The sequence below is a fragment of the Carettochelys insculpta genome, chromosome 26 (assembly GCF_033958435.1).
Source record: "Carettochelys insculpta isolate YL-2023 chromosome 26, ASM3395843v1, whole genome shotgun sequence".
Taxonomy (NCBI): domain Eukaryota; kingdom Metazoa; phylum Chordata; order Testudines; family Carettochelyidae; genus Carettochelys; species Carettochelys insculpta.
Window position 1 is genome coordinate 15,514,530 of NC_134162.1, and position 60,948 is coordinate 15,575,477.

At 52.7% G+C, this 60,948-nt stretch overlaps 1 protein-coding gene across 2 annotated transcripts; it reads right to left on the reverse strand.

Annotated features, from left to right (window-relative positions):
- Window positions 1–31,220: 31,220 nt before the first annotated feature.
- Window positions 31,221–60,736, reverse strand: SLC16A1 (solute carrier family 16 member 1). 2 transcript variants are annotated; one of them, XM_074977402.1, is made up of 5 exons: window positions 60,679–60,736; window positions 42,356–42,613; window positions 37,161–37,304; window positions 35,635–36,507; window positions 31,221–34,548 (listed from the first exon to the last, which is right to left on the reverse strand). In XM_074977402.1, the coding sequence occupies exons 2-5, from the start codon at window positions 42,570–42,572 to the stop codon at window positions 34,253–34,255; spliced, it is 1,530 nt and encodes a 509-aa protein (XP_074833503.1). In that variant the 5' UTR covers window positions 42,573–42,613; window positions 60,679–60,736; the 3' UTR covers window positions 31,221–34,252. The 2 variants fall into 2 exon arrangements, with proteins under 2 accessions (XP_074833503.1, XP_074833502.1); XM_074977401.1 differs by lacking the exon at window positions 60,679–60,736 and adding an exon at window positions 55,178–55,305.
- Between the last annotated feature and the right edge of the window lie 212 nt (window positions 60,737–60,948).

The following is a 60,948-nucleotide window of genomic DNA, read 5'->3' on the forward strand; positions in this document are numbered from 1 at the left end:
TCATCGGCAGATGTGGCTGCCCAGGCATGTCGTGTCCAACCAGGCCATGTGCATGGCCCCTTCCTGGGACTGCATCGTCCAAAACAAGCACAGCCTGAAAAAGACTGTTAGCCAGTGGCCGGGTAATGTGCGGTGAGGTACCAACTATGCCCTTGTTACCATCCAAGTCCTTAACTGCTAGAGTGCAGGGCTCTGTCGCAGCGGGCAGTCTGGGCCAGATTGACGGATGCCCCAGGGTCCTAAACACCTGAGTCTTTTACTGCTAGAGCAGTGAACTCGTAGCACACTCACCTTTGGCCAGGCTGTGGTAACCAAACAATTAAAGTTCTTTTTATTGTGCCTGCTGTGCTGTGGTGATAGAGAGTAACAGCAGTCAGGCTTCGATCTTAACTAGTTACAAGTTTATTAAGCTACAGTTATAAGTGTGCGGTTACAAAAGGCTATTGTTTACTTCTTATGTGCTAGCAGAGTACAGGTGTTAACAGGTTACATTACCGTTCAATACCACGACGTCTTAATGCAACAGCATCTATCTATAGAGCTCTAATTCTTTAACTGTGAGCACCAAAAGGAGACCTTAATACGGGTACATCTTACCCTCCTTAATATGGGTATATCTTACCCTCCTTGTGTCTCTCGATACCAGCGTAGCCAAGCCAGGATAGGTCACTCAATTCCGCGGAAAGACGAATACGAGATTGGGCGTCCCCAGTTGTGGACCTCAGGAGTCAATCACCTGACCCGACCAGCAGGTAGTTGGTGGGAATGCACACAGAGTCAGAATGCTGCTGGGCCCATCTTTATACCCCTGGGTCATGTATTCTCTTTCTTATCTATGGTGCCAGATCATACTGGTCTGTCTTTTGTGACGCCAGTTTTTACAAGGGCAATTCTTACTTAATTTGCACTTGTAAGACAGGAGATAAAGAATTTGGGAGTACAGGACATTCTTTTGCAAGGGCAGAGATTCCTCTTCTGGGATGGCTGTGTGGGCGCATCACTCCATTAATGCCAGCCAAGGGCAGTTCTCTGAGGCCCTTCGTTAACGGTTAACCTGCTAGCCCTCTATCTGTGTTTTCTGTTTCTCAAGGTCATGATGAGCCAGCACATCTGGGCCCCCTTAGGAAGGCATCAAAGACTGTGCTGTTTAACTGCTGTTCAGTGCCCTGTGTGCTCTGAGGCACCTTAGAGGGGAGGCAAAAGCTGGTCTGTAGTAGGGAGATTTTGTCTGGCTACAAAGACACACATTGTTGGAAGCAAAACTGTCTCCTCTACAACTCCACGCCCAGCCAGTGGTGTTCCTTCTAGCCCTGGCAGGCCCCAGAGAAGCAGCTGCCCTCAGGCCAGGCATTCCCTGAACCAGCCCTCGCCTCAGCTGCCCTCCTGTGAGGCTGGCTCTACCTTTTGAACTGCTTTGCTCAGCAGCAGCAAAACCAGGCAAGGCTTCACCCCATCCAGCATGTCACTTAAAATTAATTTGCTGGGGGTTAGCAGGACACACACAGAGAGATATTAATACACCCAACGTATGATCTGCTTCAATAAATCATGCTGCCTGGTCGGCGGCATCTCACATGAAATATTCAAATCTGCTAATGTCTTTGCGTTAAATAGTCACCAGGGTTTAGTCCAAATCTTTTGTTTTATCATATTTTAGCACAGGTCAAGCATGAAGCGCCAGTTAATAGCTCCAGGAAAAAAGGGTTGTGGAGCTCCGTAGTGATGTCTAGTGCGCATGTACCTCCTTCCTGAATAATGCAGAACCATACCTGGCAGACAGGGATTTCCTGGGTCGGGGACAGAGGTCAAGCCCTTCAGAAGAAGAGCTTCAGCTCCCAGGTGCAGGGCCCCCCGGGAACACCTGCCTCAGAGCTGCTGAGCACAGCAATGAAACGCGCCTTCTGCATAGTCACAGGCAAAGGGGCAGACTTGCCGTGTGGGACATGTGGTGGCAGGGCTGCTGGAGGCCTGGTTGCCTTTTCTCCAGCACAGGAGAGGGCTTTCCTCAGAGACAAGGTGTCAGGAGAGAGAACTCCCTCTGCACCCCAGTGCACAGCCATGCACTAGGAATCACAGGCCTACATACTGAAGGGATGGGGAAATACTAACAAGGCATCACTCTAGAAAGCCAATGTCCCAGGACTCCAGGATTCCCCAGGCCACCTCCCTTTGGGCTTTGTCTGATCTTGGGGTGAGCCCTCCAAAAAGGCATCTCGTCGCACAGAGCTCTCAGCTGAGATCTTGGTTCTATAATTCCTGGGGTGTTTCACACCACAAACCCGGCCCCCCTTGCGAGAGAGGGGGTGATGCACAGCCCAGCTGAAAGATCTCTGCAGAGAGAGACGGCAGTGCAGGGTGTTAGTACCTGTGGCTGTAAAGAGTTGAGCTCCAGGAACAGGAGCGCAGACCCCCGCCTCCCCGACGCAGCTGCAGAGGTTGCAGTCATTGTGCTGGGAAATGGCGTGGAGCCTAGAGACAGGCCTGAGCTCTTCCACTCTCATTTACTGAACTATATCTCCAGCTGGAGTCTGAACAGCCCCTCACCATGTGCTTCACTCGCGGAATGGCTGGGGAATGGGAGCTCTCTTCTCCAGAGTGTCCCCATTGCAGGGTAGACGGGTCCTTCCCTCTAACGCCCTTGAGTGAAAACAGCTGTTCTGTGATGCGAAGACTTGGCTTTTCGGGATGAATTGCGCGGAGTGGCCAGCGGGCAGCGGCTGCTGTCAGATTCATCGCATCCCTGCGGCTGGTGGAGCTGGGACAGGCAGGCACAGGCCTGGCCAAGGTCAGGGAGAGCGCAGTTCAGCGAGAAGCCTGGGGAGCAGATGCAATGGAGCAAATTCTGGCCCAAGGATTAAAGCCCAATGTCTGGGGGTTATCCCCATCACCATGAACGTGACACAGTGGATTTCTGTCACTGACAGTCAAACATTTGATCCTGGACTGTTCTGTTCTGAGGGTATCTTCCCCCTTCCTTGCTCCATCAGATTACAGCAGTGAAACCCCGCCCCCCCCTCACTGAGAGGTGAACAGGCAGGAACAGCAATGGCCAGGTACATCTACACTGCAGGTAGACACACAGTTGACACGAGCCCTCAGGGCTCAGCCTAAGTGCAATATAGATGTGTGGGCAGCAGCCGGAGCTCTGGGGCCCTTCCACCTCACAGAGCTGCAGAGCCAGATCCCAAACCTCTACCCTGCAGATAAACCCTTAGCTTGAGCTGAAGGCATGGGCCAGGAGGGGGATTTCAATGGCAGCACAGACATACCCACTGTCTTGGGTTTTTCCCCTTGCAGCTCAGGCTTGCAGGCCTCCTTCCCACAGAGCAGCCAGTTGGACACCTGGATACAGCAGAGCAGGTACAGAGGGGACTGTCATGGACGACCCAGAGCATCTGGTCAGACACTGAAGGTTACAGAGCTGAACACAGGAAAATCCAAACTGGGGAAGCAAAGAGCTGCTAAGGCCTGGAATCATTGCACCTCTGGGATTTGTTTATAATCGTAACTGCCCATCAGCTTTCCCTGGAAGCTGTGCACTTCGGCAGCTAAGCAGGAGAGATTCCAATGCTGCCCAGCTGATTAGCTGAGTGCCCAGAGCGAGGAATTGTGTTTCAACTGGTGGTGCACATTCATACATACCTCAGTGCACATTGAAATTTATTCTGCACAAAGATTAGAGAGACCATTGTTCCCCATGGCAATGTACTGAGGGTTACAAATTCCTGAGCCATAACTCAGAATAACATATGCAAAATGCAAATTGCATCATTTATTTTGAGTTAACTTATTTCAGACTTGGTGTTGGCCACACCACAGCAAAGTTCCAAGTAAGGGGCTATTTGGAAGTTTTCGCTACCCCTTGTATGGTGAGTGGCACTGAACCGGAACACTGTGCTCCGAGTGGGGCTCTTTCAAGCCTGGGGTTTAGCCACAGAATTGCTATTTCAGGGTATATTGGTATCCCGAAATAGCAGCTTTCACGGAGCCGTAGCCTGTGTGGCTGTCCTTAGGGGCCTGGTCAGCGCCAGTTCACTCAAACGAATGGCTTTGGAACCTGGTGTTGGGAAAAGTGTTGCTCACAGACCTCACTGTGCTGGCTGGACAGCCCCCCTCTGCCTGCTCTGATGTGGCAGGGCTCTGCTGAAACAGCCTCCTGGCATTTGCCCGTCCTTCAGTATCTAACCAAACCCCAGTCCCTTTCCAGTGCCTATTTAAGAGCTTCTGCAAAAAGCATTCAGTATGTGCAACTCTCTTTCCACAGCCTCCCTGCCCTGGTAAGAGCCACATACGCTCCAAGGCTGTCCTGAGAGGCAAAAGCCACAATTTACAGCAGGCTGCCACGCTGCTGCACAGCAATGCTGGCGTCCAGAAATGACTTCATTGCCCTGAAAAGCAATTTGATCCACTCTTCCCCTGTGTGCTGGACACACACTCACAATCTGTATTCGTCTTCATAGCCCAAAGGTTTCCTAGCAGGCTCAGGTGCGGAAAAGCTACTGTTTCCACGGTGGAAGCAGAAGATACAAACAATAGATCATTTCCACAGAGTTATGATAATGGGTTATTGATTAATAGGAGAGGGGAGAGAAAACATAGGAGGCGCCGGAGGTCATAAATCCCATAAATTACTTAACCCTCTCGGGGCCGGGTGGTGTGAGCGGTGCCATCAGACTAGCCCAGGGACGGGTCATTGCGGCTGCTTCTCTGGCTTGCAGGCTTCCCCCCTTCAATCTTTGAAGGGGAGATGAGTGGGCATAATGTGACCATTAGCCACATGGGCCCTTCTCGGTCTCTGGCTGTGCAGCATCAGCTACCAGGCTCCAGGGAAAAGCTGGTCACCTCCAATTAACTTGCATGCTGTGATTCCATTGGTTGCAAGATGCACCAGAGGCCCATATGGACAAATACAGAAAGGAGCTGTGTGCCGATGGCTGGACAGATGGGCAGAGGGGTAGGTGCTGGGCATGCACCAGGGTAGAGGGGTACATATGAACCTGGTGTGTGAATGGATGGCCAGTTGGGGCATTTATGCATTTTCTGGCTCAAAAAGAGCACTTTGTTACTCCATGAGGCTATGCTTTATCCCACCTTCATCCTGCTCCTGGCCCTGTGATGGGACGATTGCCCTCCAATGAAATGAAAAGGGTTAAAACAGCCCTTGGAGCCAATGAGAGGGAAGCATGGAACAGCCAATCAGAGTCTGGCTGCGCCCTATAAGAAGGGCTCTTGGGCAGGATGAACTCTCCCTTGCTCCAGCTCTGGAAGGAGAGGGACCTAGCTGCCTGCTAGACTGGGGTGCCATGGGCAGAGCAATGCTGGGGAAAGGCAGGGTGAACCAGGGAGTTCTGACCTGAGCAATCCCCAGGCTGAGGGGAGGCAGCCAGGGCAGGAGAAAGCAGCAGCAGGTCCACGCCCCCTGGCCAATGAGGAGTGGCCATTTTAGACTATTGAGCTCTGGCTTATCTGGCAGGGAAATCCCCCATCTGCCCATCCCAGTCTGGGGGCTCTACCTGAAGGGGCACAGTGGCAGTTGCCTCACAGAGCGTGTTCGAGAAGGGCTGAGAGCAAGGCCTGCTGGTCCCAACCCCCTGGGATGCCAGCATCCATTTGGGCTGCTTCTGCATTTCTGTGCCTGGCTGTAATGGGCAGAACCACAAGTCAGCACCCAACTCCAGTGACATGTGGGGAAGTTTTGCATCCAGCTCAGGGTCCAGCTCCAGACAGGTGGACATCTGTCATCTGGTGTGATTTTACTGAGCCCGACACCTACTTATCATGGGTGTGGCCAAGTTTCCCATGGTCCATTAAAGTTTGTTCCCAGCCACCAGTCCTGCTCTCAGTGTTCTGGGCTGTGATTTGGCTGTATTTTACCCCTCAATGTCTTCAAAGAGCCCAGGAAGCAGTGGGTGTGTTGGTAAGGTGCTAGACCATATGACCTCCCATGGTCAGGCAAATTCTCTCTTCCAGCACCACTCAGGTCCTGAGGGTACCAGACTAGAGAGGTTCAACCTGTACCATGAATCTAATTTTTTCCAAACACCTGGGTAGCAAAAAGTGCAGTTTCCAGCCGACTGAGTGCTGGTCTCAGGACTCACCTCCACACCCTTCGTTTCAGTTGTTATATTAATAAATTATTTATTTAACAGAGGGGCTTTCCTACAGGCTACTGGTTCAGAACTCATGAGCTGGGTGAAACCTGTGGGCCCATTTGAATAGCATGAATCCCCTTGTAAGTTTGTCCTGTATGGAAAACCCCTGCTGCTCGCTTTTCTTAGTGAAGAAACATCCTGCTGCCCCCCACCACCCCCGAGTCAGGGAAAATAACGTGCAATGCAAGAATGACAGCTGTGTCCTGCACAGAAATCTGAAAACCTGGCGCTAGTTTCCAAGGTGAATAATACCATGGGGACTGAAGAATTTATACCATTAGGAGCCAGGAATCTCTGACAGACCCACACACATCAACTAGAGACTCTGGCGCAAGGCTGAGTCATGAGAAAGGCCATGCTGCGTCAGACGCTGTATCTTGTCCTCTGACCGCGACCAGAGTCAGGTTCTTCAAAGGGAATGAACAGACCAGGGAGAGTTAGTGAATGATTCCCAGCTGGCAGTAAGAGGCTTAGGGAACCCAAAACAGTCGGTTGTGTCCTCTAGATCAGCGAGGCACGATTTCCCTTTGCAAAAGCCATGCTGACTCTCCTTCCAGCACATCCTGTTCATCTGTGTCTGTTCTCTACTGTCCTTTCAATCAATGTGCTTGGCACCAAAGTTGGCCTTCCCAGTCTGTAATCGCCAGGATCACTTCTGGGGTCTTCTCTAAAAACAGGTGTTATATTAGCTCTCCTCCAGGGCTCAGCTCACCCCCCCTGGCTGGGGCACTTTTCACCCACTCGGCAGGTGGGTGAAGGGTTACACAGGGTCCCAGGTAACAAAGAATCCAGATTTTCAGCTGTAAGTGGCCTGGGGGTGGGGGCTCTTAGGGAAGCTGCAAGGGTGCAGCTGCTAGCTTCATGTGACTTGAAGAGAAAAGGGCCCTGTGCTTGCTGGGGAGAGAAGTTGGGCCACCAGGGCTACCAGGGAAGCTCTTTTCACCTGAGTCAAATCCCCGTAGACTGCATCTGAGTGGAGCAGGTGAGCCCGCATGGCCACACAGACTGACATGGTATTCAGCGAGGCAGAGTTCCCAGCACTTTTTCCAGGAGCTGAACTCTCCTTGTTCCTGGGGTGACTCTGTTTTAAAGACAGGCCTTTGAGCTTAGCAGACCCCTGTGCTATGCATGGACTAGAAAAGAGCCACTGCCAGTCCAAAAGCAAAGGCTGGGGCGAGGGAAGTTGCTGAATTCTTTTGCAGGTTGTTCCCATCTCAGCTCTGTCCCTGCACTGTGTTCCCAACCCCAGCCTGTTTCATTCCTGCCCTCTGCATTCCCAGGACAGTGCTCAGGGGCCTTTCCCAGGCTCCCCATAGGGAAACGAACACTACACCATTGTCCGGTTTGGGCCGAAAGGTTTGACATGGAAAGACGGTTAATCCCACCCTACTGGGAATGGGGAGGGGCTAACTGGTGCAGCAGAGGGTTGGGTAAATCAGAAGCTGTCCGGATAGCTGAGAATGAAAGTACAATACTCATGGGAAGCCAGCACCCTAAATGCTGGGTGAGGTTATTGAGGTGACTGACCACAAATCAGACCGAAGGTGGCATGTGGCAATCGCAGTCCAATGGAGAATAGTAGCGGAGAGATAGCCGTGGTAGTCTGTATTCTAGCACAACAAAAAAGCAGTCCAGGAGCACTTTAAAACTAACAAAATAATTTATGAGGTGATGGGCTTCCGGGGGGCAGACCCACTTCTTTGGATCTGAAGAAGTGGGTCTGTCCCACAAAAGCTCATCACCAAATGAATTATTTTGTTAGTCTTTAAAGTGCTACAGGACTGAGTCCAATGGGGAGTCATGGAAAGAGAATACAGTGGGCTCTCGACATTTGAGAGAGCCACATTTGCAAATTCAAGTGGCCTCGCTTCCCTGAGCCCCGGGTGGGGAGTGCTGGCAGCTGCCACTTCCCGGGGCTCTGAGCCCCTCGAATCCCATTTGTGAAAATCAATAGTTGCGAGGGTTCTGAACGCAGAACCCTGACGTATGTTGAGACTCTCCTGTAAAATAATCCATCGGACATGGCTGTGAGACAGACCTCTCTCTCAGACAAGATGAGTCACCAGAACAAGAAATATTTATGCAGACCAGGGAAGCCTATAAAAAAAAAAGGGACAGAACATTGATCAAATGAAATTGCAATTACTTTGATGTCTCCTGGAGAATGACTAAGACAGGGCCAGTGTCTTCGGAGGTAAAACATGAGCCTCGCTCTTTAGCCAGGCAATTAGAACAAAGAAATAGGCAGGCCTTTTTGGCTAGAGCCCTGGGGACTCAGCAAAGGGCAGGAAGGCTCTGCTCCCACAAGTAGGAGGATAAGCCAAAGAGCAAACTTTGGAATGCTGAGAATTGTGACACCTGCGCTCAGACAGCAACTTAGGTTAAATCATGTTTGAGTGTGCAAGAGCAGAGGAATGGGTTTGTAGGGCATGCAGGGGAAGCGGGTGAAGAGAACCCCGTATAAGCCTGGAGTGAGCATCTCAAGGAAGCATCAAGAAAAGGCAACAGGGGAACTGGGAAGACATTCTATTAGCTAAAGCTAAGCACGGGCATCTGCTCTCGTTTGGGAATTCATCCATCTAGTGTGCTGTTAGCACTGACTACTTGATGCCCAGTGCTCTGGGTCAAAAATCTTTGTTTTAACCATTTTCCCATTAAAATGGCCTTTTTTGGGAAATAATAACTGTGGTTTTTTTTCAAACTGTTCCAGACGCAGATGAAAATATTCCCTGAAATTCTTTTCATACCTTCCAATTTTCAGAAACCGAAAATGAAATTTCTGGGAGGGTTGGGGATGTTTATTTTGTCAAGGAGTTGTTGGGAAGCAAGTTGTCTTGCTTTTTTGTTTGGTTGTGAAGGTTTTGTTTGTTTTAGCTTGGCGGGTTTGTTTGGTTTTGTTACTTCCCCTCTCACTTTCAGTGAGACAAGACAGAGGAAGGGAAACTTACCAATTTTCATTTTCAGTTTTTTGTTAAAAAATCAGAAAAATACAATTTTCGCTGCAAAAGAAGTCAAGAAAATTATTTTTCCCTATAGACATACTTTATTCTTCAGTGTAGGCTCTGATAACATTTTGCCATTTCATAAACAAACAAGAGTTTCTTTTACATGAATTCTGCAGAGAAAAACCAGCATTTGCTTTAAAATTAAGTACACAATAACTTTTGATCAACTGTGCACCATATAATCACCCCAGAGCCATTCCCTGGGGGAGAGGCCAGGAGACAGCTGTCTGCTTCTCAGTGAGGTGTTCAGTTTTCATGGACACTGCTGCTCTCACCCCATGAGACTCACTCACATGCACGTTATTGGATGGTGTTGTGAAATGGCCTTTAACACCACTTCAGAATACATGAGACTTGGAGAGATGTTGAGTAGGGCTCCACAATGGCTGGCTGCAAAACCTCCCACCTCCTTGCTGGCAGGCCCATCTTCCCCGTCATCCTTAAGGACCATTTTGCACTTTTCAAGACTCCTACTGCAGCCGGACTACCCCATCTCCACACAGCTGGGCTTTAAGAGCCCCCGACGTGAAGCCCACAGATCGCTAAGTCAGTGCCCCCCTACCCCCCCGGGGTAGCAGGTAACAGAATACGAAGATATCCGAGTTTCTCCCCCACCCCCACAAAGGCTGGCAGTCAGTCTAATGACAGAGTCAGCCAGTGAGCAGCGGGGCTGGAGTGGGAAGCGGGCAGGGGAAGGGAGGAAGGAATGGGTACCCAGCAAAAGGAAACCACACCTGGCTGCTGCTGCCTGGGACAACGTCAACTGACCTGTCTAGGAGACCACAACATGTGCTCCCAACTCATTAGCAATAATTACTGAGGCTGGTATTCTAGGGTGAGCTCCCATAATTGAACATAATGATTTCATGGGGCTTTGGCTGCATAAGAACCAAGCATTGCAAGATAATGGCTTTTCTTGCCTTTTATTTGCAGTGTGTTAGCTCCCCATACAGCCTGAAAGGCCATTATTATCACAAGTGCATTCCATAATTAGGTTTATTCTATCGGGTACGCTATTCATTAACTACTCGACTACTGGTTTGGGCGGAAGAGGGCCATCAGGAACGGGAAGGGTGCTGCAGATGAATTTGCTCACACTCCTATTGCATTTCTCACCTTTGCTGCCTCATTCTGTCATGGGGTAGTGTTCTCTAATGGTTAGCAAAGAGGTGTGTCCGTCAGGACTTCTAGGCATCAGTTCCCAGCTCCACCCTGACTCCTCATGCCACTTGGAGAAAGTCACACCCACACTCACTGCTTCGATTTCCCCATCTGTATATTGGAACTGCACACTCCTGCCTCCCAGGCCTGTTCTGAGGATTCATCAAGCCAATGTGTCTTGGTCCCTTTGCTCTTTGCTGACCCAAGAATCACTGAGTGTAGTAAGTTTAAAATTAGCTGGAGACATTTGTATGACATTTACAGGTCCATCCCAGCATGGGGGGCAGTGGGGAGGTGTTGCTGGCTAATGGAGGTGGAGCTGAGGCCTGCCTGTCCTTCTGGGGAATTCCCTGCATATTGCAAAGTCTCCCATAGATAAATCTGATTATCTCTGGCTGGCTGCTCCTCCACTTTTGGGGGGGAGAATCCTGGCCTGTTTCTGAAGCATTGTTCATTATTTAGACATTAATCAAAAGCTAATGAAAACTCAGGTCAGCTGCGTCAGTGCAATCGCTTGAAAGTCTCTCGTCACTGAGAAAATCCATTTTTCTTTCTTGACTTTGTGACTGTCAGTGGCGCACGGCTAAGAGTTCCAATCAATCCCTGTTGCTCTGTCAGTCTCGCCCCCACTTCTCTGGCATCCCGTGAGCCACAGGACCCAACCTCCCAGCTGCCCACTGCCCCGCCGGCAGTCTTTCTGTCACACCCAGCCTAAGGCAGCACGTGAGCAAGGCATGGGCATGCAGGGAAACCCCGTCAAGGCTGGGGAGGGGCCCAGCGGGACCCCGTGAGCAGAGTTCTGTTGCACCAGCCTCTCAGTCCTGCAGGACCTGGGCAGAAGCGGGTATGGTGTGCCCCTCCCCCCACCAGCCAGGCAGTGTTGCAAGCTGGAAGGGGGTAGGCAGGGCCCCGGGGGGTTGGAAGCACCAGGCGATGCCCATGACAGTGATCCAGAAGAGCCTTGGTTAGCACTAGCCCTTCCAACTGCCCAGAGCTCATGCACAGCTCTTACTAAACTGGGAGCCGAGGCAATGGGTCCACCCAGGCACAGCTGCTCCTGGGGATGTTTTGCTGCACAATGGCACATCTCCACACAGGTCCACGCAGAGCTTCCCACTGCAAACATGCCCAGCCACTCTCCCATGTCCACACTCAGTGGGGGACTAATGTTGCTCATGCACTCAGCCCCATCTGCACTGGGTGACCTTCCAGGGAAAGCCCCAGGTGCAGGCGGGGCACCTGGGAAAACACACGCATCTCTTACTGCCTCTTTCTGGCCCCTTCTGTCACCTGAACACTGGGTGCAAACCCACAGCCTTGGGAGGGAACCAAACACGCTTTAATGCAGTTCAGGGAGAGCCGGGAACATCCTCCAACAGCTGCTTGCCATGCCTGAAGCCGAACTTCTTCCTCGATTCCAGCCCCATGTTCCCCAAGAACGCCCACACCCCAGGGATCAGCCTGGCTACCACCATGCTAGCTGGTGCCAGAGAGAGCCCTAGGAGTGAATGAGGCATGCACACCCAGCACCACATTCCCGCTTGGGGCCGAGACACATTGGCCAATGGGTAGGCCTGGGGCTGGGGGAAGCTTGCCCAGCACCTGTATTGTACCTGCAGGTGAGCAGATGGGTGCTTCTTATGTACCCCAAATGATTTGTATCCAATCACAGACGACGCTCCAGAGTCCATGCTCCTGGGAAATGCCAGTGTCTAGTGACCATCCATCCCTTCCCACAATGCACTGTGGCTCTTAAATAAACAAGTGCATCTGAGTCACGCTTCCATGTGCTTCCTGTGCTAATGCTTCATGGTTCCATGTGCTTCCTGTGCTAATGCTTGCCCTCAGGAGGCTCACACTGAATTCCAGCGGAGCAAGTTAGGCCTGGCTACATGCCCAGCAGAGCCTGTGTAAAGTGAACACAGACCTGAGCTGGCCAGACGGTGCCCGCGAGGGGACTGGTGCCCAGGTGGGTATGGCTGGCACCTGGCGTGAGGTTTCCATTGGACAGCAAAGCTGGTGCTAAGCGGACACCGGGGGAAGTAGAACAATCAGTCCTTTGCTAAGTTCGCGCTGACAGTGCTGGGGGGGGCTGTGTCCCCCCAGCTTAGTGGAAAGCAAAATAAATAATTATGAATCAGAACTCAGGTCCGTCCAGTCCAGCAACAGCCTCCAGCAGCGGCCAGGCCTAGAGGCGCCAGAGGAGGACGTAAGCGGGTGCAGGGGTGGAGGGAGCTCCCCCTGGCTCACCCCGCAGGGTTGCACTAAGGGTTTATCTCCCTTCCCAAGCCCCTGGTGGCTAGTGCACTCTTTGGGGTAAGATGGTGGCAGTGGACCATGCCACCATCACATCCTTGGGAGGGAGAGTAATTCCCGGCACGAGCAGGGGGATTGTCAGTGATGGCTGCAGTGAGACACTGGCTTTTTGCTCCTTCTCACTTATGCGGGGGGCTGGCAATGAAATAAGGAATAAGAAAGTCTGAGTGCCCTCCCTGGCCTTTCCTTCCTGGGCAAGAGACTCCCCCTCTCCCCCAGCAGCTGCCCAGGGCCTCCAGCAATAACGGTGTCCAGAGCCCCAGACATGCAAACTGGCAGCAATTCCAGCTGCCACCAAGAAGCTAATGTGTCCGAAGGAGCACACCTGGCAGAGCTGGGACGTGTGCGGGTAGGCCTGGGGCTAGTGGGATGGGACCAGTCACAGGCCGCGTGTCGTGGCCCCACTGACGGGGGGGCGGGGGAATCTGCTCCCTCCATGCAGATCCGGGCGATGAAGATCTCAGCGAGGTGACATGCTGTGGTGTGGGACTTGACTCTTCATTACTGAGTCATCAAGCTGCCGAATCGATTCCAGTCTCACACACTTGATTGTAGTGCAGAGCTCGGTTAGCTTTCGCGCTTCGTTTTCTGTGGGCGCCGCACCGCGCTCTCCTTCCACAGACATCTAAGAACGAGGCGCATTAGCGGAGTCGGCAGAGCACTCGCCGGCAGCATTAGCATCATGAGGCGCCTCGCTCGTTAAGGTGGAACATAGGAAGGCTTTTGGGCAGCTCATTCTGAGGACACAGCCCATAAGGAAGACGGCTCGTTACCGTCGGGCGGGGGTGAGTCGCCACAGCCATCGGGCCTCAGGGCCCCAGCACACCAGAGAGCTGTGTACAAGCAGAAAAGCTTTTTCCTTCCAAGCTAGCCAGAGCTAGACTGGCTCAGAGAGCCCAAGGTCCCAGCACCCTCGGGTAAGGCAGAAGAGGGGCGCCACAGACCGCAACAAGGCCTGCCTGTCCCAAGCCGGGAGAGACCCCGAGAGCGGGCCTGGAGACGGGTGCACGAGACGAACACCTCTCCGTTGAGGCAGCCAATACGGGACTGTCTGTAGCTAAGGAGACTCGCCCGAGGCCCCATCCTTTCCAGGGCCTGGAGCTCCTCCCCCTCTGCCCCTGCACTTTGTGCAGGGCCAGACAAAGTCCACTGGCTGCTCTGGCAGAGAGCACTCCAGCACTGTGTGTGTGTTGCTGTGCCAGCCAGCTGAGGAGGCGTAACCCCACCTCACCTTTGTGCCTGCCCTGACACCAATGCAGCTGCACCCCAGTAGCTGGGAGCGGAATCTGGCTTTCCGGCGAACCCTGCTCCACGGAAGGGAGAAACAGTGTTGGGCGCTGGCTAGGTAAAACAGAAGCCCCTGCTGGCCCTTGCTTCACAGCTGCATGTGTACCAGGCTGAGCACAGGCATGTGCTACGCAAGCAGGAAGGGCAGGCCATTGAAAAAGGCCTGGGGTTCCTGCCACTACACAAGCAATGGCAGTGGCCAGACTCCTTTAAATTGCCTCTGGAGCCCGAGGCAACACTGAAGGGCTGGCTGGCAGATGCTAGCCACAACCCTGCCCCTTGCGTTGCAGCCCTCGCCTTGCAGAGCATCTGTTGGCTGCTCTAGCAAAGAGCCGCTCCGGCATGGTGTGTGCTGCTGCGCTACCAGCGGGGGCGGACAGTAAAGGAGGCGTAACCCATCCATTTGTGAGGGGTTGAGTAGTTGGAGTGCACCATGAGCGTGTGACACGCTTGGGGAGACTCACCAGATGGACGGTTACAGTCTTACCAAATTCCGTTTGTGCACAGGGGAAGAAGTGCTTTGATGTTAGTTTTGTGATGTGGTTTCTTTGCAGGACCTGTTATAAGACACAGGGATTTTCTCTGTCTGTCTCCCTAACTAGTCAGTGTTGTGGGCAGAGTTGCTCCCTGGATCCTGGCATTGATGGTGGGTTGATATTCCTGAGGGGCAGGGTTTCCCTCCACGCTGTCTGTGACCACCTCTGTTCCAGGACTGGTATGAATCAGCCAGTTACACTAACAAAACACACTTATTTTTCCTGCTACAGAAGACTGCTCTGCAAAGTCTCAGAGTCTCCTGAGGCAGCTGAGAGTCAGCTCCAGCCCAGGACCATGATGATTCCCTTATACATAAGTGTTCCATCCCAGCTGGAGCACAGCCAGTAACAGGCACCTTAGCCCCTAACTCTCTGTATCCATCAGATTTTCTGTGTGCCCTCCTTTAGCTGCACTGAGGCCCAAGGAATCCCTTTGGGAAGGCTTGCTGCAGAAACCCCACTGGCCTGTGGGAAGGGCTGGCGCAGGGGTGCTGGTGTGACACTCTCTGTGCCTTAACTCAAACTCCTGGTTTGAAAGTACCTGCTCGCAGTTTGTGCGACAGCAGCCTGTGCCTCGTGCTGGAAGAAGGAAGTGCACCAGCGGTAACCTGCCAGACCCAGAGAGCCAGCGACAGCCGGGCAGTCTGGCGGAACCCGGGCTGCTTCTCCTTTGCTCTGAGGGGGCAAGCTGGTAGCTCAGCCAAAGCCAGAGAACACAGGGATTTTTGTGTGGCTGCTGGAGCCAGGCAGGTAGCGGGAGCTGCATCAGGCAGCGTAATAATGCAGCAAATGACTGCTGCACACAAACCGCACTGTACAAAGGCCAGGACAGCAGGTGGGCAGCGGGCACAGCCCCCGAGCACCTGCACTGCACCCCGCCCCATACTCAGCCGAAGGAATGAGCACGAGTTTGGTCCTGCTTCTCCAGTCAAGTCAACCCTCCTCTGGGGCCCCCCGATCACTGCTTAGAGCACGGAGGCTGGGAGTCCAGTCTCCTGGGCTCTGGTTCCTACTCTGGAAGGAGTGTGGTGCAGTGATTAGGGTGGGAAGTGCTTGTCAGGCCAGGCGAGCTCTATTCCAGCCATTGCCGTGGCCGAATGTAGTCACTCAAGCCAACTAGACGGTCTCTTCCTCAGTTTAGACAGCTGGACATGGGTATAATATTTACAGACTGGACAGGGCTGTTGGGCCACATTCATCCCTGGTGCCTCTCTGCTTGCGCTGACACTTGTCCCCTTGTGAGGCTTAAGAAAGGAATGTCTCCAAGGCTTTGGCTCCAGACGCTTTACCCAGTGTGCAGACAGCAGTGTGGTCATGGCCCGGCTGTTGGCAAACCAGCTCCATGAGGGGAGCAGCTGTCTGCCCTGGGAGCTGTAACGTGCTGTGCATGGGAAGTGGGTGTGCTTTTTCACACCCCCAGTGAGAACCTTGCAGCACAGCACAATGGCAGTGTGACAAGCCCTGAAACACTACAGAGCTGGTATTACCCCCATCCCTATTCCATGCTACTACTGCAGCCAGCTACCTCAGGATCCACGGATCTCAGCAAGCAGTGCCTCAGCATGCCCACTGCACAGCTGAGGGACCAAAAGTATCATTGGTGTTATTTATTAGCACCTGCCCCCAGTGCTGCTAGGTACCCGGTCTCCTGGGCACAGAGCACTGGCACAAGGGGCTAGGGCTGTGGGTGGGAGGGACTCAAAGTCATCGGAAGCCACTCAGCTTTCCGCAGCTCCTCCAAAACCACAAGAACTTGGAAGAAACAGATTGTGACGATAAGAGTTCTGCGTGGCCAAGTGAGAAAGCAGCTTTCCGCACCCACGCAGTTCAGACAACTTTAAAGGAAAGTTGAAGTGAGGCCCAAATGGGGCGCCTTGTCTTGAGAGTAAATGAAACTATTTCTCTAGAGCATCATCCCTTAATGCCTGCTGCATCCGACTAGCGCCCAGAGGCTGCTTGTCTGGCTTGTCCCGCTCGGTTCTGAGTCTGTTTGGCCACAGCTAGAAGGGCTTTGGGGCTACACACAGAGGGTCTGAGGTGAGGGTTCCGCTTAGCTCTAACAGGGTTGTTTGCTGTGAGCTGAGACCAGCTGCACTAGCCTGAGCGTTGAACAATTAGGTCGGAGCGACATCTAGCTGCAAGGCAATTATCTCACAGTGGTGTGTGCGTTGCACAGCTGAGCACGGCATGGAATGCGGTTCGGCACAGCGCAATACAGGGGCCTCCCTGTGCTGAGACGCTCACCCTCAGTGCTTACTCTCCAGCCTGAATTTGGGGGCTGGGATCTATCCAAGGCACACTCCAGCTGACTATTGGGCAACCCTTCCCAAGGAGGTTGGCTCACTGGCACTGGCGCGTAGAAGCCTTTTAGGAGCTAGAGGCAGGAGGAGTGTTTGAGTGAGTGCCACCATGTTAGTTCAGTGCTGCAGATTGTGGGAAAGTTGTGACACGCGGCAGGGCCCTGCCGTTGCTATCACTCAGCAGAGGGCCCCCCTGCAGGGCCTGTCAGCCAGTCACCAAAGGAGGGGGGTCTCAGTCCCCAACTCCCCTGTAGGGACCCGTCCAGGTCTGGCTCTGGGGAAAGCATCTGAGGGAGCCAAGTGTGCCTCCTCCTGTCCTCATGGCTCAGGGTCTGTGCTTATCCCAGCCTCACTGCTTATAAAGCAGGGCCCTGCGCAGGCTGCGGCCAGCTGGCTAAGCCAGAGAGCATCACATGGCAGGTCTCACCAGAGGCAGGCCTGGGTCTGGTTGCCTGGGCTCACTAGCAGGGTTGCTCTCGGCCCGTCAGGCAGGGGAGGGTGGGAAGTAAGTGCACACAGCGCGGAGCTTGAGGCTGGGATTGCGGCCCAGGGAGCAGAGGCGTGAGACGGTCATGTCTGAACCCGTTTGTATCCCAGGCTCGGGTAATGAAAGTGTCTCAGCAGATGACTGCCAGCGGCTCTGGGCTCTGGCCTGTGCAGGGGCATAGCACACCCTGGACAAACGCGACAGAGGCAGTGGCACTAAGCACCACTGACCCTTCCCCTCTCCTGCAGCGCACACGGGGTCTGCCAGGCGCTGCTGCCCCTCCCCACTGCACACCTCCTGCGGCACCACTAATGTCCTGTACGCTATCCAGCTCTGCTCAAGTGAGTGGAGAGCCCCCTCCAAGCCTTTCCTCAGCAGCAGAGCAGAGCGGGGTCCCTTCCCCCCAGGGGAGCTGCAGCGCAGCAGGGCGGGGGCCGTTTCGCCCCAGGAGAGCAGACATCCATGTGGCACAGCAGGAGAGATCCTGCAGGTTGCCTGATAAAGCTGCACAGAGCAGGGCATTGAGGATATGGGCAGCCTGGTGCTAACATGGCTGGCTGGCTGGGATTCTCTGGCCACAAGCTCCCGCTGAATAACAGGCTGTGGCCCAGAGTCAGAGGTGAGGGCAGGGTCCTGCTAATTGCCAAGCGGAACAAAAGAACTTTCCTGACCTGCTAGTGCTGACACAGACACCTGGCCCTGGCTCACCAGTGACCACCCCCTGGAGAATGGCTCCTTGCCAGCCATGCCGATTAGCCCAGCAAATCGGCTGGTTTTCCCAGAGACACCTCTCGACAGGTTCGTTTCTGCCTCTGTGCCAAGTCCTGCTGCGCCAGAGAGGCGATGGTATTTGGCACCAGTAACATTTGGCAAGGAGTGGGGCCAGCGCGTGCGGGCAATGTTCCTCCACGTGGCTGCTCTCTCCTCGCGGGCGGCTGTGTGCGCTGCTCCACAGCCAGCCAAGAGCAGAGCGAGCTGGCTGCACGGAGCCAGGCCAGGAGGGTTGCAGCTCACTGCCTGGCAGGGCACAGATGACATGAGACACTGATCTTTAATTGCTACCAATGACATGCACTGGACACAGGCTGGTTCCCATGCCCAGCACGCCCCTGCTAATTAAACTTTACACTCAGGTTTCATTTGCCCTCCCCCACCTTAATTTTCTGTAAATAGTAATTACCTTTCTTTTCTGCGAATAATTAATTAATACTTGCTTAACTCTGACCAGGCGCCTTCTATTTGGAAAAACGGCACCTTTGTGTTCTCCAGTAGTGAGTCTCCCGCTCTCCAGAAGTGACACGGTGACAGAGGCCGACTCCAGGTGGGAGTGTCAGGGGAGGATGTGATCCATGGGGCAGGGAGTTCACTCACACCAAAGCCTTGGAGAGCCCATGACCTGCCTGCAGGGACCATCCCACCCTGGCCCTGGCTAGGCTCCAGCTCCAACGCCCTGCTGCCCCCGCCCCAGTACCCTCTCCACAGTTCCCAGCCCGCCTACAGAGGAAGAAAGGTCACACTGCGTATGGCCCAGCAATGCCCCATTCCTGGCCTGCACCCCAGGCCTGCAGTGCCACCCTGGGATCCCACATGTCCAGCCACAGAGCCCTCCTCTGCCCGCTCGCCCCTGCTGGGGCCTGGGGCTGGTCCCCAGGGTTCCATGCAGGCTCTTCACCGGGGCCCTCAGCCCGGCTCTTGCAGGCCTGGATGGAACTAGCCGCCGGTGTGATGACTCGACGCTAAGGGGCTGAGCACACACACCCCAGGGCCGTGTGCAGTGAGCTAGGCCCTGGGGAGACAGGCCCCGGCAGCAGACATGCCCCCCGCTCCATCCTTGGGACTCTCCTGCGAGAGCTGCATGGCTGCAGCTTGCAAATGGCAGCAAACAGCCCCAAGCCCCTGAAGAGCAGCTGCGTAAAATACCTTGGAGAAAATCAGCCTCTGCCACTGTCCTGCACACACCCAGAGCGGCTGGGCCAGGGGCCCTCTGGTCTGTCCCCAGGCAAGCACTGGTGGTTATCCCTTCCCTGCGTCCAGCATCCGCCCTGCCAGGCTGAGCTGTGCACAAGCATTTCTCTTTCTGTGTGTCCCCTGCCTGCCATGCTAGCAGGGCGGCTACCCAACCAGGACAGAGCGTTACCCTGCTCTGTGCGTGCGGACGGGGCCTGGGTCTTTGCTGCACAGCCTCTGAGAAGGCCCAGCAGTCCCCGGGAGAGCATGTCCCAGGTTCATGCTGCCCTGACACTGTGCCTGGCAGCAGGGAAGGCTCTGCTTTGTCTCCTTTACCGTGTGGGTTGTCTCCAGGCAGGGCCTGCTATTTCTCCTGGCTTCGCACACACTGCTACGCACGTGGCAAAGACCCAAGGCCAGGAGCCTGGGTACAGCCTGTCCAGGTGCCAGCTGAGCAATGAGCACACCAGGCCAGGACGGGCTGCAGGAGCAAGCTGGGCACGCGCGCATACACACGCACACACACAGATACATGGCCCGGAGCTTGCAGGCTCGTTAGCTGCTGGGAAGGGAAGTTGGAGCCATGTGCCAGCAGAGGGCCTCTCACGCTGCAGGATTTTACAAGCCATCCTGCTTGGGGAAAGGAGCCTCTCCCAGCTCCCCTCATTACACAGCTCTGCTGGGCTCCCTGCAGCTCCCCTGGGAGCAGGTACCGCACGTGGCCCGTGGCTGGGGCCCGGCGGCTGGTGGCAGTCCAGCTCACGAAGCACAGAGGTCCTGGAGCCGACGCGCTCTGCTGTCCCCGACCACGTTCCTCCCATTGAAGACACCAATTCTGCTGCTGCTGCCAGACCAGCCACCGGTTCCGGAGCAGTGTGGGGCCGTCAGTGCCCCAGAGATCACTACTCAGTGCTTGAACTGCTGTCTCCCAGAGATGCCTGAGTGTGGCGAGGGACCCAGTTCTCTCCGACAGCAGAGGGGGTCAACCTGAGTCATTAGCTGGGTGAATTTTACCATTTCCCTTAGCAGCAAATATCTAGCCAGTGGCAGCTGAGGAGCCTGGCTCACACCAGGACTGGTGCGGCTCTCCCAGTGCGGGACGTCGCAGGGCATCCTGGGACGGACAACCAGGCCGGGCCCCCTCGGGGCCATAGTGGGGTTTGAAAGCGGGGGGCGTGTTTCACCACTAACCCTACCCTGGAGCCACCAGCACTGGAGCGAGAGGGCTGTTCTCAGCAAGCGTGAGCCAGGCACTAGAGCAGACCCCGTGGATTGCACAGGCGTGTCCCCGCTGAAGGCCTGGCTGGCCGCTCCTGTGGCAGTGAAAGGTGGTGCCGCCGGGGGAACAGGCGGCAGGCCAAAGAGCAACAGACTCGCTCGTTAACTCCCATGGCTGCTGCAGAGAACTTTCCCCTGGTTCTCCCAGCGCTGAGCTATGCCCTCCCCGCAGAGCCTCTCAGGTCATTAGCCTTTCCCTGGGCTCAGAAGCCAGGCCTGCAACAAGCTGACATTTCCCACCTGGGAAGTGCACAGTGAGGCAGGTGCCGCCTCTCCCCGCCTGCTCACCCACCAGCTGCAGGGCTAGCAAGGCCTCTCAATGGCTCTCATGCACCTAGGGCCTTGCGTTGAGGGCATTCCCTTTCCCAGATTGTGGGACGGCACAAGGTCCTATGGCCAGTCCCCCCAGGCGCCCCCCTCTGAACCTACTGGCAACACACCTGAGCGGGCCCCCTGCTATCCTACTGCGGCAAATCCCCCAGTGCGGGAATGTCACTGCACTTCATTCCCAGGCCCCACCCCAGGCAGGGGCCTTCTTCACCGGTGGCAGGAGCGAGCCCTTGGACAAGCGGGTGACCCTGGGCCTGGCCACCTTCCCCAGATCTTCACTCTAACCACACCCAGCTGTGGGGCAGAGATCCCAGTCACCAGCTCAGCACCGCTGCCCGTGATGAATGGGAACAGTTAAATTCCTACCAAACAGCAGAGCACTGTAGTGGAGCGGACCGGCTGGGAAGCTGTGGTCAGAGCTCAGTGAAAGACAAGTGGGGACCGACCCTGTGTGGACCTCCGACAGAGCGAGCTCCCACACGGCAGGGGGACTGGATGGCAAGTTGATGGAGAGGCACACGCCATACGCCCAGACCGAGCCAAGAGCGCAGCTTCCCTGCACACAGAGCAGAGCTGCTCTCTGCGGGCCCCAGGGGCTGACAGAGCTGCTGGTGCTCCACACGCTCTGGGCTCTCCCAGACGGATCCCGGGGCAGCACAGGGCAGAGGCTGTTTTCTTCACTCATGTTTGCCTCCATCAAGCAGCCCTCTAGGCTGGCTGAGGGGACTAGGCCTGGCCGGCTCCCACCATGCACCAAAGCACACAAGGAGCCAGCTGGGCTCTGTGCCCGTCGGGCAGGCCAGGGCCAGGGCCAGGCAATGGCAGAAGTTGGTCTGTGAATGAGCCCCACTTCACAGCACCACACGGGCATGTCCCCTCAGGCCACGGCTGCAGGAGACCTCTGCAGCATGGCAGTGTGTGGAAATCTGGCCCTGGGAGGCTGAAGTGACTCACCCAGGGTGGCAGGGCATGTGGAAACACGAAGGGGGCCGGGAGCAACAGTTCCTGGTTTTCATTCTGCTCTGCCCAGGCCAGTCCCAAAGAGCTAATATTCCTCTGCTGACCCAGAGGTGGGCACAGCTGGCCTGGCCCCCTGCTTCCCCCAGAGGTGGGCACAGCTGGCCTGGCCCCCTGCTTCCCCCAGAGGTGGGCACAGCTGACCCGGCCCCCTGCTTCCCCCAGAGGTGGGCACAGCTGGCCTGGTCCCCTGCTTCCCCCAGAGGTGGGCACAGCTGGCCTGGCCCCCTGCTTCCCCCAGAGGTGGGCACAGCTGGCCTGGTCCCCTGCTTCCCCCAGAGGTGGGCACAGCTGACCCGGCCCCCTGCTTCTCCAGATCGGGCTGTTTCCCAGCTTCCCCCCGTCTGGTGGGCCGGTCACATGGAGCTCATTGAAAACAGCCAGTGACACACATGGCACCCCCCGCCGGCTGGGGTGCAGCTGCTGAGCCTCGCTGGGCAGAGTCGGCTGAGTGACTGCGCCGAGCGGGGGGAAAAGGGAGTGTGTGCCCCTTTGCACAGCACTGATGTGTGTCTGATGCACTAACCGGATGTCTCGCACTGGCAGGGGTCCCGCAGCCTGATGGCAGGGGAAGCATTGAGTCGCATTGCTGTGCAGCTCCCATGTGCTCTTCCTCCAGGGTGAGGGGCCCTCAGCTGGCCTGGCAGCTTTCCTGGCATTGAATGAACAAGGCTGGGACTCAACACGCCCTGTCTTTTGTTCCTGGCTGGGTGCCTCAGTTTCCCCTCCTCCCTGGTCAGTGTTACACAGCATTCCTGACATGCTACAGCTCAGCAGCATCTGCCCCAGGGCTGGGCACGTGCGTCAGCAGGAGCCACAGCCTCAGTTGCTTGTTGCTTGGACTACACCCGCTGCTGCAGAGCAGGCTGAGCTCAGGGGGCAGAGGTGGGGAAATCACGGCTTCAGCCACACACCTAACCCCGGCCACCAGCACTCGGCCTTACCTTTGTGGATGCAGGCAGCCGAGGGGGCAGATCCGGGGAGCACGGGGCATTCCCCAGCCCCATGGCTGCAGCAGCTGATGCTGAATTGCTACTCCCTGGTCTGCTTTCCCTGCAGAGCTGTGTAATGGGACAGCTCCGTGAGGACACCGTGCTGCTCCATGCTGTGCCGGCACGGGGAGGGAGAGAGGGAGCTGGGAAAGGGCCCTGCTGCCTCTGGGGGCCTGCGTCCATTTGCAGCCCAGGGCTCAGAAGACCATTCCGCCTGCCAAGTTCCCCAGACAGAGGCGGGTGCGGATGGGGCGAGCTCCTGGCACTGCCATATGGAGCACCAGGCTGCAAGTAAGGTGCACCCCAGGGCTGGGGGTGAGTCAGATGCTGCTTCACGAGCCCAGGCGCCACGCAGGATGTGCCTGTGCCCAGCAGAGCCCCAAGCCAGCCTTATTCACGTCCGCCTACGCCAGCTCCTTCGGCTGCTCAGAGCATGTCTGTACCTGGCCTGCTGCCACACCAGCCTCCCCCGCAGGCACATGCCTGCTCTCCTGCCCGAGTCACGGGAGCAGGGTTGCTCCAGGCCTCGGCCGTACTGGGCATGGGTGCTGCAGCTGCCAGCCCAGCGAGGCAGGTGGCTAACAGCCTCTGTGCTCCCCACTCAGAGCTGCACACTGCAGGCACCACTTGAGGCCAGGGACAGAGGCCTTCCACTGCACTGGCACAAGGTCTGCCCAGGGAGCACAAAGAATCCAGGGGCTAATGGGCCAGAGCAAAGACCGTTTGTGCCCCTGGTACACACCCTCCCTCACCAGGGACAGCCCCTGCACTGACCTGGCCCTGTCTGTGCACAAGTGGGGAAGCTACTAGTGCTGCTGCTCCGCATGGGGGGACTGCCGCACTCACACCAGGCACACCGAGCCTCCATCTGCAGCTGGTGTGGCCCTGGCTGCAGGCGCCGAGGGAGAGACTAGCACGCACGGTGAGAATGATTGCTGGCATTGGGCAGCGATGGTCAGTCCTTGGTGGCACTGCTTTGGGCCACACTACAGATGATAACACAGCAAAGGGACAGTAACGTCACCATGTACCACAAACTCTTTCTTAGCTGGCAGCCTCTGGATGGGAGGTTGCCAGCCATTGAAGCAGCCTAGATAACAGAGCGGTACACCTAGCAATGCATAACACTGCAGAAAAACCAGCCTAGCTATTAAGAAACCAACCCACATGCATTTTATTTCCCAAGCACAGGAGTATTGTGCACCATGAACTTATGCTGTATTTGCTGTATTTATTGTCGCTTCACTGTACTTTGGGAAAGTGTAACTAAACTTACTTGTGGCTGCAATGCCGGTTATCTGAGCGCTCCAGATGATACAATGCCAGGTATGAAAGAACTCCCTGCCGGCCTCTCTCCACCCAGCAAACGCTGCTGTCTGCCTCACACGTCTGCACTGCGCGGCTTCCCCACCCCTTCCACGCCCATCTGGTTCAGCACCAGCAAAGAGCAGATGCCGGGTTTCCATGCAGCTGGTGTTGGCCACACAGGCCCTGGGACGCCGGCTTCACAGCACCTGTCCGAGGGCTCAGGCAGGGACCAGTGCCCCAGACCCTGCCCCGTGGGAGCTGTGTGTGTCACTGCTCGGGAAAACATCTCACTCCCGTGCAGGGCATGGCTACGCCGACTGTTGGCTGGACCACCCAGTGGGCGGGAGGCAAAGCCTTTTCACAGCCACAGGAAAGGGCCTTTGGGGAGAGTGTTGCATTGGCTCCTGCAGGGAAAGCAGCAATACAAAGTCGTTTCCATGGCAGCAGGCTACGATGTCGTGTGCAGGAGATGATGGCCTCCGAGCTAGCGTGGGCAGGGAAAGGACCAGGACAGAGGTTGTGTCACCCGGGGTTGGGATCCAGGCAAACAAAGCCTTTCCTCAGCACAGGCGCCCCGCAGAGTATCAGTGCCAGGGCAGGGCCAGTGCTGGCTCTCTTCCTATCGACTTTTCACCGCAGCCTGCAGCCCAAGGCAGCAGGTGCTGGGGCGCAGGGCAGGCCCCAGGGAGTGCTTGTGTTTGTGGCAGGGTTCCCTGCAAGCTGAGCGCGTGGGCAGGTGCCCACAGAGATTCGGAGGCTGCCCCACTGGTCAGCAGCCAGCACTGTGTGCTTCTACTGGTGGTGCACATCCACACAGACCTCAGCACCAGGACAAAATTTATTCTGCCCAGCAATGGAAAACATTAGCAGGATCCCTGGTTCTTGGCACTCTGCCTGCATGGCCATCGTCAGCTCTCCCGGCACCTGCGGCCTGCCATTGTTTGAGGCTAGCATACATCTGGCCACCCCACCTGCCCTTTCACATCACTCAGAGGTGCTTGGCTCAGCCAGCCCCAGGAGTGACCCCCTGTCCCACACCTCCAGCTCTTGGCAGGGCCCCGCAGCTGCTCAGGAGGCCCAGTACTGTGTACAGCTGTGCTGCAATCCAAATGCTCGGTGTGGGGGTGGTGGTACCCAGGAGGCCTGTGCAGTTGCAGGCCAGCTGAGAGGGGAGCGTAGCCACGGAGGTTGGGTGTCAGCACGTCTCCCTGACCTGGCCCTTGCTTTTCCATGTCTCCTGCCGTGTCCTGGGGCTCCTACGTGGAGCCCACCCTGACGCTCACAGTGGCATTTGGCATAGACCTGCTTGCAAAGCTGCATCCCAGCTGGTCAGCAAGAGCTTCCCATGCAGTCCAGCTCCACACCCCTGAACTCGGCACTGGGGAGCAGGGTCCGGGACGCAAGCAGCCCCCTCCTCCAGCCCAGCATGAGAATCAGCTGAACTACACGGACTACACCCTGAAGCGGGGGGGCGGGGTGCATCTCTTTTGTCAATGTTCTCCCCTAGCTCTGGCTGGTCAGGCTATCGCTCACTGGCTAGTCCCGCTGTGATGCTTGTAGAGTCCTTGGCCTCAGTGACAGCCTGTGGCAGGGAGTCCCACAGGTGCCATGAACATCCCCGTGCTCTAGCCCACACCCCCTTAGCATGTGTCCTTATTTTGCAGTCTCTCTGCAGGACCCTTAGCGGTTCTGTCACCTTTCGGCACCCTGCCCCATAACATGAGCCTTTGTGTGTGGTGCTTCATAGCAGGAAAGCCGCTGTCACCTCTCTGGGTCTCTGCAGCTCTGTACCATTTCGGCAAGGACAGACTCATTGCATCCACCTTGCTCTGGCAGCAAGGGCAGAAAATCGCTTTGCCCACTCTGCTGGCAGTGCACTGAACAGTCAGTGGTGGAGCAGGGACCATAACGCAGGGCAACGCTGCAGCCGGGCTGCTGTGGCAGGGGAGCGTAGCTCAGGGCTGCAGGAACAAAGCCACCTGCTGATAAAATGTTCAGGTTTACCGAGTGAGGAGGCTATTTTTGACTCGGTTGCCTTAACCTCTGGCGAGAGTCCACATATACTAGCCACTGCTGCAGCATCTCTGTTTTCTAGCACGCTGGGCATGAGCGAGCTGAGAGGGCACATTCCCCAGCCACACTTGCAGCCCCTGCTTCCAGCAGCCACACGGCAGAGGGCTGGCCTGTGGCGTTCACAGTTAATCTCCAGCACCCACTCAGCTGACAGAGATGTGTATTTGGGCTCTAGTTAGTTCCTCAGGCTGGGAACTAGCCTAGCACAGTCTGAATGCAGGTCTCTCCCCGACACGCACACAGTGCTTGGCAAGCCGAGGCCCATTTTCCATTTAGCCCCACCTGACAGCCCGCTGACAAGCATCGCAATTCCTTGCCTTGGACATGTCTGGCCCAGTCCTTCGCGGGGTGACTGTGTGAGTGCGGCACCAGCAAGCAGGTGGTACAAATACCGTCAGCCAGAGACAGTAGCAGTGTGTGTGAGATGTGACGTAGGGCCCCAGCTGCTTCCTCAGCTTTCTGTTTCCCTGTGGGAGCTGCCAGGTGACACCTGAATGCTGAACATGCCAGGGGCTGGCCTGACCTCAGGCCCCCTGTGGAGCAGCGCTAACAAGCAGGGCGGTGCAGCGTGGGAACACGCACAGTTAACATACTTGCTCTCAGCTGAAGCTGGAGCTGTTCGCTTCCCCCATGATGGTTCCCCAATGCCTTTCACGCATGCTTTGTTGTGACAAATAATTGTCTAATGTAAGTCTGAGCCTGGAGCTGTAAACACAGCCCCAGCAGCTCCCCTGTCCCCATGCCTCCAATTCCAGGCCCTTGGAGGTTGAACTGCCACCTGGCCTTTTGGGCTATGGTATCGTTACGTGGCCGAGCCAGCCGTTCACTGCTTGTGCCCAGGTAAGGCTGGGACGTGGGCTGTTGCTTGAGCACCTTTTGCACCACCATGCCCAGAGCCCTGCTGAAAGTGTTCCTGGCAGCAGACCTGGAAGAGGACCCGGAAAACAGATGACACAGGAGTTAATTTCCAACTTTCCTTGGCTGCATTGTGCGTGTGATTGCGGAGACGGGGGGTGCGGGGTGTTTGTTTACTACCGAAAGAGGACGCTGCGGGGCGGGGGGGGGCAGGGAACCTGACAGAGCATTCAGAGGAAATCTCCATCACCCCAGAAGGGTTCTTCCTGGGCCTGGAAGCGCCCCCCCCCCATGGGGTCTGGCTGCAGCTGGCTACTGATCGCTTGTCCTCGCTTGCTCTAACGAGCTGGCAGTGCTTGTTGGCAAGCATCCGAACACGTAGGGTGTAGGGGAATGGAGGCGCTGTGGTCCAGAGCATTACAAAAGCTTCTCTTTCTTTTGTTAATTTTGCCCCAGTGCCAGACCCCTGACTTCCAGGAGAATATGGATTATGTTAAAACCCAAAGCATTACATTAATGCTCAGCTTAACAGCAAATCAGAGAGCTGTCCTGAACTCAGCCAGGTGACAGTCCCCAAAGACACCTGCAATGTAGTTCATTTGGGCCAATAAAAACCCAGTGCACAACTACCCATGGGGATAAGTGCTTAGGGGGCAGTTACAGGATCACCAACTGAAGAGAGGTCCACAATGTGGTGCAGGTGCAAAAAGGCACCTACTGTCATTGTGGGGCATTCGCCATGCCTAGTAAATCTGGAACAAGAAGTAATAGGCTTAGCCTGCAGCCAGAGCGCTGTAGAGTGGGGGGGAAGCGCTCTCTTGCGCTTGCGCTCTCTCTCGCTCTCTGAGGGTGGTTCAGCTCTGGACCAGGTTCCCAAGGGCAGAAATCCCTGTCGCTGGCAATGTTTGAGACCAGGCTGCACCCATATCAGCCAGGCAGTCTCAAGTTACTTGGTGCTGCCTCTGTGCAGGGCTAGGACCCTCGCCAGGTCTGACCTTTCTGGTTCCCTCCATGTGTGTGGGGTGGTATGACTCAGTCTAAGGTTTGATTCTGCATTTGAAGGAGGAGCAATCCCCAGCCTGCAGGGACACACACTAGCACATCTCCAGCTAGCAAGCAAACGTGTGCCGTAGAGCTCAGATCAGGCATGTACCCACCTGGAGCCCTTATGTCTGTACCTGTGCAGCTAGCCTGTCCCTTCAGCCATGGAGTTACCATACAGAAAAGAGGCCAGCCCTGCGAGAGCGTGTATCTGTAGCAGTAGCTACAACTTATGGTGCATAGCAGTGTTTCCCAAACTGCGTGCCAGGGAACACAGGTGTGCCACAGTGTGAGTAGGTGGTGTGTGAAGAACGCCTGAGGCGAGCGCTAGGTTTCCTTCCAACATGCAGGTAGTTGGCTTGTTAATGGGTATAATGCAGTCGGGTGTACCACATGAATACTGGGGTGCTATTGCTTCACATATACGGCCGCTCTTAGGTGAAAGGTCAGGTATGGGCACTACCGCTGCTACCCAGCACCGCTAGTTTTATGGTGCGCCTTCGAGCAACATTAGTGCAGGTATGTACTCAGGCCTGGGAATCCCACCTGGCCAAGTAAATGTAGCCCTGGTTGGCGTCTCACGGCCAGCACTGCAGCAAAAAGTGCATGCACCTCTGTCCACATATCTCACTGCCCCAGGCCCCCAGCCCCACTCCAGGAGACAGCCACCAGGTCACCTGCCAAACGAGCCAGGAAGAGAAGCTGCTCTGACATTACAAACTCGTGACAAGCAGGGCAGAATTAATTCTGTATAACTAAAAAAAAGCTCAACGTCTTGGAACACCTTAAACTAAGTGAAAACCCACCCAAAGGGCTCGAGGACAGGGCAAGGGCTTTACCACTGCAGATGGCAGAAATGCGCCATGCAGCGTCGTTCCCAGCTGACCAGCCTTTGAACCGCTGCTGCTTACAGCGGCTTAGCCCCATGTGCCACGGCGCCTCGCTGCAACATGGGTCAGCTGCTCAGGGCGATGCAGCACCAGCATCAATGCGCCCACTGCCCCACGCCCCAGGCTGGTGCTGCTGCAGGCTTGCGGCGTTTGTGCTTACTCAGGGCACTGCTTCCAGCCGTGCTGCCGGTCTGAGCTGCCGTGCTGAGGCTGAGACCCATGGCAAAGGGGCTCTGGCATTCAAGGTGCACTGCACAGGAAAAGACTGGCTCCTCTACAGCTGCCAGGAGGGGAAGCAAGTGCAGAGTTCAGCCCAGCTCCCTTTGCAGCAACCGGTGAGGTACTCTGCACTGCACAGCACCATGGCTCCCGCCACGTGCACATGCGTCTCAGGCCAAACTTGGGCAAGGGCAGCTGTGGCTGTGACTGTCTCCCTGGCTCAACATATCCTAGAGGCCTGAGGGGTCGCTGTGCAAGGGGTCACAGGCGGGAGCCTTGGCCTGTGCCAGCACGATGCCACGTTCGGTAGTTTTCTTGGGGTGGGGGGGTGGGGGGGTCGAGCCAGTGGTCTGTGTGGGTGGGCTGCAGGTGACCGGCGCAGGCTGCTTTACAGACCCAGCAGTTACACCCTCAGCGCAGCCCGGGACAAGTTCGGTGCCGTGCCTGCCGGAGAAAGGGCAGGGAACCCCTAACCCTGAGAATTACACCTCCACAGCTGCCAAGCCAGGGAGCCTTGGGTCTGAAGTTTGGCCAAACCCTCCCACATGAGCACAACAGCAGCTGCTAAATTACCCAACTGCTGCCTTCTCCCTGCTGAGGTGGTATTAAAGAGCCTCTCAGTAATTGAAACCAAGCCCACTTGTACCATATAGCAATACCCCACTTAGGAAAGCTGCAGGAAACCAGAGGGATTCCGAGGGACCTATGCGCATAAGCTTTTTGGAGCAGAACAGTGCAAAACTTACTTTAAAAACTAGATGAGCAAGGGTGTGCCTGTTCCCCTTCAGATGTGCAGGCTGAGGGCTGGGCTGGAGGTGGAGGGGAGGGGTCCAGAAGGGGGTGCAGGCAGGAACTCTGCTCCAACTTCTCCCTGCCAACAGCAGCTAGCTCTGGGAAAGGCTCCTGTCCCCCTTATGCCAGCAAGCCACGCTAAGCTGCAGGGGAAGGGCCTCTCTACCACCCCCACACCACTGGGAGCTCCAGGGCCTGGGAAGAGGCCCACGGCAGCCTTGAAAGCCCCAACTTGCTCCCCAGGCCAGCTCCTCTCCTCAGGTCCCTGCTGCATGGCCCCTTACAGTGGCTGCACAGCTATTTATAGGCTCCCAGGTGCCCCAGAGGGAACTGGTGCTGCACATGGGGTGCAGAGCCAACCTGTGCACCTTCACTATCCCCCTGTGCTGTGCTACTAAGGCAAGGCACGGTCGTCTTACCACCAGGCAAGCCTAGGGTGCTGCACCGCAAGCAGGGACTGGCAGAATGCAATGTTAGGCGCTACCTGGCCTCATGTCCAAGAGGCCTCTGATCTTGCGCCCTTGTTTTCTGGCAGCCAAGAGGCTCTAATACTCATGGCCCTCTGTGAGACTAGACAGAGGAAACAGACAGCCGTGGCCATTAACAGCACCATGCAGAAAGCCCAGCACCGCTCCAGTGGCAGCAGCCAAACGTTCCCTCTAATCTTTTCCAGCCATGGGCAGAATAAGTTGTACGTGCACCACAGACAGGAAACCTGGCTGGGGGTGCTCTGCCCATTAGCTGGGCGGCATCAGGCTCTCCCCCAAGGGGCTGCACAAGTGCCCAGCTCCCAGGGAACTGGAGAGATTCAGGTGCTGCCCAGCTGATGGGTGGAGCACCCAGAGCCGGCAGCCCGTGTTCCCAACGCCGGCGTGCAGCGGTATAGGCCTCAGTGCACACACATTTGTTCCACACGTGGATGGAAAAGATTAGAGAGCCCATTGGTCACACCCCTGAGTTGTTACTATAGGACTGTTCAGTGGTCCCTCTGTTAGACCAGTTGTGAGGTATTCACACACCCCAGCCTCACAGTCAGGCTAAGGGAGCTAAGAGGCCAAGCAGGCAATTTCCCATACAGCTAGTCCCTCTTGGGGGACTGACCACAAGGGTCTGTGTAGTACCTTCATTGGTCTGAAGCTGTGAGTATTCCCAGCACCCCTTGCAGGCCAGGCCAAACCATATGCAAGCATCTGTAAGAGCCAGTCATTTGTCTCCCTGAACAGAACACAGGGGCAGCTCTTTAAGGTTAGTTTATTGCAATGTGAACTTTGACAGGCACATGGAATTTATAAACATACAATAACTTGGTTTTACAACAGCTGCGTATTGTACAATAAAAACTTTATACAAAATACTCTGACTTTATATAGCTATTCTAGAGTATGAAAACACCCTGACCTACTCCTTTTGTAGGTTTACAATAGACTGCAATTAAAAACAAACAGAAAAAACTCACTAGGTCAACAACCAAGGAAACAGGGCAGAGGACTTCACAATTCATTGTGTAATACTGTCCAGGGCTCCAGGTGATAAAGCAAAGGCCACTTGCTGTGTCTATGTAAAATCTCAAATAAATTACCTTTAAAACTTTATTCCTACTAGCCCTAGATCTGTATGAACTGCCCTCGCTGCAGTCTGGCTGGCATCTTAGGTTGTGCAAATGCCGCTCTTCAGCAGTTCTAGCTTAGCATTTCTTTCTTAGCCAGGTCAAACCTGGCAAGACAATGTGGGGAAGATGCTCTAACAGAACTATGGAAGGTGTCCCAGGACAGATCGACAAACCACATGAGGTTTCATTTACTCAAAACCCCCATCCTTCAGCTCTGACTCAACTTCCAGAGCTTTTGTTATGAAACGTAGATATTTGGAGTTTTTCTTAAAATATTTCATTTAAAAAAAATACAAAAATAGCATGAATGGCTTCTAAAACCAAGTAAGGCAATGGCATCACTGAGTGTGGAGTCCCTGACTGACAGGATCACAAGCAACCCACAGACAAGGAATCTTTTTCTGCAGCTGAGCAGAGCTCTCTCTCTCTCTCCTAAAGAGCATGTACGAGGAGCAAAGGCACTTGGACCTACACAGCCTCTACCTAGAATGGGCCATCCCTTTGAATAGTTTCACTTTGCACCCAACTCTGTAGATCAGGGTTTTAGACAGCAGTCGAATGAGGAGCTGCTGACACATGCTGAGCAGTGCAAGCCTTCCCCCACCCTTTGCCTTAATCTCTCAAGAAAGGAGCTCAGATGATCCCCCACATGCTTGTTTTCGGGTACAACATCTTGTCTCACACAATTCAGAGTTTGTTTGAAGAGCTTTGCGCAAGCAGGTTTGCTTAGTGTACCAACCACGTTACAAACAACACTTCTGCCTTTCAAGGGAAGGGCTGAAGTTCTAGTCCTCTGCTGCTTATTCTCTTACCACAGCCTCCCAGTGCCAACAGATTAGGTGCATTGCATCGCATCACTGCCTCTTACTGGCCCATCTGAAACATCTGGGCCTTCAAAGGGACCACGTGCCTCTCCTCCCAAAAAATACACCTCAGCTGGTACATCTCTGGAATGTGGCTATGAAACGTATTCCAATGTAGGACGGGGAAAACAAAAACCAAAAACCCCAACGTTTGGTGAGTGAATTATAAAAAGTTTATTAGAGAAAAGCCCAAAACCTCAGCCTCTGACAGGAATTCGGTTACACATTCACTCCAATACAAGCCCCGGGAGCCTATGGGTCACAGGCCATCTGCTTAAACCTCGTCGCACAAGCTGTGATATTTACCTGCACTAAAAAATACATACAAAAAATGCTCCCCTCCCCTTTCCCCTTAAAAGTTCTTTGATCTGAGAAGTTAGAAATTGCTTTACATTTCCTCTTGAAGAAGAGAGTGTTTCTGAAAGGGGCAGTTATGCAGTTTTAGCTATCTTCTATCTGCTGGATTTATAACTGGCCCCATTTAGTGTGAAAAACATTAGGACTCAGAGCATAGGACAATATGTCACACACTCAAGGCCAGCTCTACCCCAGGCAGCAAAGCAGCCATACTCCGAGTACAAAAGGGGCGGCACTGAGAACACAGAACAGAACTGACACCCTTCTGCTAAAAGCATCTCTGCTCCCACTGAAGTTCACAGAAGTTCTGCTGTTGATTTCAACAGAAGCCAGTGGGAGCCCCTCTGGAAGGCCAACCAGCCTTTTGCAACACCTGGTTTGGAATGGAGCACTACCAAGGACAGATTGTTCCGCTTTCCCTATGGGGCGCCCAGTTTAGGGCTGGGGGAGGAAGAAGAGACACAGCAATGTCACCCACCCTGGCAGAGAGGCTGATTTCCTCCAGGGAGCAGCAGCAGACTTCCAAAGCCAGTCAGTGGCAGGATGGGACAGACTGACGCCCAGCCTGTTGTGTACCAGCTCAGACTCCTTATGCTCCGAGTAAAGCAGCGTCCTAACTAAACAACTCAGCCTTCTGCATTCATACCCATTTGGTTTCATAGTGTTACTTCAAGGAGAGGCATCACATAGGGAGTCTGGAAGCTCTTTGCCTCAACCTCAACGGGCTCAGGTGAAGGCAGTTATGAACATGCCTTCCAAATAATTTCAGTCATCAATTCCAACCTAAGTGTTCCATGAACACGTAACTAAAAGGGGACGTTTAAAAAACTACAGCAGCTAAAAAATGTTTTCAAGAGGTGCTAGAAAAAGCTTATAAATAGAGCCAGGTGGTGTCTGACATCCAGAAGAGTTTGGATTTAGTCTGTTCATTAAGGCCACCCCTCCCACAAACCCACCCCCAAAACAGCCCAGCTTCCACTAAGCCTGGCAGTTAAGAAGTATGTGAAGCAGTATTCATTTTAGACTCAGCACTGAAGGCAGCTGAAGCTCCAAATATCCAGTATCCTTTTTTATGGCTTTAAAAACAGACCTAGCCAACACAGATCACAAAATTCACTACGACATGGTTTACAAGTGGCAGTAAGGCTCTCCCAGACTAGCCTAGAGGCGGAAACTTTAAGGCACCTATTAGTACATTCATGTTCTTCTTTATAAAGCCAGACTATAAAGAGAGCACCACCCCTGTAGAGGATAAGGCATATTTAGCAGTGTCCGCCGCAGAATTCAAATGGATGGACAGCAGAGAGGCTGGCCAAAAATGAACACCTGGTTTATACACTTCTGATGGCTGCTCACTGCCGGCACAACACTTTCCCCAGACCCCATGTGAGTGACAGCATTTCCTCCAACTCTCCAGGATTCGAAGCAGTCGACCCCTCACATGCGACTCTCCTCCTCTTTGAGGCCATCCTCCGTGTTCTTCGGCAGCACGCTGGCCACGTCGTTGTTTGCCTCCTTCTGTTTCTCAGCCTCTTTGTGCTTCTCAGCCTCGTCAACATTGGTCTCCTCCTCTTTCCCTTCCTTTTGCTGCTTCTCCTTGGCCTTCTGCTCCTTCTCCAGCAGCCGATAGTTGATGCCCATGCCCACAAAGAGGTAGATCCCAGAGAAGACCAGGATGATGCCACACGACCAGTATGTGTATTTGTAATCACCGTACATGTCGTTGAGTTTCCCTGAGGGACCAGACAAGAGGACACATTATGTGGCTGATCACCTCCCACGAGACAGCAGCAATCACTCCAAAGTAACAGGCACCACCTCTCCCCAGCTGTTTAACTCGGGGGTGGGGGGGTGCAATTCTGCATCCAGAGATAAGAACAAGCCCCCTCTGCTTAAAATCATTTAAGTGTTCAGTTCAACACTGGTAAATGGCAATGCACGTGGCAGGGAGCTCTATCAAACTCAGCTTCAATTTTGAGGCTCAGGCTCAAACCCATGAGGAATAGGCTCAGGTTAAAGCCTCATCTTTTTGTTACAAGTCGAGCCTCTCTAATTCGGCACCCTCAGACCTGACCAGTACCGGACAAGAGATTTGCCAGCCCAGGGGAAGTCAATATTGTCTAGCAGCATTACTAACGGTTGCACCGCTACTCGGCTCTTAGAAGACACTTGGGGTAAATTACAGCTGAGTAACAGCACAGAACTCTGAGAGCCAGGACTGGTGGCTGTAAACAAACTGTATGGGACCCTGGGAAACTTAGCCACACCCATGATAAGTGGTCCTCAGGCTAACTGAAATCATGCGGGATTACACATGTTGCCAGACAAAGTTCCAGCTTAGAGAGGATCAGCCTGTAATGTCAATATTGGGGGCAACAGGGATGGGTGTGTGGAGGCAGAAAAATCCAGTTATCCAGCAGCCACCCAGAATTTCCTTGAAAACCTGTTTCTTGGGTTCTTTCTCAACCAGAGATCCAAACTGTCACTCCAGCTTCCTCTAGCCCATCTCCCCAAGGTTAAAACAAAAGTTTATTCTGCTCTAAGGGAAAACCTGACAAACTTCGCCTAGACGCTTCGCACAGAAAGGGTGTTTGCACTCTCTCCTCTCGGGAAGGCCCTCCTTGCGCAAGGACACAAACCACAGTAGCCCTTCCTTGTGGGGAAAAGCCCACCCAGTGTGCTCTGGCTACACCCAGACCTTTCTGCACTGTTGTGTCTCCAATTCTCAGCGTTCCCCGGAGGGTCCTTTGGGAAAGAGCAGTAGTTGTTCCCTCCCCACAGCACTCAGGCACCCCAGGAGGTCCAGAAACATACTCTACCTAGGAGAGGTGGTCCCAGGAGCACAGGGCAGCATTCCACTATTGTCACCAAGCCCACGGCACTGGAGAACCTCTGAGCCCCGACCAAATCCATCAATGTTTCGAACAGGACAGAGCTGAGCCAGCCGAAGGCAAAACCAAAGAACCCCGCATAGATGCAAAACCCGGCATAGGTGGTGGAAAAGGGCGCCAAGAGGTGGCACACTCCATTATACACCACGGAGACAGCAAAGAAATATTGGACCCTGGGTCTAACCCACTTGGTGTTTGCCACCAGGCCCATGGATGGCCTAGCCACCATGTCGACGAAGGCCAGAATGGAGAGCAGAAAGGCGGCCGACTCCTTGGTAATGTCTTTGCTCTTGGCATAGTTGCTGAGGAAGACTAATGGCGTGAAGAGCCCGAAGAACATGATCACGTTGCCTGATAGATAGAGCAAGAAGCCCCTGTGCGTAAACAGGGACAAATCCAAGAACTTGTTAATAGTCTGGAAAACAGAGGCCTTCTGCTTCTTCGTCTTCCCTGCAATCAGGTCCACACTGGCATCTCCAGCTCCTTCATCTGCCTTCACAGCCGACTTTCCAGCTTCCTGCAACGCCTCTTTCGTGACCTCTCTCTTTAGCTGATCTGGCTTGGGGCCTATGGGTCGCATCAGCGATCCAGCAACACAGCAGTTCAGCAGAAGGCCACCAAGAATTAAAAAACTCCCCCTCCAGCCAAACATACTGAAGAAGAATTGGTTCAGAGGGGCCAGTGTAGATAAGAACACAGGGCTTCCCGCCATAGCTAGCCCATTGGCCAAGGGACGCTTCTTATAGAAGTACTTGCCAATCATGGTCAAGGCTGGGTTCAAATTAAATGCAAGCCCAAGACCTGGAAAATAAGAGAAGACATATGAGTTTTAAAATGGGAGATTTCTACTTCCGTTAATGGTGGGGTCTACAGAGGGGGAACCTGGATCGAACAAGTAGCACTCGGCCCTGTTCTTCCCACAGTCACACTAAATGTAACTTGTGCTGGCATCAGCAGTTACATAGGGGGTAATTCAGCAGGGTTTGGCCCAGTACAATAGACGCTTCACTGATATAGAAAAAAGGTGCCAATTTGACAAGTGAGTAAGTTACTGTGCTTAAAAAAAAAAAAAGCCAGAATTGAACGAGTCCTAGGATACAAGAGCGACTGCCCACGAACAGTGAAGTCCTAGGATACAAGAGAGACTGCCCACGAACAGTGAAGTTTACTAGTGTGAAACAAGTCTGATTTGAGGTAAGATGGGGATATCCAAGTGCCAGAACATTAACAAAGGAGGCAGCAGACACATCCTCTGCCAATGAGGGTTGCAGATTCAATGTGTGAAGATCTATGGCAATTCAGGTGCTGACTTGAAATCTTCCTATCCCACCTCAAATAGGGAGATCTAGTAACTCAGCACAGCCTTGGCCCAAGTCACAAGCACACTTCAGAAGCCAGCTCTGATCCTGATTCAAACCCCAAACACAAGGAGGGGTTGGGAACGGGCCACTCACCTCCCACAACCCCCACGCAGAAGTAGAGTTCTTCCACAGTGTTACAAAAAGAGGCTGCTATCAAGCCACACCCGGCCAGGCAGCCTCCAGCAATCATTATTGGCCGACTGCCATACTTGTTCACCAGGACGCTGCTGATGGGACCTAGAAGAGACAGAGGGAGAAGAGTCACACACAGGGAGACAGCCAGATGGTGTATCTCCATTACAAAGCAGATGAGCACAAAGAGGACTGCACAGAGGTTTAGCTTCCCAAGTCACTGAGACGGGGCATGGCTGATCACAATGAGCACTAGCTATTGCTCTTGCTTCATGACACAGGCAGGGGACAGAAGTACAGGATGTAAGGCCAGGCTGGGTTAAGTGCTCAGACATATCACTCTAGCACACGATGTTCCAGGCAGTTCGGAATCCAGAGCGAAAGTTCCCAGAGGAACGTCACCCCAGCCCCCCATAACAGCCTGTCTGCTCTGCTTTGTGGTTCAAGAAAGCTCATAAGCCCGTAGGGCTAGAGAGAGTTTTGCAAACACAACTGGAAGCACTGCTGCCTCTCCATGTGCAGGAAGAGCCAAAGGGGACGACTAAGCTCTCCCATAACAACTTCAGGGGATTCCGTAGTGCGGTACCAAAGATGAATATGGCCCCATAGTGCTGAGATACAAGATCTGGTCCCACCTGTCCCTTGGGAGGCAGTGGCCTAGTGAGTAGGGCACTTCACTGGGACTCAGCACTCCTGGGATCTTTGCCTGCCCAATGACCTTTGGTGAGTGGCTCAACCTGCCTGCACCTCAGGGTTCCCCTATCTACAGAACAGAGACAGTTCAGTAGTGACCTCGTTTAGAAAGCCAAGGGTGCCCAGCCCTCGATAGGAGCCGGTTACCTTTCTCCTTAACTGAACCCTAGTGCAGACTCTAGCGGCTGCTGTGGGAGCGGCTCCAACGAGGCACCCCACTTCTCCCAACACACGAACATTGTTCTATGTGCAGCGTGAAACAAAGGGGGTTGTTTTTTCCCAGGACGGGGTCACAATATACGGAATGGAGATTTTCAAATCCTCCATGTTGGAAAAGATTCTGACGTAAGAACCTTTAGATTTGGTTGACACCAAAATAGCACGCAAAGGGGAGATCAGGAAGGGATTTTGAAAAATGCTTGAGTGAGTCAGAACAGAAAGAAGAACAGTGCTCAAACGAGAACGGAGTATAAACTGAGTCAACTTTGGTCTGGGGCTATTTTTTTAAGTTTCAGTTTGCTTCAGCTCCAGAAGCCTGATGGAAACCTGAACATCTGAGTCAAACCATTCAACCCCAGGGCCCACTTGGGTGCCCCAGAGATTCAGGTGTAAAACCACAATCAGTTTTGGTAGGTCCTGCTCCAGTTCTAGACATCCAGAGCTAGTCCCATGCAGCTCTTGCCTGCACACACCTTACCAACAGAGAGAAGTTAGGACCATGCTGCTCCTCCCCCCTAAGTGGCTTTTTTCAAAGTTTTCCCAAGAGTCTCCAGTTGCTCTTTCAAGCTTTAAACCCACTGACACCTGAATCAGTCTGTGATGTCCGGGCCCCACCCCCCCACCCCCAGCACAGCTTCTGGGACCTCTGCATGACTCATCTTCCTCTTCAGTCACACCACCTTGGAGCAGCATCTTTCTCTACAGCACTGAAACATGCTCATCTATGTCCCAGGAGAACCCTTCCAAATGTGCATACACTCAACTCCTCTGGCTTAGAGGGCAGGACAAGAAACAATCTCCCCACCCTCTAGACCCAAAGCCAACAGTAACGTGAACTTGCATTCTCACTCCCCCTGAAAAGAAGCAGAGGCCAGGGTGAGGGAGGGTTTTAAAGGAACTTTCCCACAGCCACACGGAAGCAGAGCTTGTGTTTATTGGTGCAGCACGTAATGCTGGCTGTTCTTTGAGAGTAGTCCTCTCCTCAGGATCAGGCCTTGCTTTTCCAGACTGGGTTGTATTGCTTTGTCCTATTTGATCACTATTTATACTGCAATGACATGCTTGGGAGCCAGCAGGCTCAGGGCCTCACTATGCCAGGAATTGTGCAAGCACTCGGAAAGCAACTAGCATTGCCCCTAAAGTGGTTCTCAAAACATAGGTGAGACTTGGGCTTAAGCTCAGGGGACTCCAGAGGGAGTCCCAACTGCCCAGGCTCGAAGACGAAGACGAAGGACTTCAGCCCTGGGGGAAAGGGCTTAGGTTACAAGCCCCCCTCTGGGCTGATGCCCTTGAGATTCTGCTTTGGCCACCTCGCCCTGCCCCTGCACAGATTCCTCCCCTTGGGGCAGTGGCATTTGGGTAGGTTCTGGGACTTCGGTCCCCACTCATGGGTCAAAGCTTTTGTCATCAGAAGGGCGTCATGGCGCAAGGCACTCTGAGCCCCGGCCTAGAAATTCAGGCACAACACAGGTGGAAGAAATGCAAAAGCAAGGTGGGAGAGCACAGAGAGGCAATGAGAACAGGACAGCTAGCACTGAGCAGCTGTGTGGGGAATGCATCAAGTCTCTCCAGCAGAGAGATTCACATGCAAGGGTGGGATTTCTGTTCAGAGTGCTTAATGGCTCCTCCTAGGTTTGAGGAAGTCTCATTGCTCTGCGCGCGCCAAGGCTTCATTGCAAGATGTTCTAATCCAAAGTACACAGTGACTGAAGGGAGTCGGGCATGCTCTACGGGCACTGAGAGGTCTTTCGATAAACAAACGCAATGAGCACCCCTGAACATTAACAGAGCCGGGTTTCCCTATTAACTGGCACGGTCACAGTGATATGCACAGCTGCTTGGGGTGGCTTGTCCTTTGCACGGGCAGTTGAGCAGAACCTGGAAGTGTCTGAAAAGGATGCAGGGGCTGTGTCAGCAGCCTGACTCTCCACCTAGGAGCAAGGCACAAAGGTGCACCAGGCCCAGGCCCTCACAGATGCTGCCTAGTTCCTGGAGGGAACCTCTGCAATGGGAGCCGATCAGCCATAGCCCTGGCGCCAGTGCTCATCCTTAAGGCTGACTGTTCCTTTGCACAACCTTAGTGCTCCCTCCCTCCCTCCTCCAGTGGTGCACCACAAGCTCGTGCACTTTAAACCACCCTCGGATGTCCCCGGAGCAGATCCCGAGCATGTCCCCATTCAGTTAATTCCCTCGCGGGTTTGGATTAACAAAAGCTCCCAGACTGGCAGCACCACAGCAGACAAACCGTTAAAACTGGGCTGAAGGTTTACCAATGAAAACCAACTTGTCCATGTTCCTCATCAGCGGCCATGAGAGCAAGAAACAAAGTGAATCTGTTTCCCAATTTTACCAGTAACTGAGGCAAGGCCACTTCCCACTACCAGCTTCTGTCCCTCTGACTCACTTGGGCCAGAAATCAAAAAGCAATCAGTGCAAACCAGCGGCTGAGCACAAGTGCCCCCCTCCCTCCACCTGCTCTGGCCCCATTGTCCTCGTGACTCGGCAGAAGTCAGTGGCCAAAGAGTGTCGAAGCAGCAAGAGTTCAGACTCATGCCTTGCTTTGCTGCTGCCTAGTCGCCTCTTATCGTGGGGAAGGCCAGGCCAATTGCCTATGTCAGCTAAGCACCTCTGCCAAAGCCAAGCATCCTTTGTACATTCACAAACTGAGTCCGGGAGGAACAGACCAGGCATTGTAGCGGCTCATAGGCTCAGCCAGGCAGTTTATTCAGTGTGCTTGCAGGCTTGCTGGGGATCTGCGAAGTAGGCAGAGCAGTAATACAGCCTCCCCTGGGGAGCTGGCTTTGCAAACGTCGCACACGCACACTGAACTTCCTCCAAAGAGATGAAGCAGCAGGTTTTGTATGCAAAGCGCTCGTACTTCCTGGAACGAGTATTAGTCAAACACAGCAGACACCCTAAGGTTACAAGGAAAGAGTTACTTGGGGAAAGGGGCGAGACTAGTGTCACAACTGGTGACTAATGCTTGACTCATCTACACCCAGTAAAATCAATAGAAATAGGCAGTGAAGTGCAGCCAAACCAAGTGAGAGACGTAGTAGGAACAAAAAACGTAGACCATACAGAGGAGACTCTGAATAGGTGGGGGAATGTGTGGGACATTGGAACATCAGCTCTCATGGTGCCACTGTGGCCAAAAGGATTAATGTGCTCCTGAGGTTCACAAATGGGAATCTGGACTAGGAGCAGGAAGTTCTCACTTCATTACTTGCTACTGGTGTGACCTCTGCAGGACAGCCCACAGCTTCCCTGCCTGGGCGTTATAACAAGCTTGAGAACTGTCACTGTCTTAATGAGCTATTATCTAGGCTATTCTGTCTGTCTCTAGTAGTTTAGGCTCTAGAGAAAGTGTTTTCTTGAGCATTTGTGGGAGCCTGGATGCAGAAGGATCAGTAATGGCTAAAAAGGACATGGTCACAATGCAACCTGTCACCTGCTCTTGGAGTGGAAATACTTCTTGCTTTTGTCTCACCCCACCACCCCCAAGGGATTTGGCTCCCTCCCTGAACTGCCGTGCCTTAGGGTAGCTCCTTCACAAGGATGGCTGCAAAAGTCTCAAAAGCCCCACAGCTCACCAGTGCCTGGGTCTGCAAACTGGTTTGTTAATGTGACAATTTTGCACTATGGCCTGAGTTTTAAACTGTAACTTGCCAGAGCAGAAACACTCCTACCTAATAGCTCTGGTGTTTGACTTAGGAGTGGCCAAAATACACACGGCCACTGCATTACTGCTTTCAGCATTTCCACGGCTATTATACTATGGACCAAGAGCTTGTAAAGAACCAGTTCAGTAAAACAATAAACTGCGTGTCACCTTGGAATCAGCTCTGCAAACTGTAACACTTATTTTTACCGAAGACAGCTTTGCGTAGGGACTGCTTCATTCACTGCAGCTTCTTAACGCAGTCATTCTGATAGATGTTAGAAGCAGACACATCACAGCTCCAAGACTAACAAGGGCAAGTGCAGAATTACACAAGTTCTAATTACTTGGAACAATTTTACTTATAGCCTCGCAGAGGAGCAGGACAGATGAGCCTCATTTTCACATTTTGAGCATTAAATAAAACTTACGCCAAACTTCTCCAAACAAACCGACTCAGAAAGTTTCATCCCAGTGGGAACACGGCAGTCCCTGCCAGGGTTTTGGGGAACGGTAACACAGCAGGACAACACTAAGACAGACACAGCCATAGTAAGTCACATCCACGTTGTCTCTTGCTTACCTCCTGCGTACATAACAGCCAGCATGATGGAGGAGATCCAGGAGACTTTGCTGCTTGATGCCTCAAAGATGGCCTCAATCTCTTTGAAAAATACAGTAATTGACTTGGGAAACGCATAGGAGAAGCCAATGGAGATGAAGGCTCCAACGACCACAGCCCACCCCCATCCTCCTTCTGGGGGGGTGTATCCCTGAGGGCCTCCAATTGCTGGTGGCATCTTGCGTGAAGCTGACAGTAATTCAGCTGGGTCTCGGAGATCTGCAGAGAACACATATCAGCATTTAGTAAATAATATAACAGCACTTTGCACCAGAGTCCTTGGAGGGGAGCAGGCCCCTGAAGGTCTCCAAGAGTCACTTCCCTTAACACACACAGTTCTCCAATGGTGAGGGATCAGAATGGGACTCAAACACTCATATGAAACTCGGAAGTTGTTCAAAGGTGTTAGAAAGGTGGCAAGATTATCTGGAGGAGTCAACAGAAGTCAAGAGCGCCACCCCTTTGAAATAATATAAGGCCAAAGACTTTCAAAGAGCGACCACTGACTCTAGGTCCCTTGCTTTTCAGATTCCCAACCTGAGACACCTCAAACCGGGCATACCTTAGAGGGTGGGTGCTCAGCATTGTCAGGACTTTAGATGTCCCAAACCAGTCATCCAAAAGATGCTTTGGAAAGGCTTTGCCACAAAGCACTTACAAGCAGTGAATTAAAAGCGTAGCTAACCCTTTGGAAGTAGACAATGGAAGGCACCTTCCTTGCTGACTACAGACCAGTCACACAGGCTTATTTACGTAGGGTTGCTCAGCAGCGCCATGTTACTGGTAGCACTGACTTGCTTATGGAAAGTCCAGGTTGAACATGCTACTCGGTTATTCTGGAGCCTTGGGATTTTGCAAGGAACAGTGTTAAGTGACAGTGTTTGTACAGGCTGCTATGTTATATGGAGGTTTGCAAACTAACTGTGTTTTGGGGCTCCCAACCTGGCTGCTATCCTCTTCCTCTTAACACTGACATAGTCACTGCGAGTCTGTCTCAGCTGGTGGAAGAGACAGATCTAGTTCTGCAGAAGCAGGGTGCAGCCCAGCTGACCACAGAGAAGGACACTGCTAGGGTAGGGAGCAGGGCAAACAAGAAAGTGAGTGGAGTGTGAAATAATTTGGGAAGCTCTTATTTTCCCCAGGAAGTTACACTCACCTTGTTGATTAATACATGCTGGCTAGCAAACATATTATGCTGGCAACACTACATGCCATATGCCTTCTAAGCATTCCAAGTATTACCATAGCACTTCCAGAGCCAAGTTTGCCCTGTATCTTTATGATAATCCTGTATACTTATGCTAAGTATCACATGACACTCAGCTGAAGTAAGCCTGTCCCTATCAGGATGATTTATTTAGAGCAACAGGAAAGGAGTTACCCATGGGTATCAAAGAGGTGCCTTCATGCCCCTCACTTCCAGGAATGCCTGCACTCAGGACAAAGAGAAGGGAGCACGGTGGCCTGGAATGAGGTTCAGAAGGCAAGACAATAGAAGGTTGGTTAATTAAATCCACTTTCTAATGATGTGTGGAGTGTGGTTGACTTGTGAACAAGCAGGGTATACAGGGACTGCTTTAGAGGTGTAAGTTTGAAACGCACACCTGCGTAAGGAGAATAACACTGCTGCACGGGACAGCTCTTTGGAAACTGGGGTCATACAGAACCCTTTGCCCCCCACCTAACGGGCATTGGTTATTGGGCCTCTGGAGTATACTTCATAACAGAACACCACCAGCAAGTACACTGAAGAAATGGACTATACCACTGATCCGCAGCCCCTAGAGCCCATCCTAAAAGGAGATGCCTTAGCAGTCGGGCTACAAGAGGAGGTGCTAGCACTAAGAGAGAGTGAGATTTTAATACCATTTAATGGGGGCCTGCCAGAGGCAAGTGGCAGGAGACAGGAGAAATAGCATCAAATTATTAAACTGTGTCCCACAGAGAGAGGAAAAAAATCCCAGACCCCTCTCCTCCAGCTCAGCGCCAAGCCAACATTCCCGTGATTGTGCACAAAGGTCACTAAACGCAACTAAACTTAGCAACGGCTGATAACAATGGAAAGGTTCAATGTATGCTCTGCACTGAATTCACAGGGTTTGAATTCTTGTCCACTTTGATGCGGCTCATGTTGCAATTTCATGATCAGGCCATCCCATGTAGTGCAGGGCTCTTTAAAGTCTCATTTCGCAGGCTGGAAAAACCACGGGTTTCCCAGGCAGTCTTGGGCAGACTAGACTTTGTAGACGTTTGGCTTGTTCTTCCCAGTCTCTTCTGAGCCGCCCCTCACACACACACACACACACACCAACACCTCCTCTTAACTTCAAGTTGACTGCCTCTTGGGTAGAGCTGTGTTGCATCACAAATCCCATGTTATCTGTTGGTTTTAGTGAAGCCCCAGCTCCTGGCTAGGATCAGATGGTTACAAAAGTTACAAACTTGCATTTGTAAAGAAGCCAGTTTCTGGCCATTCTGGTTGCAGAGGAAGGCTTGAATGCATGAAGCAAATTCATGCCAAAGACTCAGAAACCAGCAAGCAAATACAGAGGCTGGAATGTATTTTTTAAAAATAGCCTCACAGTATTCTGGAGCCAGAGTTGTCATTTTTCAATACGTGGGCTTAGCCATAGTAAATGAATTTACACCCACCCCAACCTTAACTGCTACCTCCCCCTGAATGGACTTGGGACTTACATCTCTGTGGCACCACAGCCACCCTACTTTACACAGTGTTAAAAACACTTCCATTCTAAGCCCAAGAAAGTCCAAGGCAATTTGTAGTCAGACACATTTCTGCAGCCCCAAAACAGACTGGAGACCTCTAATGCTTTCCCCTGGCCTGGTGTCATACCAGGTGTTTCTAGAGAAGGAAATCAACTGCAGGGAAGATGTCACGGAAGGAAGATCTGCAAGCTTTCATATGCCCTGGCCTAGTTTTGACTGAATGCTTCTCCACAGCAGCTTTGCTTCAGATGCAGCTCTCTCACAAGAGCAGGCACAGTTTGCCAGACAGCTGAGTATTTGTGCTGACGGCAAGAGAGCGGGAAGAACTTGAAAGGAGCAGATGAGCTGAGCGTAAACACGTTGGTTCAAACGTTTGCCAGAGCCCTTTCCTTGCACGTGCAATCTAACTCATATATGCTCAGCTGCTGTTCTACAGAGCATTCAGAACAGCACCCAGTCCCTTCAGATCCAGAAAACAGAGCAAGACAATTGGAAGATCCCAGGCAGGAACCCCAAACCTCCAAATAGCAGCTTTGGCAAACACAATGTAGCAGGTACTCCCACACACATGCACCTGGGACCTGCTAGGGACTCGCAAGGCAATCCCACCAGCACTTGTCTGCCCACCCTACTGTAAGCCAGGCTCATGTAAGTCACCGCTGAGTCTCAAAGCACGTGCAGCTTGGAGCAATTTTGCTGCCTTTATTTAAAAAAAAAAAAAAACCACACACCTCAGTTGGCTCACCCGCACCAGCAGTGTCCCTGCACCTCTGCTGCTGCAAGTCCAAACCACAGGACTGTCTGAGGGACAACTGAACTCTTTACAAAAAAAGCATCTCACACCTGGGAGGCTCTTCCAGGACACCCCACCATCAGCATGCTCTGGAAGGGCAGCACACAGAAATTAAACCTACTCTGGCAAGCTGCAGGGCTCAAGGTATTCCTCTGCTGTGGAACTGGGCTACTCCCTGCCAAGTCATGCTCCACAATCCATTTTTTAAAATAGAAAGAGAAAGGAGACAGGTGGTACCTTCCCAGGGTGACTGGATGTACAGAGATAGCACAGCCTTCCTCAACTGGTGGGCAGCCAGAAAAAAGGCTACAAAAGGGCACAACTGCCCTACCTGCAGCAATGCATTTATTCAACAGGAACGGAGGTTAACTCACATGTGACCTGTTTTCATATGAACATCCTGCAAATGTGCTGGTGCCACTGCCTTAGGCAGCTAGCCACAGCGTCCTGATAGGCGAACGCAGCTGCCAGAAGGAGTTGTTCCCTGGAGGACACATCAGCCTTCAGCCCCAGACTCACCCTTCCCTCCATCACCCTGACCCCCTGTTGCCTCATCAAGTCCCCCATTGTCCCTGGCCCACCTACCTCCCTTCCAGGGTTTAGCTTGTTCCCAGCTTGCCAGGGCTGAGTGAGTCTGCTGTGAAGAGTGCTCATAACAAATACGCAAATTTTACTGTTTACACTAGCAGACTTAACAGGTAGCAAATTTTAAAAGGCACAAAAAAGGCAAAACAGCTTATGCCTGTTCCTATTCGGCTTAGGTTCAGTGAAGAAGAGACATTACTTCTATCACTGAGTCTGCAAAAACCCTACATAAATCAATGACAGTGATCTGGACGTGTGTATGGGCAGATTTATTTAGTTTTCCTATAGTTCCTTCAGTATATTTGGAACAATTGTCACAGTAGCCATGAAAGTTTTCTGTGGGATGCCCAAGATTGTCTTTATGCTTGTCCATGTGCCAGAAGTCCAAACTTCCTTTACCCCAGGGGCCAAAACCTCCAGCAGCTCCTATGACATCACTATGCGTCACACCAAGAAAGTGCAGAAATGATGCAACATCGGCAGAAATTCACAAAGACAGAAGACACCTTCCTATAGAACGTCATGTTTATTTCATTCACGTTCAATTTTAAAAAGCTTTTCTTTCATCTACGTGAAGCAGGTGCAGAATTTGCAGTCTGCCTGAAGCATAGGAAATCACTGTGGAGATTTTAGTTCCACTCACTTGCAGCTCACAAGGGATCTGGGGTCTATCCTTGGGAGCACCAGTCTGGAGTCCCGAGAATCAAGAACCCAGGACCGGAGATCTCATGGAATTAGGATGTGCATCACAACTGGACGTTGGGTTTCCAATACCAGCCCATAGTCAGGCAGCTGTGCCTTGCAAGAGCATACAGCAGCAAGAGGGAACAAAGCACAGGAGACAGTTTTAATTAAACCTTTTAAGACTGGTTTAGTCTATTTGACCTTTTCCCTTTTCTTTTTGTTTTTTGCTAGAAACATTCAGACAAAACCACATGACCATCATGAGCAGAACCAAGTCACATTGCAGCTCTGACAAAAGATTAATTTACAACATGTCGCCCTCCCCCCAGTAAACCCCATTAGCTGAACTATGCTCCCAAGCCCAAAGGAGTATTTCTTCTCGGTGCAGGTCAGGTGATTGCGGCGTCCATTGAGCTCACTCAGTGCAGAGGGAAAGTCACAACTGGGGCCTTAATACAGAGTAAAGCCCCCCAGCATGTGGGAGAGTGCTCAGGATTTGCATGGATTCATGGCCGACTTCCCCAGCAAAGCGGAATGCTAGATACACACGGGCTAGCCCCAGACAGACATCAGCACGATTCAAACTGAGTGCTCGCGTGGCCAACAAGACACTTACAACCCAAGGAGAGACCAGGAGGTCAGACAAGGTCTGTGCTGGATAAGCCAAAAACAGAAATCCCAACCACCTAAAACCCACAGCATCTGGGGGCACATTATTTTCCTCTCTCTCAACACCAAAAGCAGACGGTCCATAAGGATTGCTTGCTTTTGCTTTTTGTACAAATTAACTCTTTCTATAACATTTAAACAAATGCCTCACTTTTTTTTAAAACAAGTTCACATCATTTTCCAGCAGAGGCTGCACTCTTAGTCATATTCAGCTTTCGTAAGGGTCACTAAACTCCCCTTTCTGTTGCTTTTGTACCAAGATACTGACGTGTCTGCTCCAATGTTTGAGGAAAAGGCGACCAAGTACTGAAAGTTTCCCCTGCCCAGAAAGATCAATCTTTAACCCACTTCAGGAAAGCTAAGTGCCCTGATCTTACTCAGCAGCCCTCCCCCACACCCCAGCACTGATTAAGGGTCCCCATTTGAGGAGCAACACAGCTCTTCTATTCCCCACTCCACAATTTAAAGCTAAGAGACCATTACAAATTGCAATTCACTGCTAATGCTGCACTCAAGTAGGAGTTTCAGTGGACTGAGATCCCTGAGCAAAATTCCGAGAGTTCAGGGCTAGACCATTAGTGCTGATTTACATTGCCAATTCTGCAAGCTACAGCATTTCCGTTCCAGCATTCAGAGCCGCTAAATAGACCAGATTTAATGGCTTTTCTCAAGCCTGTCTCAGATTTTGTTTCCTACCCTCCTATGCAAGAAGTTTCAGCCAAAGAAAAGCACCACACCTAAAAATAGGAGTCAATTCAAAAATGAAGCTTTTCCCAAAGCCCGAGCAATAGTGATGACGCTTCCAGTTCTGTAACGGAAGAGCTGCTACGTGTCAGACGTGTTTAGAACACTAATTCACAGCTGCCTGGCAGTCAGCTGCTGTTTGCCCTATTTAGGCATTAAAGTGGCCACATTTGCAGCCGTTAAGGCTGGTGAGTCCCAGCAATGCCTGCAAGTGTCACATCTTCCATGCAGTAAATTCTTTATAAACCTCAGCAATGAGCAGCCTTAGGTAACCTCTCCTCCCTGCACTCCACCTTCCCCTCCAGCTAAAGCTGGCCTAACAGAGCCAGACTGAACTCCTCCTTGGCCCGGACAGCTGTGGAATCTGGAAGCAAACAGAGCTAGCCCCAGGTTCCGACAGCCTACTGTAGCCACCCCTTTTGTTTTACTTAAGGGTATAAAACCAGACTGTCCAGGATGTGTATTTTTCCCACACAGTAAATTATTTTCTACTGAAGCCCCAGCTTGGCAGAAATCCACTGCCAAAAACAGAAGCTCTCATTTAGAAACCTCTGCAAAACGCACGGAAATGTTTCTGCGGCAAACCCTTCGCAGAGGCCCTTTACAGTGCCCCTTTGTGAGGGTCATGGTCATTGCCTTCTCAGAACGAGTCCAGAAGGGCAGGCTCGGGGTGTGCGCTTGCTATTTTTGTTTTTAGTTTTGTGTGCAGTTATCTGCACACAGCATCTGTTCTCCTCGCCAGCTGCTGGCCTGACAGAGGCCATCACCTTAGCGCTTGGTACCCTGAGCAAGCAGAGGAGTTTACCCTGGAAGGCTGAAAGGAGGAAGCGTCTTCCACCCTTCTGCCTTGCAAAGGAGACACAAGTGGCTCAAGATGGCACAACCCAAACTGTTCCCAGAGTTATCACCTGTGAGCTGGTGCAACACGCTAGACGTCCACCAGAGCCCCCTGTAAGCAGAGCACTTGGGCGGCCGCCCAGAAGAGATTCAGATGCTGCCCCACTGATTAGCAGAGTGCCCACAGCTGGCAATGTGTGTTTCTACTGGTGGTGCACAGCCACACATGCCTTGGTGAACGCAACAAAATTTATTCCACTCAGGGATGGAAAAATTAGAGGGAACCTTGGCATCCACCTTAGAAGATGCTTTCATAGCCTCCTGGGATGCTTCTGAATAAGCAGCATGTTCATTCTCTAGGAAACTGAAAATAATTCCTACCTGGTGCACTGGCACAAGCTCCAGCGCTGACAAGAAGGTGTACCTTGTCAACCTCCCCTGCTCCGAGCTGTCTGACCCGCCATTGCCAAGAAGTGCACAGCTGAGCTGATTCCGAGCACCAGTCTACTTCCAATTCAAAACAAGCCACATTCGGCCCTATTGCAGAAACGCTGCACCAAGACTGCTTGGAGCGAGGTTTCCAGAAGTACGGTGGCAGGTCACTAGAAGGTGCCAGGCCTTTTTCTCCACCTAAGTTCCCATTAATGGGGATTTCCTTTAGTAGAGATTCATGTGACTGTGACACGCTTTACAGCCTTGGGGCACGAATGGTTCAGCTACTTTTGCAGCATAGTAGCACCAGAAGGTCTCCACTAACCCACTAATGGGATAGCCCAGAGCGCTGCAGAGAACACATACCAAGAGATGAGTACGCTGGGGTAGGAACTATCACTCATACCCACAGGTTACCCAGGCGCAGCCAGGCAAGGGAACAGAGGTGAAGTGGCTGGCGGAGGTCACACACTGCACTGACAGACAAGAGTTACTCCAGTTGCTCTTTAAGGAAGTTCCCCCTTGGCTTTTGTAGCCCTCACTGCCAGGGGCCAAATCACAGCCAATTCTCACCCCTACACTGCAGGGGAACCTACAAAAAACTCACAGCCACCAAAGCCAAATAAAGCCTCTTTCCCCCGCTGACCTGTTCGCCAAGCCTTGGCTCGTGTTCTGAAATAACTTGCCAAGGAAGCAGCTTATGAGGCTTTATCTAGGTCTGTCTGCCTTCCTACCAGCTCAGTCCTTGTACATTTGGAAAATATTTGGCTTCCTCCTGCTGCTGCTGCTGCAGAACCTGACCCAGCCTGTTTAACTTAATCTGTACACTAGCTGCACGGCATGAGCACTCCAAAGATAGGGGTTATCTGTGCACAGCACCAGTCAATATGGGCATTAGCAGAACTGTGGGCCTCTCAGCAAGCCTTGCTCTGCTTCCCACGCAAAGCCTGGCCTACCTGCAAAGAAGCGGAATGCAGTGTTACTTGTTCTTTAGGAACAGCACCCGCAGCTGGAGAGGAAGTCTGTCTTTTGGAAGAGCAACACACGGAATGCAACCAGTTCCACCTTCTGCTTCTTTCCTGCTGCTCCATGCCATCTGCGCACTCCTCATGCAGCACTGTTAAAAGCACATCCCTTCTCCCAAAGGAGCCAACCGTCCCTCACATGCCCAAGTTAGAAACGCCTCTGAAAACCCCACCCTACTTTCAACTCTCAAACTGAGCCCAGCGCACACAGCCGCAGCGCCCTTCTCAACACACACACCCTTGTGCTGTAACAGCCAGTCTCTTCCACGCCAGCTCCTCCCAAGCCCTACCCCTCAACCCCCAAGAAAAATGTGCATCCAGAGCACATTCCTCACTTTGAGCAGGAGGAGCCAGTTACCACCGCCTCATCTCCTAGCCCAGAGTCAAGTGTCACAACTCCCCATCCCACCAGAACTGACAGGACTGCATGCTAGAACCAGGGCTTGCAAAGCAACCCAAACCCACTTCCAGGGCTAGACAGAAACAGAGACCTACTAAGCCCAGGGTTTCAAAAAGGGGCAGGGGCCCACGACCCTGTAGGAGGCCAACAGCAACCAGCCTCCACTCCCAGGCCCACTTCACCTCCAGCATTTGTGAGTTGTGCTAAACCTTAAACATGGGGGCTCGTATCTCAGGAAGGGTGTAGGCAGCACCTTGCTGCGTGAAAGCGGTCCCCACTCCAAAAGTCCGAGAGCCGCAGCACTAAACCAAAGCCAAGTCCTCAGGCTGCGAGATAGGGTGGAGAGGCTACCCAGACTCTGCCAGGAGAGCACTACTGTGTGATGGCTGCTAGCTTTGCAAAATAGTGACATCTGAGAGCAGCCGCGAGGAGCAAGCTACAGGAAGTGCTGCTCTGTGCTCATCCGTTCACGCAACACCCCCCTGCCCCCATTCTCAAACAAAACAGAACTCACTCCCTCATCTCCCCAAGGCCAGTTTAGCTGGCTGCCTGTCACCTCGCAGCTCTGGGGTAGTGCTACACAGTGCAAATGCGGGCAGGGACTCCAACTCCAGCCGCCAGCTGGTTTGGATAAGGAGCCAAGGAAAGCTCATTTCTTTAGCGGCTTGCAACAGGAGTGTGTGGCCGAGCCCCGCACCAGCCTTTCCTCCAGCTGGGGCCATTTACTGGTTCGCACTTGACAGTCTTTGCTGGGCAGGAAGGAGGGAATTAGGGCTGCTGAAAGCTAATCGGACGACACCAACGCTGCTTTTTTAAATCGGATTTAGAGAATTAGGCTAGGGGACAAAGGTCCACGCCGTATGCCTAGCTGGGGGTTTAACCCGGCTGTGTGTGGGATGTCCAAGGCACTGCACAATGGTCCATTGTGGACCTGCCCCGCAACAGGGTTTGTACCAGCAGTCAGATAAGGTCAGCAGCAGGCGTTCAGGGGACACAAGGCCATCAACCCATAGAAGGAGCCACAGACAGTGCTCATTGTTTCACGTGAACAGCAGTTCTACTGGTCCCACATGTACATGGCAGTTCCATGACATGCCCCCCTTCCCCCCAGCCAGGCCTGCTGTAGTATTGCAAGGGGCCAGCGGCTCTCAAGATATGCTCCAATCCACCAGGCCAGGGCGACCCAGCCTTTCATAGTAGACCAGTTGATGCCCAAAGGCAGCACTCCAAAAACAGACCAGGTGGAAGCTCTTGTTAGCAGCAGCCCAAAAATGCAGCCTCCAGAAGCTGTGATGCTCTAATCAGAGTAAAACTGCACAAGTCCAAAGTACTGGAGCTGCCCACTCACCCTGCTGACTAATCACATCCTCCAGCAGTGCCAGCTTTCAGATTGGTGTGGTGCCTGCTTTACACCAACCCTCACTACAGCAGCCTATGGGGGTTGCCTATCGCAAAATCTCTCTGCTCACAGTTGAGGGCAGGCTGTTTAAGCTTTGAATCCAGTCCTTGAGGACACCCTAGAAACATGGTAGTGAACATGGAAGCAGACTCCACCCCAGCCCTAGTGAATTTCTGGAGCCAAGACTCCGTGTGATCAGAGCAATGGATTCCAGACGCAATTATACAGAACATGTTCTGTGATGGGACTGTGGGAGGCACAGGGGATGGGACAGGATCACAGGAGCATGAGCGTTTTTTATATTTGAGCATCTGCTTCCTGCAGAGACACCCCTTTGCTCACACAGCTTGTGATTCTGGTTCAGAAGAATCTCTTAGACCAGGGAAATGCAGTTAGCTCTTCCCCCAGGGAGGGGAGAGAGGAAGGAATGGGTTAGGCTGGAGTATCCTTGGGGTCCCTTCTAACCCTATGGCATGGCCATAAGCACCTCTTATTGGGGTGTTGGCTGCTTTTTCTGGGCCACTGGCCACTATCATCATGAACTGCAGTGGGCTAGCCGTGAATGCCAACAGGTAAAGAGTCCATCCCTTTTGCTTGACCTACCTTGTTCTGGCATATTTTGCCTCTGAAGACAAGGGGCAAGGGCGGGCTGACAGCAGACTGTAACAGAGCACCAGATTTGGAGAGGAAATACGGTTCCTTGTTCAGGCAAAACACTTCCTGGTAACGAGCATTTCCTGAGATCATGACAGCCAGTTTGCCTTCTACCTAAGGGGGCAGGGGACCAGTGTGCAATAGCTGTGACACACGAGCGCTGCAGGGTGTGCGTGCTGAGCTGCGCAGCCAGCAAGATGCATTTCAAAATGAGCTGGAGCTAATAAGGGGATGGAGTTGGGTCCAGTCTGCGATCCCAGGGCAGCGGAGTTCCCAATGTGGTCAGCCAAACAGAGAACGGTCACGGTGCTGGGACAGCTGTCGGACAAACATTCGCATAGATGCTAACACCGCTTGAAGCTCAGCAGGTCAACCGGGGCACTGAGACACTCAGGGAGACAGTGATACCATGCTGCTCTAAGGGGGCACTCGCGTCAAATGGAGACAAATGTTAACATGGACAAAGTCTCCAACAGGTTTGCCACAAGTGACTTACCACTCACCCAACTTCATAGCAGAAACAAGCCTTTAGACTATCAGGGGGTGTTTTGAAGTCACTCATGTGCCAAAGTTTTATCAGAAATAGCTTCAGATGTTAAATATAACCTTGCCTGCAACACTGAGTATTACATATTTACACTCTGCCAGAATCTAAATGATGCCTTTCATAAATGAGTTGTGCTGAAAATGGTGGGAAGGCACCTACATTTACTTGTCAAGCTACTAAACGTGCGCTGGTTTCACGGAAGGAGGACAACAAAGTCATAAAAGCAGAAAGTGCAACGATAAAACCAGTGCACAATGTTTTATGGGACTCAACTTGCGGTGGAATCTCTCCCTAGCTTATTGCAGCTTTTCACATACACACTTCAGAGCATGTGGCATTACATTGTGCAAGTTTTTAGTCCTTTTAGTTTTCCCACTTCAGCTGCCAGATAAGCCAGCACAAATTTGAGACCAAAGTTCAGCAGAGGGGGCAGGAGCAAGAAAGCTGCTTTCACCACTAGGATCAGGAATCCATTCCAGACCCAAGTCAGACAAGTGTGATGCTCTCAGTGCAGTACTTATGGGGTGGAGAGAAATGTGCAGGGAAGCTTATAATGCAGATGTCCAGTGCAAGTGGTCTGCAGATTTCAGTTTTAGAGTCAGGCATGCAGTTAAGATTTCAAGCAGACACAGTCTTCTCACACCCACCAAATAATAGAACAAAATAAAATTCTCCTCTTTAATGTTGTCACAGCTCTAACTTACACAGCCCACCACAAGAACCATGCATACCGAAGCAAAACTGGCACTGGCATATTGTGCACCCATCATCCCCCTTCATGCCATACCCAGGCGGTAGGCAGCCTCACGAACCATGTCTGGCATAACAAGGAACAAAAGCTCCCAGGATCATAGAGGTGTAGATGGTGCAGTTTGATTTGGGGGGAGGGATAGTTCAGCGGTTTGAGCATTCGGCAATTAAAACCAGAGTTGTGAATTTAGTCCTTGAGCCCTCATTTAGGAATCTGGAGCAAATAGAAATAAATAAATCTGTCAGGGATGGTCATAGGTCTCACTGTGAGTGCAGGGGACTGGACTCAATGACCTCTGAAGGTCCCTCCCACCTCTATGAGAGAGAGCACAGACAGCTTTAAATTGCCTTATTCATTGGTTTATAAAAGGTGTAATTTGCCACAAAGAGGGAACCCTTCCACTTGTATAAGACACATTTGGGTACACGGAGGCAGCAATGAAAGTAAAATTCTATCTTTTACTTCCGTGGGATTTCAGTTGTCTCTTTTTCAGTGCAATCATCTAAAAGAGGTTTTCGCTACTTTCTGTGAAGTACCTTGATCAGCGTTTCGTATCATCAATTAGAAGCAGCAACAGTCACCAAATCTGAAACGGCATGGAAGGGACATTTAAACAGCAACTGGATGGCAGCGGAGCAGCTCCACACTTGAATGAGGTTGCAGCAGATTTACTGCCTCTGGCAAAGGATAAGCCACATAGGTCATTCAGTACAGCAACTGAGAACTTGCACAGATCTTTGAGTTTCCCTGTCTGTATCCACCTACTGACCCTTGCCTGGCACAGAGATTGTACATGCAATGAAATGGGGCAGCCTTGGCTGTGTTTGCACAGCACCTCACACATGTGGTTCTAGTCTAGGACTGCAACTCACAGGCACTACTGCAAGACAAATAAAACTGAAGCCAGTGGATTGTAGGACACAGACATGGATGAACTGAGAAACATGACAAGTCCACTTGTCCAGCTGACAAAAACAGCTACACCACCTGTGAAACAACGCTCCCAGCTCCACTCCCTCAGGCACATCATTCCAAGTTTAGGAACCATTTGCTATCTCCAGCCATGTCGTTTCTCAGACTGAGGCCAGAAGAGGACTGTTACACAGGAGGTCAGCCAGAGGAGCGTAACATAGGCCACAGAATTCCACTAAGTAATCCTTGTACCAGGTCCATTACTATGCGGCTGAACGAGCGCAGATCTGTCAGACATTCCATCTTGTCTTCAAGACTGCAAGTGATATCGAAACCAGCAAATACATTGGAAAACTGCTCCACTGGCTAATTACTCCAATTGCTAAAAATGCAGGCCTTATATGGCTTAGGTGTTCTTGGAGTCAGTGTAGAGCCTCTGGAAGCCAGCCAGCTAGTTATTACCCTAGTCGACATCAAAACAGAGAGGTCTCTCCCTCTGAATTCTCCTCTTACACAAGCTTCTATTACTTTTTAGCAATTTCACATCAAGCCTGTAAAATGGCACAAGGACGTTAAAAAAAAAAACTTTGAAAATGGAACGGTAAAGCTCAATGCTTTTATGGGATAATTCAGTGAACTGACTTGATCTTTACAATTCAGTCCTGTCCATTTAGCTAACCCTTGAAATCTGTAGGTCATAAAAAACAGATTACTCTGCCAGTACTTTATATTACAAAGGTCTCAAAGGGTTATCCATGTGAATCTGTAACTTCACAAACAACAAGCAGTCCTGAGGCACCTGACAGACTCTTTCAGAGGGGTAGCTGAGTTAGTTTGTATCTTCAAAAACAAGAAGTCCTCTGCCACCTCATAGACAAACAAACATATTTTGGAGCATAAGCTTTTGTGGGCATCTGATGAAGCGGGTCTTTGCCCACGAAAGCTTATGCTCCAAAATATCTTAGTCTAGAAGGTGCCACAAGACTTCTTGTTGTTTTAGAGACTATAGTTATAACTTTGATAACTTCTAAGGTGCCACAGGCATGCTTGCTATTTGTTATACATTACAAAGTTAAAACTGGACATCCAGAAAAGCAGACTAATTCTTACAGCGTAAGCTACAGAGAAGTTCGGTGTTTTAAAACTTTAAGTTGGAGCAATCTATTTTTTGTCAAGAACCACACTTTTGGTTGGAGTACAGTCAAGGTCCTGACCCCAAAATGGGGGGGGGGGGGGGAAGAAAAAAGAAAAAACAATATAGGAAGTAAATACAAAGATTTCAGGGTACATTCAAAAGCATCAGGTAGCCTGGACTCCATCTGCAGCTAGCTCACTCATTGGCTACCATTCCTTCAAGCCATTTTCTTATTTTTACTCCATATGGACCCTGTCTACACTAGTCTCCCCCCCGCTCTTGAATGGGGGATGCTAATGAGACACACCGGGATACGTTAATGAGGTGCTGCAGTGAATACGCAGCACCTCATTAGTGTATCCATATAGGTCTCATTAGCATCCGCCTTTCGAAAGGAGGGGGCTAGTGTAGACGTGGCCATGGAAACAAAGAGACATGGACTTGATATTAAGAAAATGAAGACAAACATTTTCTTTGGTAAGAGAACCTGTACAGTAGCATGTTTCTATTAGATGTCCTGTTGTGTTTAATGCACACATGCATGCGCACACTCTCAAAGCACATGTGCATTTGCGAGTACGGATCTGGTTCAAATTGTTTATTTAGGCTACAATGGCTGGATTTTAGGACTACTGAGGACGTGCCACCAAGCAAAATCCTAAAGCTCCGCATTCTGCAAGTAAATGGGGCCATATATTTAGCTCAGAGAGCATGTCTGTGTGCAAAGCATCAATTAAATGCTATGTCTAGGCAATAAAAACAGAAAGTTCTTCTCCACAGGTTGCTTCCATCCATAATGGGGGACACGTGTTGGGCAATTTGTTAGGACAATACACAGTGACATTTGGGCTGGTGGGACAGCCAATGGACTATTTCTAAAAGGGCTCTGTTCTTTCCATATACAGGACAGTGAGATCCAACACATCTAACATGACTCAGGCTTGACAACCCTGCTCAGTTTAGCTTGCAGTGGGAATTTCGTTTGGAGGGGTTGAGCTCTCAGACCAAACACAAGCAGAAGAGCTGCCATGATAAGTTAGTGTCAGTACATTTGTTGAAATTAAACTAGCAAAGCAATTCTGTCTTCTCAGGCCTGAAAGCTCTCATAAATCTCCATCCCAGAAGAGAGAAGAACCTACCCATGATTTCTTTTTTAGGCACAGGGAATAAAGGCAGCTATTGGCAATGCTGTTTTTGGGTACAAACGGTACACCCAGAAGAAAAACGAATGACCCTTGAAGAGCGCAAATGGAGTTTGCTTACGTTGTGCAGACTCACTCCTAACTGCAATGAAAGGCGCACAGCCTTAGTACCCATGCAAAGTACTGTATGTTACATTTTACTAGCTTGTAATTGCTGTGCTGTTCCCTGGATTGCATCACAGTCACAAGACCATGCCAAACATTGCTACCAACAACTCTCAGTTTGACAAGAGCATGAACAGCTGAAGTGCCTGTCCAGAGCAAGATTTTGTGCCACCTAGATAACACAACAATTTGCCTTATATTGCAGTATTTTATTAATAGAGCAGATACAAGCATACAGTCAAATGCAAGGGATCAAGAAGCAGGATGCACAGTTTCAGGGGATTACTGATAAAAATAGGCGATGTTTAAGAGCATCCTTAACTCCCTCCAAATTAATTTCATTCAGTCTCTTCATTTGCCAGAGCTCCCTAGCGGGTAGTAATTCACAAGTCCCAATGGTCACAGCTAGCTGCAAGAAGGCTTTGCCATGCATCATCCCTGTTCCTGCATATCAGCAGGAGTGAACGGGGAAGTAGAGAGAGAAGCTAGCAGTGGCCCCAGGATGATACATACCAACAGCCACCATTAAACACCATGAACTAAACCAGCCCCCCAAGCTAAGACGCCAAGCTTAACCTGCAGTAGAATGAGACTAGTTTTAGCATTGAAGTCCCTCACAGGGAGATGCCATGGTTATAACCACCAGAGGGGTGACCCCTGAACATTACAGTCTGCTCACAGGGAGTTGTTGTTGCCGGTATCTGTGTAATAGTAAGAGCTTCCCCCCTCCAGCCTCCAAAACAAACCTGCAGCTTCCAAATAGTAATTTTGAGTTTGACTGGCATCTTCCCTTGGAAGACAGCGACATTGAAGTCACAGGGAGGAATTGGCAGTGGGATGACAACGAAAGGAAAGTCATCATGGAAAAGCACTTCCTGTCCTAGCACAGGTCAATTATAAAGGACACATCTATGCTACAGAAGCGAGAGATACATATCTACTGTGCCAGCACTGTGCTGGTGTGACCCCACACTGCAGATGCAGCCAAGAGCAACAGAAGACGTTTTCCCCCCACTGGAGGCAATCTGCTCCCCCAAAACAAAGCTTGGTTGGTGGAATCCTCCTTTCATTGACCTGGGGGCATCTACATAGCTACAGCACTCAGGCATGGGAACCCTCATACCCTTGAGCCTGGTGCCTGTATCAACCTAAGTTTGGGCATAAATTAGGGTGGCAGAAAAAAAATAAGGCAGCAAAGCTTGTGTTTCAAAAGTTTCAAAGATTTTCTTAGTAATAAAAAGACAAGGAAGAAACCAGGGACAAGCAAATCACAGCACGTGCAATGCATCAGGACGTAACCTTCACAGCACCCAGCAGGTCAAAAATGCAGTTTGGACCAAACCAGGGTGCAGAAGTCAGAATGGAGTGGTCAAATCACGAGCCAATATACCCACTGCTCCATCACAGCTAGAGCTGCGGAATCATCTCTGTCATTCTTCCCTTATCACTTCCTCTTAAAAAACGAATAGCCTTTCTAGACAGCATTAGGAGTTCAGGCCTACAAGAGGAAGCTACAGGCCCAGCCTTAGGGCAAGGCAGCTGCCTTGTGCCCTACACTCCAATTGATTATAGTGATGGTTCCGAACCTTTTCACTCCTGCAGACCCCAATCATTCCCCGTGCACGGCCACAAGCAGCCCCAACAGACCCCCCCCAAACCAGCTACAGACCCCAATCCCTGCCAATTCTAGCAGCCATGTGCACTTGATGAAATGAAAAAGGAAGCCACAAGGCAGGCGTTCAGGCAGCAGTTAGTGAGGTTATGGGAAGAAATTCCATTTACAAATGGTAATTGGTTGCAACTTTGCAATTGAACACTTATTTTCTCCGATTTTTTTCCCCACGGCCTCTCTGCAATGCCCTCGTGTGTGAGCCCCCGGCTGAGCACCCACTGCCTACCGGTTCCGGGTCCCAGGGACCAGCCAGCTGCCTGCGTAGCTGCTGTCAGAGGGCTCGGGAGAGTGTGATGCGAGCGGACCGTGAGCAACCGGCAGTTAAGCTGCAGAAGCCCGGGGCAGCGCCAGGCTCGCACCCAGCGCGGCTGGAGCCCGTCAAGCGGGGAGCGCAAGGCAGAAGCCGGGGCCCCGGCGGGGAGCGGCCAGGGAACCCCAGCGGCGCCGGGCGGCGCACGCACCACGGCCCTTTCCAGGCGCACACCGAGACACTGGAATCCAACCCGGGCACCTCCGCCCGGCCCGCGGGGCGCCGCAGGGCAGCCGGCCGCTACCCGGCCCCGGAGGGCCCACGCGGGTCTGCTCCCGGGGCAGGGCTCGGCCCCAGCGCTGCGATGCCAGCGCAGCCCCGGCAGGGGAAGGGTCCCGCCGCGGCCGGCCAGGCCCGAGCGCCCCGAGCACGTGCGACCGGCCCGGCTCGGCCCCGCGCCGCCAACAAAGGCGCCAGCGAGCGCTTACCCGCGGCGCGCCCCCGGCCCCGCTCCGCCGAGCCCCGCACCTCCCGCCCGCCGTCGGGCTCCCGGCCCGGCCCGGCCCTGGCACCCCGCGCCCACCGGCGATCGCCCGGGGCTCCCCGAAGGTCCCCGGCCAGCCCAGCCTGCCCCGGCCCTCGCCACGCCCCGCTCACTCCCGGGTGCCCCCGCCCCCCAAGAGCCCCCGCCGGCGCCGGCCCCGGCCCCGGCCCCGGCCCCGCCACGTGGGGAGCAGCGGCCCGACCCGACCCGCACGTACCGTACCGCTCCCAGCCGGCCGGCTCAGCCCCCCGCCCGGCTCTTTAAAAGGGCGGGCCGGCCGGAGCTGGGGGCGGAGACTGGGGCGGGGACAGGCCGGCTGGGCCCGGCCCGGCCCGGCGGGACTCCCCCGAGGCCCGCGCACCGCACCGCACCGCACCGCACCCGGGAAAGTGGGGCTGGGGCTGGGGCTGCTCCAGCTGCAGCTGCAGCTCCAGCCCCAGCCCGCGTGGCCCCAGCGCAGCGGTTTGCCAGCCCCCTCCGGCTCCAC

What these genes read in the sequence shown, in the direction of transcription:
- SLC16A1 (XM_074977401.1), bottom strand. Translation starts at nt 55,199, where the DNA reads ATGATACGAAACGCTGATCAAG. An exon ending in GGCTGTTATGTACGCAGGAG is followed by an intron (nt 37,305 to 42,355) that starts GTAAGCAAGAGA and finishes TGTCTCTTCTAG; the next exon opens with GTCCCATCAGCAGCGTCCTG. An exon ending in CCTGGGACCACCTCTCCTAG is followed by an intron (nt 34,549 to 35,634) that starts GTAGAGTATGTT and finishes CTGGTCCCTCAG; the next exon opens with GGAAACTCAACGACATGTAC.